The sequence below is a fragment of the Lepidochelys kempii genome, chromosome 27, assembly GCF_965140285.1.
Source record: "Lepidochelys kempii isolate rLepKem1 chromosome 27, rLepKem1.hap1, whole genome shotgun sequence".
Lineage (NCBI taxonomy): Eukaryota > Metazoa > Chordata > Testudines > Cheloniidae > Lepidochelys > Lepidochelys kempii.
The window spans coordinates 11,663,475-11,721,705 of NC_136406.1; the positions used below are offsets into that span (position 1 = coordinate 11,663,475).

Genomic DNA, 58,231 nt, shown 5'->3' on the forward strand with positions numbered 1-58,231 from the left:
GGGCGGGGATTGAGGCACAAACATGTCCTGCGTTTCTGATTGGTGCTTGGAGTGAGGGGGGGTAATTGGAATTCCGATTGGATGCGGAAGAAAGGCAGGGTCTACGTACGCTGCTCCTTTTCTGATTGGTCTTTGGGAAGGGTGGGTTGCCCATCTGGTGCTCCTCTGATTGCTCTCTGGTCGGGATAGGAGGGGAGTGGGATGTTATCATTTCTGGCTCTTCTGATTGGACCCCGCGTAAGGGGCGGGACCATTGCAGGCCTCCTCCCTCCCAGGCAAGGCTCGGGGCGTGGCGGCGGCCCCCCATTGGCCGGTGGGCGGAGCTGGCAGCCGCCGGGGCCCAATGGGCGGCGGGGTGCGTTGGTCAGCTCGGCCCCCGAAGAGCTGATAAGTGGCAGCGCGAGGGGGGGTTCGCTGGTTACTGTTGGGGCTCGCGGGAGGAGGCGGGCGAGGCTGGGTCCGAGCTGGGGATGGCGGGGGCTGCCGGGGCCTCCTGCTGCCGCGGCGGAGTGGGGGGGCTGCAGCCGCTGAGGGCCACCATCCCTTTCCAGCTGCAGCAGCGGCGCGGGGCAGGCGGAGACGGCGGCCGGGCAGGTAACGGGGGCCTGAGGGGGGCAGCAAACTGGGGGGGCGAGCCCTGGTGCTGGTGGGGGAATGGGAGGGAGAGGGCTGGGCTGTCGGGCGCGGAGCGAGGGGTTGGGGGGCCGTTGGGGCAGGGCGGGGGGGGCGCGGAGCGAGGGGTTGGGGGGCCGTTGGGGCAGGGCGGGGGGGGCGCGGAGCGAGGGGTTGGGGGGCCGTTGGGGCTGGGCTGTCGGGCGCGGAGCGAGGGGTTGGGGGGCCGTTGGGGCTGGGCGGGGGGGGCGCGGAGCGAGGGGTTGGGGGGCCGTTGGGGCTGGGCTGTCGGGCGCGGAGCGAGGGGTTGGGGGGCCGTTGGGGCAGGGCGGGGGGGGCGCGGAGCGAGGGGTTGGGGGGCCGTTGGGGCAGGGCGGGGGGGGCGCGGAGCGAGGGGTTGGGGGGCCGTTGGGGCTGGGCTGTCGGGCGCGGAGCGAGGGGTTGGGGGGCCGTTGGGGCTGGGCTGTCGGGCGCGGAGCGAGGGGTTGGGGGGCCGTTGGGGCAGGGCGGGGGGCGGCGCGGAGCGAGGGGTTGGGGGGCCGTTGGGGCAGGGCGGGGGGCGGCGCGGAGCGAGGGGTTGGGGGGCCGTTGGGGCAGGGCGGGGGGGGCGCGGAGCGAGGGGTTGGGGGGCCGTTGGGGCAGGGCGGGGGGGGCGCGGAGCGAGGGGTTGGGGCAGGGCGGGGGGGGCGCGGAGCGAGGGGTTGGGGGGCCGTTGGGGCAGGGCGGGGGGCGGCGCGGAGCGAGGGGTTGGGGGGCCGTTGGGGCAGGGCGGGGGGCGGCGCGGAGCGAGGGGTTGGGGGGCCGTTGGGGCAGGGCGGGGGGCGGCGCGGAGCGAGGGGTTGGGGCAGGGCGGGGGGGGGGCGCGGAGCGAGGGGCCGTTGGGGCGGGAGAGCTCCCCCCGCCTACGAGTTCTCTTCTCTGCGCCCCCCCCGTGTCAGTTGGGGGCCCCGCTAGCCCGCGCGCGCCCCCACCTGCCACGTGCTTCAGGACCCAGCTGTGCGACCAGCCCTCCGACGCAGCACCCCCCTCCCGCAGCAGCGCCGCCGGGGCTGGTCGGGCCCTGGGGTGCACCCCCTGCAGCAGACCCCCACCTCTTTTATCTGCGGCTGTTCAGCTTCCTGCTGGGCTGCCCGGCTCACCCCGGCTCTCCCTGTGGACGGTTCCCAGCTGACAACTGGCCAGGAGAGTTTGTCCACCTATTGCCATTTAGGGGCCCCTTTCTGTCTCTGTTGCCAGCCCAAGTTCTTTCTTCTCTTGCATGTGCAGTAAACAGATGTGTGGGCCTGCAGGGGTAATTATTATGTAGCACCGCAAGCAGACTGGGGTGGATAAGAGTTGAACAGATCAAGATTGAAGGAAAAGGAGAGGCCTAGGCAAGAAGTGGTGGGATCTCATAAAAGAAGACCTTTATTTTGGCATGCGGGGCTATACAGGATATGGCACTAAATAGATTAATTTGGAGAGAGATGACTTGTAGAGCAGACTCCATTTGATGGGATTTACACAAGGAAGAAGACCAAAAAAAAGACGACCAAAAGCTGCTATTGAACAAAGCCAGGCCCTTTTCCCACCCAGTAAAGCATCCTCAGTTATACTCCTGCAGAGCCTAATTTAGCCATTGGGGCATATGGCAAAGCACCTTGGCTGGCTCTTGCCTGAGGGTTGTGATGGAGAGGCTTATACTTGGTTGCTTAGGTAAGGTTCAGTTTTGCATAATGTGTGCCTGAGTTGTAGGTGAGCCTGGAATCTTTGTGGTGACTGGCTTTTAATGGTGGGAAAATAGCTTACTTGTAGTGGCTAATTAACATGGTGAGTGTGTGATAAAATGCTTAATGTCCACCTGTGGTGACATAACTCTACAAGTGCATCCAGCTCTTTGCCTTCCATTTCCCATCTTTAAAAAGGAAATAAGGTACTTTCCCTCACAGGGATGGTTAGGAGGATTACTTAATGTTTGTAAAGAGAAGATGAAAAGCTTTATTAAGTGTGCCATTATCAACTTGGCAAGATGGAGGACAAACTGACCAATGATCCCACTCAGCATAGGGATCAAAACTTGTTAGCTACACAATCTTTGATGGAAGGATCTGTATGCTGAGAAAGGGAGGAGGGAACAGCAACTTTGGTGATCTTGGCTTTCTAGAACCTCCATTCTTGGCTTCAAAGTTAGTTTTGAGTTTAAATCTGAACTGTAGTCGCTGCTTTCCTGAAGGGTGTGGGTGGAAAGCCCCTGCATCTTAGTCTAAACATGCTCTCTGGTTGATGAAACTTACAGGTTTCAGAGTAGCAGCTGTGTTAGTCTGTATCTGCAAAAAGAAAAGGAGTACTTGTGGCACCTTAGAGACTAACAAATTTATTTGAGCATAAGGTATTTTCCACTGCATGCATCTGATGAAGTGAGCTGCAGCTCACGAAAGCTTATGCTCAAATAAATTTGTTAGTCTCTAAGGTGCCACAAGTCCTCCTGTTTTTACAGCTTACAGTCTTTCTATTCTAACCATATCCTTAGTCTGAGCAGAGTGACTTTGGCCCAAGCTATGAGTACATAGAGTTCAAATGGCTGATGCTGCGACTCAGGTTTAAACTGAAATTATATAGTGGTGCACGTTATTTTTTTAGAGGAAGGTAATTTGAATCCTTATTAAGTACTGTGTGAAGGGAAATAGTATTGGCCAGAGCTCTGGGGCTTGTTTTCTGTTTCCACCTCTGAAACTGACTTTGAGAAAATCACACTGCTGGTTCCTACATCTGTAAAATGGGGATATTTACCAACCTTTGTAAAGCACTTTTAGATTCCATGAGGGAAGTCTCTTTTCAGAGTATCAATGTAAGAAAAGTACATAAAATGAGTATGTAATTGTGAGTGCTTTTTAAATATAAGTTGAGTGGGTGGAAATGAGAGTAACGAGAACCTGGAATGGGTGAGATATGGGAGAAAAAATACGGAGGGGGGGTGGATTTGGGATGAGAAGCAAAGATATAGTAGAAGGAGGAAGGTGAACAAGAGCTAAACTAATGAAGATATTTTTGACTGCATTAAAACCATTCCAGTAGATGCAGTAAGTTTAAAATTCCATGTGGGCATTCTAATTACATGCACAAATAAGGAGCTTTCATCTTTGGGCTCTTGTGGTCCCTTCTGCACATTTGCCTGTTTGAGGCAGGGGAAATTTGTTCTTTGCTTTTGCATTATAACAAGTTGCCTTATTTTAAGATGGCTTTAGGTCACAATTAAAAGAAGCTAAACTGAAAGTTATATCTGGAGTTGAACAGCACATCCTATTACTGAGGTCACTTGACTTGATACAGAAGCAATCATTTAAATTCATACGTACTGTAAACCATAATGGATCCCAAAACTGCATTGCCGAGGTATCTCTAAAGTTTTTTTTAAAAAATCACGAAGTATAACCTTTTTGGAGGGTTTATATGAGCTTGTGGAAATGCTTTTCCTTCATGTGTGATTGCTGCTTTATTTTTAGGGTTGCTCATGAGTGCTGGGCTGCTGCTGAAATCTTCCTTACTATATGAAACACTGAAAGAGCAGTGTAACACTTTTTTTGGACTAAACACAGGATTACATAGGCTTTTCAAATAGTAGAGAACATTGATCAAATTTTGGCCTACCAACCTTGACAGCATCCGTTTGAAATGCTTTTATATCTGGTTTCATGCACCAGTTCTTAAATCTACTTTAGGGTGGGTTAGAGCAATCACTTTTGTAAAGAGGAACAGCCATTAATTCTCACAAGTGTTGTGCATTTCATTATATGAGGCTTATAGTACTAGTTGTTTTTCCTGCCACTGTGAGGATTAGTATTGATCAGAGAAGCCATTAGAGTATTATGCCCAATTTACACTTGAAATGAGTTCATTAAATAAACAGCACATTTCTTTGAGCACTAATCCCCCCCTCTATGCCACCTCTACACTGAAACTGACATGAAACTGCTGTGAATATGGCAATTTATCATATGACAGTCTGAAAACATATAAAATTAAAGCAAAACATTATTGAGAAATTAGGACATATGTAGGCTAGCTTTTTCTGCTGGCTGCATTGTGGAGTCTCATTGTGGCTCTGTACTGCCCTGTGCCATGGCATTGGATGCTTGTAGGTTTTCTGAGAGTTAGAAGGCTGAAAATCCACTGACAGTCTATTCAAAAACAGGAATTGCTGGTCTTCGTTTCTTCCTGGCTTTGTGCCCTCACTGCTCATGCTCTGGCAGCTTGAATTTTTCCTCTTGATCTCTTTCATGTACAGTTTGAGATGTATTTAAAGTTCCATAGCTGTGCCCCAGTCACTGTTCATACAATAAGCTTCAATTTGCCATTTGTATGTGTGGAAGCTACTGCAGTAAATTGGCTGTGGTTTAACTAAAAACTATATCAGTGTTTCCTAACTCTAAAACTTTCACTGCAGTCTTGGAATCTCAGTGCTGAAATCTGTTGCTATCAATTTTTTTCCTCGTTTCTGTGCCCTGGCTTATTGGATGGCTTGTGAGTGGCTTGACTGCTGGCCTTCTGAGATGGGTGACTTTTAAAAAGCTGAAGCCGTTTCTCCAGTACTAGCTGTGTCTTTCCATGGCTTCGACTGACACATGGAAAGACGGTCTGTGAGCCAGTCTGATTCTGCAGCTGCTCTGTTCACAGAAAATCCTGCTGAAATAAAATAGGGAGCAGCTGTTGAATCTGCCCCTTAAAGAGCTTCTGCTAAACTGCGTAGCTATTCTGCAGTGGAGAAGCCAGGCAAACAATTCCGCGGAGACTAGGGTTTGTTGTCTTGGTGTTTAGAAGTCTTCATGCTTTGAAGTTTATAGTGTGTGGCAGTGAAGGTAACCATGATGGTTTCAGTCATCCCTTATCTCTTCAGTGGTGTAGTTTATGCTGGTAAGGTAGGTAAATTACTACCCTGTCTTGAAGATCCCATTCAGATACGGGCCACACTCACCTCTGTCTCCTTTTACACTGATTCATTGGCTTTGAGACTGCTATCAAAAATTCCGTAGGTGCAATAACAGTCGACCCTATGTTCTCACAAAGGTGGAATCAGCTCCTTGGAAATTTTTAGGTTTATTTTAGTTCACTATAAACAAAGCTGTGCTGTGTGAAGCTCCAGTTTCCCCCAAAGTATATTCTGAGCTCCACATTAACTGGAAAATTTCCCTTCTTAGTATCCAGACTCTAATCTCCACAGGGACTTATGAATACATTTCTACATGCTTCATGCCCTTGAATCTACTGGGATGAGAACCAAGCAGTCTTGGCTTTCTGGAGATCTTGCACCAGATGGCTTAAACGTGGCTTTCTAATTGTCTAAAGTAAATTGTTGAGATCCTCTGAGCTTTCTCCTTGCCAGACTGACCATTGGAAACGGCAGCTGCTTAAGAAAACTTGGAACTTAATGTATGTGGCAGCGTTGGTGTACATGGTGCTTTATAAATGTAAGTGGATAAACTACCTGCCCTGCTGAGCTTGCAGTCTGAGACAACGCATAGAAAAAAGGAGGGGATGGAGCAGTGCACCATAAAAACAAAGCGACTTCATATTTGTTTTCTTAGTAGTTCCAATGATCTTTAGTTCCAATAGTTCCAGTGATGATGATAAAAATAACAAACTTTTGTTTATACGATAATGTAAGCTGTGTTAAAGGGTCATGTGGTGAGTCAGGGATGATGGGTTAGCAGCGCAAGCTGGTGGTCACAAACCACATTTTAAGGGGAGTCTTGGAGGAAAGGGAGGACGTTTCTTGGTCCACTGGAGGAGAGACACTATCATATAGGGAGTGGCGTGAAAAAAGTGCATAGTGGGTGGAGGGCATAAAAGTCAATTATTGGTGGCAGAGCGTAGTCTGAGAGGAAATCATATGAGATGAGTAGAGCTGCAGGCAGAGTGCTTCACCTGTGCATGCATGTAGCTGTGCTTGGGGGACAGCCTTGATTAGGGATGACTTTTTGCCAATTTCCATACCTCCTGTCAGCTTAATAGAGGCTATATTGGTAAAGAAAAGAATTATGGACATGATCACTTATTGGTAACTATTCCCTTTTCACCAGGACAAAGTTTCCTCTGTCCTGTAGCTTATAGAATTATATAGTGTTCTTTAACTTTTCAGGAAGTTGCTATTAACTGAGGTGACTCATCTAGCTGGGATTCTGTAGCTTGCTGTCTGAATTTGCCTGCTTCTGAGATGCCAAATCCTTTTCTTGCTGCGTAGATCCTGCTAAACCAGTGAAGAAATGAGAAAATTACCAAATCAAGATTTATCATGGCATGAGTGTGAAACCAAGTCTGGTGAATATTGTAGATTTAAACTGGTTGGGACATGGTTTCATAAGCAGTTTATTCTGCCAAGCATACACAGACTTAAAACATTTAGGAGGAAAAATGTCTGTTTACCACTTGAAAGCATTGTGAATGGACTTTGTCTACATGGTATAGATAAAGCAGAGCCTGATAAATTAATATTTCTCCTCCTCCTTACCTCTGCCATAGAAGATCTAAAATTAACTTGAAGGCCTCTGTTTCTGGATTTACTAACTGGACATTTGCTGCAGGGTTTGTGTTCACCCGGAGGACATACATGAAGGCTTTCACTACCAAAATAGTGGCCCAGGTGTTTGTGGTTTTGCTGTTCTTGGGTTTTCCTTTGTGCTGTTGAGTAACACCTGTAACTTCCCTAGGTGCATTTATGCAGGGATGGTCAGAGTGGGGCCCACAGCCTACCCCTCATCTTTAATATGCATCTGTCCTCTGGTAAGGAATTGCTTTGTGAGAGTGATTACTTAGATCCAGTAAAACATTTCATGCTGGCACCTGTAGTCTGCATATGCTGCAGCTATTCTTTACTTTAAATAAAGAATTGTGGAAATTAACTGATCAGTTTAATATAGGTTGGCTAAAAGCTAGATGTCCTTACAGTAATGGCTCACCTGCTAACTCTGATATTCCCTCCCAGGGATTTCTGGACTTCTGGAAGATATGTGCATGTGATGTTGATACCATGGTGAGCATGGCTGAGGATCTTGTTGCTAGTAATGATGGGAGTAACTTTAGTGGCCTTCAGTATTCAATTTCTCACATTGTTGGTCTGATATTTTCCTCAGGTGGAACATGTGCCTGTTGGCTGGTTATATAATAAAGCTTCACATGCATGTGTTTATAGTAGGTATGGAATGAATCATTCCCTGTGATGGGAATAAGTTGACTGGTTTCATTCAGCAGATCTTGGATTCCTGGGTGGGTCTATGGTTGTCTAATTGGCAGTCTACCTGTAACCCTGTGTATTGGATGAGGGATGTCTCAGGCAGGATTAACAGGTCAGGTTGTGTCAACCATACAAAAATAGGAGTATTGATCCACTTTCACTCCAAGTGAGAAAACAGTAATTGTAGGAGGTGTAACTCAAGACACTATGAACTCATGGGATGAACTTCAGTAATAACAGAGCATAACTTGGATGATACTGTGCTATGTCACACAGCAAAGACACTTGCACACAAACTCTGCTCAGCTAAATTGAAGGAATAAAGCTGAACTATTGCAAAAGTCATGGGACATCCTGCTGCTTTTCCCTCTTTCTTAAGGGCTTTTTCAAGTATGTGTGTGGATTGACGGGATTTGAGGGATTAGGGACAGGGAGGAAGTTGTCCAGAAAGTGAACATCCTTGGGGACTGGACTGAAGATGGGAAGATCTTGAAGTTAATATTCTTGCTGCTGCTCTAGACAAAAGCAGTTCACCTTTGCCCTATGCAATCAAGTCAGTTCTCTTTATCTTCTATGAAGTATGGCTATATACAGTATAAGGCTCTGACTTGAGGCCAGATGCAAAACACAGGTGGTGTAATGTTAAGTGTAGAACAAGTTTGTCATGAGCTGTGTAATTAGAGCCACTTTAGAGTGTTGGTGTCTTCAGTTGATATGGATCATACATTCACTGTAAACTTGCTGCTCTCAGCTTGCTGGCTGGCCTCTTTACAAGTCTGGAAACAGGGAAATAAGGATGTGATCCCACCTGTCATTAATTTTGACTTGTATTGACAGTTCTGTATCAAACAAGCTGCTCCCTGCTTTAAAAATTCAGGATAGTCTTTAAAATTCTGCTTCTATAGGGTAAATTTGAGATTAGTGTGTGCCCTGAAGGAATGAAATGGCTTTTATGGGATATCTGAATTGCTCTCTTGAGATGGACTTCTGGGTTTGTGTCTCTGGATCCTTTCTTTTCCATCAGAATGTAAACAGTAGAGTTTCCAATGGTCTACCAACACATTTCAATAACATTGCTTTTAATATGATACAGAGCCAGAAGCACTGGAGACAGTAATCTGTTAGGGACCGGGACTGTAAACTCTTAAATCCAAGGACTGTTTTACTTGTATTTGTAAGGCGTCTAGTATGTTGGTGTTCTGATCTTAGCTGAGGCCTCTAGACTCTACTGTAATGCATTATAATACATAATAAAAATAACTTTTCCTGTGGCAAGTAGTTGGGTACAAAAATAAATAATCCCAGTTTAAACTAGTTATGTTTAAAACAGGAGTGGGCAAACTTTTTAGCCTGAGGGCCACATCTGGGTATGGAAATTGTATGGCGGGCCATGAATGCTCACAAAATCAGGGGTTGGGGCATGGGAGGGGGTGAGGGCTCTGGGGTGGGGCCAGAAATGAGGAGTTCAGGATGTGGGAGGGGGCTCTGGGCTGGGGCCAGGGTGTTGAAGTGCAGGGGAGGGGTGAGGACTCTGGGCTGGGGGTGAGGGGGTGGGGGTACAGGAGGGAGTTCAGAAGGTGGGAGGGGGATCAGGGCAGGGGTTTGGGGTGCAGGAGGGGGTCAGGGGTGTAGGCTCCAGGTGGCATTTACCTCAAGCGGCTCCCGGAAGCTGCGGCATATCCCTCCTCTGGCTCCTATGCGGAGGCACAGCCAAGCAGCTTGGCATGCTGCCCTGTCCACAGACACCTCCCCTGCAGCTCCCATTGGCCATGGCTCCTGGCCAGTGGGAGCTGTGGGGGCGGCCCTTGGGGCAGGGACAGCATGTGGAGGCCCCTGGCTACGCTTATGCATAGGAGATGGACGGGGGAACATGCTGCTGCTTCCGGGAGCCATGCAGAGCAGGGCAAGCCCCGGAACCCACTCCCTGGCAGGAGCTCAAGGGCCAGATTAAAATGTCTGAAGGGCCGGATGCAGCCCTTGGCCGTAGTTTGCCCACCCTTGATTTAAAAGCAAGCTGACCTCATTTGCCGCACTTCCCTTTTCCTCAAATTAGCAAAGCCATAAGAGAGATTTTGGTAACATATTGTGTGTTGTAATTCTTTGCTTTTTTTACTTGTGCGCTGGAGTCATGCTATAACTTGTAAACTTCTGCTGTGCTTCCTACTCTGCAAAATTTACTTACTGTCTTCGTGTTGGACACCAAAAGCTGGTGGCAAGGCCTGGAAGGGTTCTTGCATGTTTTTTCTGTTTGTTTTTAACTGTAGAAATATCAGCAGTATCAAATCTGGTCTGTATTTACTAGGATATTTCCAAGGACCCAGAGGATTGAATGGGTGTTTCCTCATCCTTTAGTTGAGGACAAAGTTGAATCTTAGTGATCTCTACTCCTGTTTATCAGGTGTTTTATTTTAAATAGGTTTAACAAAAACAAACCAGTCTTTAACAAGGACTAGAAATTGGTTCCTCTCAGTTGCTCAGGGTTTCACTTCCTGTATTTGACATAATCCTACTAGTTCTCCAGTCATCTGTAATCTACTAGGTAAAAGAATAAATAATACCTAAATTTCAAATGTTAAAAACAAGTAAAAACCTGTTTCTGAAGCAACCTTTATTTGGTCCATATCGGGGCAGAAACCCACCTGTTCTTTGCCAGCTCACCCTTAACCTTGCAGAGCATAAAAGCCAGTCCAGAAGTGCTGCATATGTGCATCAGAATAAGTGACCCACTTGCTTGAAGCCCCCATTGAAGAGTGCCTTCACACCAGACCAGGTCTAAGAATGTCCTTTGGAGCCAAAGATTTCAAGTTTGGCTGTTTTTTCTAATGCTAAAATAAGCTTTAGAGAATTAAGATAAAAGGTGAAAAGTTCAGCTCATTTCCTCCAGTAACTGGGTGTTTAGCTGCAGCCTTGGACCCTAAGTAACTTGTGTTTGTGTTCAGTGGAGCTGCTCCTTAATGCATGCATTGTCTTTCGATTTGATTGAATGCCACAGAAAAGCCTGAACTTCTAGTATTCCTTATTGAATAATTTCCTTAAATTACATCTGCAGATGGCTTTTTTCCTTGGACAGCTTTGCCCAGCTGCATTCGAATACAGCCTGTAACCAGGGAAATGGTTACAAAGACTGCAATTTCTTCCGTTTTGCTTGCAGGCCAGATCTTAAAACTCCAGCCCAGTTTAGCAGTGCTACAGAAGTTGATTTGGGTCATAACTAATGTCAGTCTAGCTCTCTAATCTGGTAACTCCTCTTGTCATACACTGCTCCTTATCCTTGGCTATGAAGTGAATGAAAATTCTTTTCCATAAGATCATGGAGGGACTGCCTCTTTCAATGCAAAATGGTAGCTTAACCACCTGATTCAGCCTATAAGCTAGATGACTGGGAAGGCTCTTGCATGTTTTTCAGAGGGTTGCATTTTGGAGTTGGCGGTCTTGAAACCATGTTGAAGTTTGGAGTCTGGGTATTTTGGAACTGTGGGCACAGATCTTTTGCAAGAGTCGGAGGGGTACTGTGGTTTAACCTCAGCTTCTGCCTAATTACCGGAAGATGCAGTGGATTTCAGTGCTCCCAAGGCTGTGCAGTTTGTATATGTTTGTTGAAATGGAACAAAGGGATGTGAAATGTGTAACTGTGTATGTGAATTTACCCTGTTGGTTGTAAATATTTTACAAGTAAAAGGATTATTATTCTAAAGGTGGAGGAGGAAAAACAGGTAGAGATGTAGAACATTTACTTTGTGCAGAGACTTCATCTTAAAATAGAATGTATGCCAAGAGTTGTGGAAGTTTTCAGCTAATTGTGCTACAGAGAAATGTTAATGCTAATGGGTGGGGGTGGGCATTTTTGTCCTCTCCCTAAATCCCCCTGTAACCTGGTGGTTTTTAATCTTTCACTACCATGAACAAGCCCCCTAGCAGAATCTTCTTCCAGTTCAAATTATTCTCTTGTCTGCCTACTCATGTTTGTTGTATGGTTTACATAAGTTATCAATGGATGTCTCACTTGACTTTACCCCCCTCCCCCCAATATTTATTAGTGAATATAGTCTTCCTTTTCTACACCTATGTTCTGGTTAAAGCGGGCTTCCCTCCCTAGAATCAGCACTACCTTACTGTTTTCAGCTCTCAGAACAAGGAGATGCCTCAGTAGCTAATCTGCTCCTTATCTTGCATCATGGATCCCTTTCTTCATACCCAGTTCAGTGTTTATTTCTATTTTCCTGTACTTGGGAGTTCCTCCAATACTATGGTGATTAGGGGCTTATTAGTATGTAAATAGCTCTGCCCTTCAGTGACTTGAACAAGAAGCCAGCATCTTCAGCATGTTCTCTTCTGGGGTCCCTTACAAATGCTCCTTTCATTTCTGGTACAGACTTTAGATCTGCCCTTTGTCCCTTCTGCTTCAGAAGGCCTGTCTATCGTCCTCTTCCATAGAGACAGCGCTATCTTTTCTGTGACATCCATGTGAGCTTTAATCCTGAACACTACCAACCTCCACATCTCACCTTGATCCCAGTCTTGACTATCAGCTCCTGACTATGCCCCAAATTCCTATTAATTCCTTCAGACTAAAATCTTAGGCCTCTCTGTAGAGTTCACTGTGAGCTAAGCACAGGAGTATGGATCAAGGATTTTAAACTTCATCATAACTGTGACATGTGAAGTTACTAATACACTGCTTTGCAGAACTCCCAGATAAAGACCTATATATTGCATAATACTAAATTGCTCTCAAACCTTTTGATGTCATCAAGGTGTGCTCTGGCAGCAGTTTGAAGAGGAGGGAGCACCTAATGATATATTTTGTTTTAGCAGCATATGGAATATTCTTATTGAGAGGCATTAAGGGAGAGAGTAGCTTCTTGTAGATTTGGTTATCACTTGCAGAATATGAAAGATAAGAGCCACATCTGGGAAATAAATGTTTGTTTTAGTCTTTGTTCTGATGATAGATGATGCTAGCAGGATTAATGGATGCTGCAATTTGCCAGCACTGCCGTGTAACTTGAAATGTAGTTACAAATCTCTCTTGCACCTGCCCAGTCTGCAAAATATAAACGCCAAGTTTTAAATGAAAACTGAGAATAAATCTATAGAATCTGATCAGTTATTAAATGTTCTAGCCTTGTTCGTGGCAAAGACCTCTATCAATTTAAGCTATGATGCACTATTGTCTTGAGTCTGCCAAAAAACTGAAATAACTTTATGATGCCAATATCTCGTTCCTTAATAGGATGCAACACTGAAGCTTCAGCTTTGATCACCTTTGTCAGTATTAATGCTTTCACTGCTGATCATTGCACTAGAAACATCTAGATAGTGCTTTTATGGCACATCTTGACTTTCTGTAGGACTAAGGTTGCAAATATCTGTTGGTATCTGGAGGTCTGATGCCTGCAATTAAAGTGATGTCAGATGAAGTGTCTCCCTGAATGTGGTTTGTGGACTCCTGAGTTTTCTCTAAAATGTGGTCCATTAGACTAGAGCAGCATTTCCCAAACTTTTTTGGCCACGGAACACTTTTTAGCCTGGTGTATATATGGCAGTCTAGTTAAAGCAATGCAGCTTTCCAGTGTGGACGTGACCCCTTAGAAAGGAGAACATCAAAGAACATCCAGATGGAGACACTGTTGTTGCTAATTCAGGAGGGGGGCACACTTTTTAGGGACTCAGCCAATGGCCTATCTTGATGTTAGGTTTCACTGTGCTGTGGGAGGTTTTTTAGATGACTTGAAATCAAAGTACCTGTTGTAGTTTGCAAGAACTATGATAGAATGCAAGCACCCCGCTGGAATTTTATATGCCTAAAATTCCTCCTGTAGTTTCAGTTGGATATAAAGTATTTACAGTATGCTTTGAAAAATTTCTGCCCAAGTGAAGTGAACTGTTCGTATGTAGCTTGTAAAGCTTGTTGCATGCTTTGGGATACTTGGCTGGAAGGCACTGCATAAATCAGTTATTGACCCTAGTAATCCTCACATGAATGGGAGTGGCTTTGGCTGTATCTCTACTGGAGTCTCACTTTCATGAGAGCTTCTAAAAAGGTAGACCTCTTGCATTAAATGTTTAGATTCTTTGAGCTAATGAGCTCAGAATTGTAACAAACTCCTTGATGTGCCCACATATCACAGCATACACAAGTAAAATTTCTCCACTGTATACCTGTAACAGCCAGGCACAGTGAGATAAGTGTAGCATCAGTTCAGCCTTAACTTTGACTTTTATCTAAGCTCTGTCCATTTGTTAGATCCTTAAAGGGACACAATTAATCTTAAGAGTTGACATGTTTCAAAAGACTTCAGTGTCTGATTAAACTGCATGTCCTTGAACTTTTTAGAACATTGTTCTGCTCCCCTTTTTGAAAAGGTTTAGCTCTGCAAGGGAGAAACTATAAGGGGGATTGTGAAATGAACTATATACAAATGCAAAACTACTGGAAATATTTTTGCTAACTTCTGTTTGTATATTAGGTGTTGCCTCTAACTGTATTGGGTACAAAATTTCCAGCTAGAAATGTCTTGCTGATGTCCCTTTAATGATTTTTAGTAAGTTTGTCCAGGGATCTGATGTGTCCTCCTGCAGATGATAAAGATGAGATGGGCACTTTTTCTTCCTACAACTCTCTGGAAAGCTATATTTGCTGAGAGCCCAGTGCATGATAGTCCAGAGTTCTAGTATAAAAAAACAAACTGAAAATGCAGCCACCTTAACGATGAGGTCACACTTGACCTGAGTGAGTAAAAGGGACTATGCAAAAGTTATTAGGGCAGCAGTGAGAGACAACCAAGTGGGTCTCTGAGATATAGCGATGGTTCTGTTATCTTGAGTGGCTTTGCTGTCGCATGAAAATCGAAAGCCCTCAAACTTGACTCTTGTCGGCTGTGTAGTTAGCGTTGGACCAAATCCAGAGCCTACAGCCAGGTGGCAGGGCTGTTTGGACTTAGTGCAATAGGATGATAATAGAACTGCTGTAAACAGGACACTCCACCCTGCCTCGACTTCTCTCATGCACCCTCTTTGTCATGCTGGAAATGTTGTTTTACTGTCTCCGATGCTTTTTTTAGGCCTATTCACTTTGACTTGGGAGGGGCGGGGGGGGCACCCCTCATCCAACACAAGCCCTGCCATCTGACTGCCTCTATTCCCACACCCTTCCCCCATCTTAGATTGCTACTGCCTTTAAGGGAACGACACTGTCCACTTGCAGAATTGACCTCCTGCGTGGCAGGATGCTCCATCTGAGAGAAGGAATCGAGGTATGGCCACTTACATATTGAGTAGACATTCCCTCCTCAGGACTTTAATCTGTGCGTTTGAGATTCCTCTGTGCAACAGGCATAGCTGTCTTAAGAGACCATGTTCATGCCCACACTCATTTCTCATGTATGCTGTAGAAGCCATTTTAGAATGGAGCGGAGCTGACATTTGCCAGACCATCCCCACAATCCAGTTGAGTGTTTGCAAATGGAAAGGCATCCATCCTCATGTATCAGCAGGTGATGGCTATAGCAACACAGAGGACCTTCAGTGGTGGTGTAAAGGGAGTTTCTGGGATTCATAGGCGCCGACTCAGTGGGTGCTCCGGGGCTGGAGCACCCATGGGGGGGGCACCCATATCAGCTCTCCGTCTCCATGCCTCCCACCTGCCATGATCAGCTGTTTCACAGTGTGCAGGAGGCTCTGGGGGGAGGAACGAGGATGTGCTGTGCTCAGGGAAGGGAGTGGGGAGAGGTGGGAAGGGGATGTGGACTTGGGGAGGAAGGGGTGGATTGGGGGGCAGAGCGGGGGGGCGAGTACCCGCTGGCACACTGGAAAGTCAGCACCTGTGCTGGGATCTCTGGGATATAGTGGACTCTGGGGTGTTGGCGGTGAGGGGTTGTTCAATTATGGTAGCATGTTCAACTCCTCTTCTGCCAGAAACCTATTCTTGGGGACCAGCATGAGTTGAGGAGACAGCTGATGCCATATATAATTGAGATGCAAGTGATGCAGCCTGTGGGGCAGTGACTCACTGAAAGGAACTGCTAACACTTGAGCAGGTTTTTAAACTAGAATTAGGGTGGTGGTTTTTCTCAGACTGAGAGTTGTTTGAGGCAGGGACCATGTCTTCATATTTCTATGGGGCCGTTCAAAATCCCATTTGAGAGCTAGTCCTATTGCAGTACAAATATTAAATCTTTTCCAGCCCTACCGCAGGCCTCTCTGGCAAGTTGCTTTTTGTTTCTGTTCCGCCTCACCTGGAACTCAATTTCCATTACTTAAGTCATTTTTAGATGATACAGATTAAGTTGATAGAGAATCTCACCAGAAACACAAAGGTTAGTAAACAGATGGCAGCCATTTCTGAGCACTTAGAATGCCATGTGGCAAGGACTGCAAGCCTTTGTATATTGAATCATTTGGTTACTAGAATATTAGTACTGGAATTATTACAAATATTAATACTGGAATACAGGCTTAATTTACACTTTAAAACTAAGTGCTAAATTGTTTTTACCCACTGGGCTCTGAATTTGGGGGGTATATATAAAACACCTGAACCAGGGCTGTCCAAGGCCTCATTGACTCTTTGCCAAGAGGCCAATGCGCTGATTCTAATTTGCATATTAATTTACATATTTAATCAAACTAAATGCAAACAATCCCTAGTGTTGGCTTCAGCTTGCATGTTTCTTTATAGAATAGAAAATGCTCATTTGACTTCATCAGTAATAAAAACCCTGCTGTTCTCTGTCCCTGCACTGCAGTTCCAGGGAGAAGGGGACTACACTGTTCTGTCAGGCCACACATGGAGTGCACACCTACTTTAGAGCTGACTAGGAATGTAATATGCTGGGGGGTGAGGTTGTATGTAACATCTTCCCTCTTTCAGTGTGTCTGCCAAGAGAGAAGTTTGGCATTCTGTACTCTTAGCTGTTGGCATGAAATGGAAGCACGTCTGTGCACACAGTTACTGACATGGGAACTTACACTGGTGGTGTTTACAGAAGCTTTTCTGTTTGTCATAAAGCTGCAGTTGTGAAAATATTGCTCTCTGAATAGGCAACATAGTCATCCAGTGGACTGAGCATGAAACAGAGAGCCAGGACTCTTCTGAATTTTAGTTCTGGCTGTGACACTGACCAAGTCACTTACCCTTCTGCTTCATATTTACTCTGTAAAATGGGGATATGTATTTACTCACCTCACTTAACGCTTGCATAGCACCTTTCATTGGAGGATCCCGAAGTGCCTCAAGTAAATTTTTCTTTTGTTACAGATAAGGAAAATGAGGCACACAGGCTCCAGCTTGCATGCAGTGTCATTGTTTTAGATTAGAAGCTAGGTTTTCTGACTCAGTAGTGTACTTTGGGCCACTAGGCAACATTGCCATGAGGGCTTAATAGATGTTTGCACAGTACAGCATTAATGCAAAAATATTGTAGATGTGCCAAATATTTCAGTATGCCATTGAGCTGTGACTACCTTCAATTCTTAAGTTAGATTGGAATTTCTGATCAACAGTGTCAAGCAGCTACTTCAGCACTGAAATAAAAGTTCCTGCACTAAATAAGAAAAGAATCTTACTTTGATAAACATTAGCATAGATCTCTGTAGTGGGGGCATTTAAGCAGATTTCCCTTCCCTGACCCAACTAACCAACAACCATGGTGACTTCTGACAGTTGATCATGAGTAACAAGACTTTCATTGTTGTCTAGATTCAGGCTGGGAGATGGCAAGTGAGAGCATACAAGCTTCTGCTACTATAATGGCGTGAGTGCAGTGGATTAATTAGGAATAATAGGACTTCTCTTGTTGCTTCCAGTAACTGAACTAATTTCTCTATCCCTGTCTGTCATTCTGGTTGCTCTCATCATCCCTGAAACGGCTTTTCACTTGGTTGCACTGTATCAAATGGAAGACATTTAAAGCACTAAGTGTTAGTTATGGGCAGAGACTTAATATTTTTCTGCTTTTTCCTTCTAGCTAGTGTTCCATGTGCTACTGCTGTTGAAAAGACATGCCGGACCAGAGCGCCCAGAGTGAGGCGCACCTCTTCGCTAGATACCATCCTTGGATCGTACCTCCTAGGACAGTGGCCACGGGATGCTGATGGAGCTTTTGCTTCATGCATGAATGACAAAGCTACCCAGGTATGGAAGGTACCTTTGCAAGGTCTGAGGTATGGGGAGGGTTACAGAATGCTGGACTGGGGCTGCATAAACTGATTGTTAAAGAAGGCATCAAGCTTTCTTCTGTTCCGCTGCAACTTTCTAGGAAGACCTTCCCCTCCTACTACTTAGCCTCAGTTCACTCTGGTTTGGTGTGGAGTTAGAATTCTCTTGGCCTTGGTTGGAGGCAGATGGCCTCTGGTGCTTTGCTTCAATACTGGCTCAGTGTTAGGGGTGTTTTTTTTTTTGGTGGCTTGCAGCTCTGGGCCAAATCCTTATATAACACTCATGGGCTCTGTGCCACAGCAAGAAGTCAAGGGTGCTCCCACAGAGGACTTGCTCAGTGCGAGCCATACAACACTCTGCTGTAGCATGGAAAGGCTCCAGACTTTGAGGAACTCTTAGCAACCCGTAAATATTACTATATGGCAACAGATACTGGTTCTGCATGTGGAGATGTGGAAGAATTTAGAAGGATAAGAGCATCTGTTCACTTAACCAGCCATTTATTTAGCACATTAAAACTGTTAATGGAGTGTTCGTTCTCCAGCAGTTTATTACTTACTGGGCTGTTTGCAGGAAATTCTCAATTGGTTTCCAAGTTCCGTTGTCCTGTTTAAATATATTCTTGTCTGTTCTGGTCTCTGCTGCAACAAGCAGTTCAGGGGTTGGAGTGCATTCTGAACAGAAAGGGAAGGAATTCCTTTGCCTTGTACCTTTGGGGTGGGAGATAGTCTCTTAAAGCATATTGGCACCAGTAAGGAAATGTAACCCTAGTGTTTAGGATCTGCAACTAAAAGGTTAATTTTTTAGGCATTTGATCTGCTTTCTGGCCAGTCTTCTCCACAGTATGTTAAATGCTGATATGTTCATTTGACCCTTACTTTCAATGTGGATTTAACCAGTGTGGTGCCTAAAGCAAGTTATGCCAATGAGGTAACAGTACCTTCCATCTGACTCTTTGCAAACAAGAGTAAAGGATGCCTCCCAGCACATCTGTGAAATAAGTAATTATCACCACTATTTGTAGATGGGGAAACTGACAGGGTTAGCAATTCCCTGGGGAAAACTAGTTTAGGCCAGGGCACTGGTAAAATATTGGCTGAAGCCTGATTTAAACTGGGGAAAAGAATTGCATCAGTATCCAGCAAGATCAGCAAGGATAGAATGAATCTCTTCAAATTTGGGATACATCCATTCAAAACTGCAATAGGAATAGGCTCAGTCTCTCCAGTGCATCAGAGTTGATTGTCTGCTACAGAATGTGACATGGCCAAATGGACCTGGACTGCTAGGCTGCAACTCTCTGTGCACCTGATTGCTTAATACTTCAAGCCTACCACTCTGCATTACTGTTTTCATATAATCGAATGTTTTCAACTTTTGTTTATACAATATTGAAAACTGAAATGAGTCACGACCTGTAGAACTTCCTTGAGAAATTACTGAACCAAAATGTATAGGCATTCCAGTGTTCAGTATTATAATTACATACATTAGTAATATGCCCACTGCAATTTTACTTTTCTTTTGTACAGCTCTAAATTAATCTACTGCCCTATGTAGCCACAATTTGAATATATAACTAAAACTAAATGTAATGTGGTGTGAATTAATGAATCTGTTTTTAAAGTAGAAAATGCCTTAAACAGGGACTAACTTGTTTTTCCTAGGGTGGTAAAAACCATGATTTTACCTGCTAAAAAACACCTCTGGTAAATACCATGCCATCCCTGGAAACTGAGACACATAGGTTGTGACTTGCCTAGGTCACACACTAAACTTGTGGCAGAGCTGAGAATAGAGCCCAAGCTTCGTAGCTGCCAGTCCTGTGCCTTATCCATATCATGTTCTTCCACCTGTCATCCCAGTCTAACTTTTACTGAGATGCAGGATCATCTGTGTTGCTGTTCTGCAGTTTGACAGACTGAATTTTTCAGTATCTTCAGGCACAATGAAGCAGGCTCTCTGGAACTTCTGGTGGCCAGTGCATGTTTATACCTTTCTTTAAATAGCTACTGATCAGCTGTTTTGAAAAACTCTGTAGATCTGCTAGCTTAAGGTGGTTAAGTGAGATGCAGCTGCAGGTGCTGAGTGTGGGGGCGAGGATGGCAGCAATCTACATGATTGGAGCTTGTGGTTTCATCTTTCTTGCTGCACAAAGCATTTTGTCCCTTCTCACTGTGAGGGGAAGTGGTTTTTGCCACAGTTAGTACAACAGGTTCTGTAATTTCCTTCTCTGCTGATAGACTTGGCCCTAGAGAGGTAGGAGGCACATGCATGCTCAGTCTTCAGACGTTCTCACTCCTGCAGGGTTCTTTCTTCCTTTTTAGGCTCTGACGTGAGCTTTTAAGCAGTGCTAAGTGCTCTGGTGTTAAGGTTCTCTAGCCCTTGGAGTGCAGAGCCCAGTGTAGATATCTGGAGCCCACTCAAGTGGTGACGGATCCTGAGGGTAGTCCAGTGACTGGAAGAAAAAGGGGACCAAATGCAGCTTTGGACTAGAACACCCCCACACCTACTATGAGGGTCGAATAGCATTTTACAGACAACTTGGACTAAATTGTCTTGAATATCCTTCTTAGCTTTGGTTCATAAGTACATGAGGTGTCCAGCTTTTTAAGAGGCTGAATTACTTTAACCCCAGAGCAGTAGCAGCCCTGGCAGTAGCAGCTCCTGTCACCCATCAGTGTCCCTGCTGCTCTGACCTGGGTGGCGAATGTGGAGTTGGGTCAGTCCCATGCCCATTCAGTCTTTGATCTGGCAGACCCGAGTTTGTTTCATGGAAACCACTAAGTAGCAACAAATTTCAGGTGTTGCAGGAAACAGAATTCTTTGCTTATTTGAAGTGGGCCACTGGATCCAATCTGCCAGTACAAGAGGACTTCACGTAAGTTTTTGGTCTAGTGACCACCCTTCCGATCTGCATGCCACATCAGGCTGCTGCTGCAATCCCAAAGAGGAACCCCTGTGTAAAATCAAAAGTTTGTTGGTGGAAAAGCAACATGCTAAACTACCAGTGGTATGGGTCCTAAGGAGTCCAGTTCAGCCTCCGCTATTCAGTGAAAGCTGGAGCAGTACCTGTAAATCAACTGTATCCAGCTATAAAGCTTAATCTGTCAGCAGAAACCTTGTACCTTTCTGGATAGCTTGTCTTGTTCCTCTGGCTTGGACTGTAACCTTTTAAGCAACTTTCTGCAGAGAGGATTCTGTAGCCGTAGTGACTCAACAGGGCTGTTTTTAACAGCTGCTGTTTTTGCAATGACCTCTCCAGGGAGGTCAGTTGCATTGCTTGGAGAGGAACTGTTCTCAGGCCTTTGCACCTTCTGGCAGCTTGTCCAGGGAGGGCTGAGGAGGAAATTATCAATCCCTCCCACAGAAATGGCAGGGAGGGGAATGACTTGGGATGAGTGGTTTATGGTGAGTTTAAAAATGTGGTGGTGGGGATGTATTTGAAAGTGAGGTACCTTGGGACTCGTTTCTGATCCTAATATCTCATCCATGAGAATTTAAGTTCACTGTACTTCCAGTGCAAGGAAATTCACACGCTTCACCTAGCCAGAGTTTGGCAGACCATTTCTTTTGATGATTGAAATAGAGTTGTCTCTTGAAAACCAGTTCTGTAAAATGGTGCTGAGGTCCTGTTTCCCCGACAAGTTCAAATTTGCTCAGTTTCCGGTCAGTCCTGCAGACTCAAATGGGATCCGAGTCAAGCCAGATTCTTGCATTGCTCATGCATCAGAACCAATACAAGACTCTGGTAGCCAACTTCTGCTTTTGGTTACACGTACGAACTTCCACACAATCATTATTGAGGCTGGACAGGTGTAATGGGGAAGAGAAATCTGGCCTAGCAATCAGAACATAACAATTTGCTCTGAGCGGTGCTAACTGCTAGGCTAACATGAGTGAAAAGGAAAATACATACATCGCTCCTGTCACCAGATCTGACTGGGTACATGTGGGAGGCAGGAAATGTCATTTGTACACGCCTGCTTTTTTCTCAGGGTATGCATAGCAATATTATTCATCACGGATATCTGAGCAGCTGACAAAAAGATAAAGCCAGTGTCTTGAGTGGTTCTCTCCTTGCCTATCCCAGTACAGGAAGAAGTAGATTCAAAGAACCACAAGTTCAAACAAACATTGCTTGATCTCAGAGTATTAACATGCAACGATTTTCTGATCTGTTTTACTGTGCATAGCACTGTGACCCGAAACTCTTAATCCAGAGCTGAAGGAAAGACTGAAATATAAGTGTGAATGCACAGGACTTGTTCACTTTTCTTCCTAGGAGGCCTTGTCCCCTGCCTAGAAGACGATAAAGTTGGTGGGTGCAGGCCTAAATAATCTCTCTTCCCTTCAGACGCCAACATCCTGGCATGAAGTGGAAGTCGGGAAGGCTGGTGCCAGTACTCACAAGCGTTCTGCATCTTGGGGTAGCATGGATCACCGCAGAGAGGTAAACAGACCCCTTCTACAACTTAGCAATCCATACAAGTCTTACTCCTTATGGACCATACCTTGCCCATAAAGTGGGGAAAGAGTGTAACTGAAGCTGAGATATTAAACTCCCATGTGCACTCGTTAGCCCTTAGTTTGAGGGCTGCATGGCCTAAGTCAATATTCTAATTGTGTCCATAAATCTTACACGGCAGGTCAGCATGCTCTTCCCACCCCACCCACCCTCTATTTGATAAATGCAAGTCCCTCCTCTAGCCAGCTTCCCTTGTAAGGGGGTTGACTATAGCTTAGTGCATCACTTGCAGAGGGGCCATGCCCATAACACCAACCCTTGGGGTGAGCTCCATTGAGTCCTGGTTCAAAGCTGATGCTGTAAATGAAAGACTAATACTCCAGGACTTCTGGAAAGGGAAAGCTGTCTACACCTTTGTAAAATAGGGGAGTTCACTATTAAACCTTTGGAATAACTTCCTCCCCACCCTCTGAGAAATGTCCAAGGTTTGTTCTAGCTTGACTGAATGTGTCCTTCTGTCTTGTAACTGCCTGTGGGGGAAACAATGGGGAGGGGATGGTGAATTTTGGTTGTAAGCCCTGTTTCCTTGTCCAGTTCTATATACGCTGAATTTGTTTGCTAGATTGCTAAACTGAAGCAGCAGCTCCAGCGAACTAAGCTAAGTGGCAAGGAGAAGGACCGGAGCTCCCCACTCCAGGGGGACCATGCTGTCCTTGGATCAGTCAGGGTATGTTTCATGTTTCCTCTTCTTCCCCATCTGTTTTGCAGTGTACCCTAATGAGGCTGGGGAGCACAGTCCAGTTCTGCTGCCAGATTACAAATCCAGTTTCTAAGTGATTCTTAGTTTTGTTTAAATTCTAATATCCAGTGTGGTTTAAAAAACAAAACAAAACCTTCCCCATGTACCCCCAAAGGCTTTGGACTGCAGGCAATGGGTTTAATATACACACTTTCCTATCAAGGCTTTCCCCAATCAGCTGGCTTCCTAGAACATCTTGGCTGAAAATTCAGAGCTGTGGGAGATAGACACAGCTGTGCTGGGAGATCTGTATGAGTTTGTGTGGCTGCAGTGTACCCCTGCACCTCAGTCTGACTCTGTGTTGTCACAGGACTCCCCTCCTGGACTCCCTCCTGCATCTCCTGTTTTGAGGCTCAGCCCCTGCTTACATAGGAGCCTGGAAGGACTAAACCAGGAGCTGGAGGAGGTTTTTGTGAAGGAACAAGGAGATGAGGAGCTTCTCAGGGTGAGTTATGTCCCTTCGGGTAGAATCATAAGTATCAGGCTGGAAGGGACCTCAAAGTCATAAAGTGCAGTCCCCTGCACTAAGGCAGGACCAAGTAAACCTACACCATCCCTGACGGGTTTGTCCAAGCTGTTCCTCCAACAATGGAGATTCCACAGCCTCCTTGGAAGCCTATTCCAGAGTTTAACTACCCATATAGTTAGAACGTTTTTCCTAATATCTAACCTAAGTCTCCCTTGCTGGACATTAAGCCCATTTACTACTTGTTCTGTATTCAGTGGACATGGAGAACAATGGACCAGTCTTCTTTTCTCAATACTAAACAAGCCCAGGTTTTTAACTTTTCCTAATAGATCGGGTTTTCTAAACCTTGGATCATTTTTGTTGCTCTCCTCCGGACTTGCTCCAGTTTGTCCACATCTTTCCTAAAGTATGGTACCCGGAATTGGACACCGTACTGCAGCTGAGGCCTCACCAGTGCTGAGCAGAGCAGGACAATTACCTCTTATATATGACACTCCTGTTACTATACCCCAGAATATTATTAGCCTTTTTCACAACTGTCACATTGTTGACTTGTATTCAGTGTGATCCACTGTAGCACCCCCTCCCCTGCTGCCCCCCCAGTTTTTCAGCATTACTACCACCTAGCCCGTAAGTCCCTATTTTGTAATTGTGCATTGGACTTTTCCTTCCTAAGTGAGTTATTTTGCACTTATCTTTGTTGAATTTCATCTTGTTAAATTCAACTTGTTAAATTCTCCAATTTGTCAAGGTGATTTTAAATTCTAAGCCTGTCCTCCAAAGTGTTTGCAACTCTTCCAAGTTTGTCACCTGCAGATTTTATAAGCATACTCTCCACTTTATTATCGAAGTCATTAATGAAAATATTTAGTACCAGATGAAGGACTGACCCCTGTGAGACCTCACTAAATATACCCTTCCAGTTTGACAGCAAACCACTGATAACTACTCTTTGAGTTTGGTCTTTCAATCAGTTGTGCGCCCATCTTTTAGTAAGTTCATCTAGAGCACATTTCCCTAGTTCACTTATGAGAGAGTCATGTGGGACTATATCAACTAACATTAAGATATATCATGTCTACAGCTTCTCCCCCATCCACTGGGCCAGTAACCCTGTCAAAGAAGGAAATTAGGTTGGTTTGGCATGATTGATCTGTTGACCTGAATGCACCTAACTTACCTTAACATTCTTTAACATGTTCATTCTCTATCTTAACTTGTTCTTTCCCCCTTGCTGTTAATTGTGTTGAGTATCTGGCCACCTTTTTCGTGAAGACTGAAGGAAAACAGGCCTTAAATATCTCTGCCTTCTTGATGCCATCAGTTAATAGCTCTTTCCTGCTAAGTAGAGGATTTACACTTTCCTTCATCTTTCTCTTGCCCTTAATGTATTTAAAGAACCTCCTCTTGTTGCCTTTCATGTCCTTTGGTAGGTGTAACTCACTTTGTGCCTTAGTTTTTTCTGATTTTGCCCATACATGCTTGTGCTATTCTTTTGTACTCCTCAGTAATTTCTCCATGTTTCCACTTTATATAGGATTCCTGCTTGATTTTCAGAAAGAGCTCCTGATAGAGCCATATTGGCCACTTGCTATTCTCCCTGTCTTTCCTTTGCATCAGGGTAGTTTGCAGTTGTGCCTTTAATACTGTCTCCTTGGGAAACTGCTAACTCTACTGAACTCCTTTCTCCCTTCATTTTCTTCCCATGGGACTTTACCTACCAGTTTCCTCAGTTTGTCTGCTTTTGTGTGTGTGTAAGTCCATTGTCTTTATTCTGCTGCTCTCACTCCTGTCCTTTCCTGGGGATCATGAAATCTATCATTCTGCAATTATAGATTTGTAAAGATTTAGGCACCTAACTCCCATTTGGTTTCAGTAGGAGTCAGGTGCCTAAATACATTAAAATCCAACCCTAAGTGACTTTCACATGGTCACACACTCTGTGGCAGAGCAGAGAACTGAACCAAGGTCTGTTGAGTCCCAAACCAGTGCTCTAACCACTTGTTTGTGGGTTTGTGCTTGTCATTAAAACTAGAGGAAGCAACCGAGGAAGTTCTCTGAGACTCTTAACTGCTTTGATTAGCTGCTCATTTGTCAGCTCTCCACCTTGGGCCCTTTGGGTACGGAACTCCAACCCAAAGCTGAGCCTTAAGGCTGCCCCCTGCTCCACATTCCTCTTCAAACCCACTGCTGCTGTGATATTTAAGAAATCAGCCAGTTAACTACAGTGTTGAGAATATGCTGCATCATTTTAAAAAGCGTATTAAATTATGGTAGTGGCCAAAGGTCTCGGTCAGAATCAGGGCCTCCTTGTGCATATGCAGAAGAGTCCCTAGACAGAGCTTTTAATCTAAAGGATTTGTGCCTATACCAGTTCTGCATCGTTGCCTGTCCCTCCCCATTTGTATGTTGCTTGTCTCTTGTCTAAGATTACATAAACTCTTCAGCGCAAGGGTTGTGTCTTTGTATTGGGCCAGGCTGTCAGTGTCCAGCAAGGCCCCCAGCCTGCCTAAGTATCTTGACATTGCTGCAGCATAAATATTGAATTGTTGTCTAAGGTGCATGGCATTAAACTGGCAGGGAGAGGGAATTAGTCTGAAGGCTAGTAGAGAAATGGCTCTGTAATTCAGCACCTCTGTGTGTTCTGGATGGGTATATGATCTGTCCCTGCCTGTATAAATCCCAAAGCACGTGGTCTGGAGCAGTAGGATTGCTTCAGTCAGCGGAGATCTAAATGCCACTTGTAAGTTCTACCTGTCTGTGTGAAAGGGGGCTGAGGTTGGGGGTTGCTGTTCAATACGCTTTCCTCCCTCTAGATTCTGGATGTTCCAGATGGCCACAGGGCACCTGCCCCTCCCCAGAGAGGCTCTGAGGATCTTTCGCTGCTGACTCTGGAACCCAGCAGTAGCAGCTGCAGCAGCCTTTCTCTTTCCCCATCCCCTTCTGTGCCTCTCCGATCTTCTCCGCACACCCCTGCGAGAGCAGCTATGGAGGAGCTTTCTTCTACACTGGAAGAGCCACTGCGGGACCCCAAGGAGAAAGGTAAATGGCAATAGTTAGGCTCAGCAGTGGCCTTCTCCCAGCATAGAGAGATGTGAATGCAGTAACCCTTTCGGTGCAGCGACCCAGTTCTCTCCACCTCCAGTGTGTGTTGAATTGGGATTGTGGGAGCCCAGAAGTTAAGTAGGAGACGGGGAGTGTGGGGCGGGGTGTCATTGAGTAGGTGCTGGAACAAATTGGAGTTACAAGGACTCTTCTGTGCAGGGTTTTTTTCCTCAGGCACTTGAGAATTCTCAGCACCAGGCTGACTGAGGATACAAGTTAGTAACTGAATGCAGTTCTCATGCCAGGACTTTTGGACACTACTGTGATTTTGGGGAGCTTATCCTGTGTTGATTTAAAAGGGCTCTGTTGAATTCTTCTAGAGTCTTCTCAAAAAAGTCTTCCTTCCCTGCTAGAGGATGGTAGCCCCTCTCCAGTCCTGGCCTTTGCCTCGTCTCCGCGACCTAACCACAGCTACATGTTTAAACGGGAGCCTCCTGAGGGATGTGAAAAAGTCCGGGCCTTTGAAGAGGCGTCGTAAGTATCAGAAGGGATGATGTCTTGAGGGAGAGTTTAAATGAGATGGTGCCAATGCTTATGCGGTTTCTCTTGCCTACATTGTACTGCGTAACTGTCACTCCCCCCTCCTTGGCCTGACTCCAAGGAAATAAACCTCTAAAACAGATTGGAATTGGGGAGCAGCTTCTCTTGGGAAGTATGCAGACATTAGATGTGCTGCCTCTTTGTTGGGTGCAGAAGCAATGAACCAGAGGGCTTCTGACACACTGGAGGACTCTTCTGTGTAGATGACCAATGGCGCCTGCCTTCCCACCACACACACAAGCACTTTGCTTACCTAACCAACATGCCCACTTGGCCACAAGGGTTGGCCCTCAAATAAACCAGCTCTGCTTTCCCCAACCCTCAGCAGGATGGGGCTGTTGACCTTGCCTGTGCTACTGGCCACCCTTCCTGCTCAGCCTGCTTGTTGGCTCCCATAACCACCCACAGTTCCCTTTATGTTTGCTTCCAGTCAGCCTGTTTCCCTTCTACTGGTCTCCAGCCCAATGGTTGAGTTGAGAACTGTAGGGAGGGCAAGCAAGAAGAGGTCAATGAGGGATCCTACCATTATCAAGGGTGACTTGCGTCTCCTTCCATCTCCAGGCAGGTCTACACTTAAAACGGTGTACCACTGTAGCGCTTCAGTGAAGATGCTACTACACAGAGAGCTTCTCCTGTCGTCATAGCTACTGCCTCTTGTGGAGGTGGATTAACTATGTCAATGGGAGAGCCCTTTGAGGTAGCGCTGTCTACTCCAGGGGTTAGGTCAGTATAAGTGTGTTGGTCAGGAGTGTGGATTTCACACCCCTGAGCAGTATAGTTATACCAATGTACATTTATAGTGTAGACCTGTCCCTAGAGTCTTGGTCTGCCCAGCTGCTCAGAGCCCTCACTCGTTGCTGGCCAAGTGCTTCCTTTGTGTTTCTGAAAGAACTAACAGACTACTCCCTGCCTGGAAAATGGCCAGCTTGCAAAGGGTTAAGACAGTAGGCAGTCTATGCCCTCCACACAACAAGCGTATACTATCAAAGCTGCAATTGCTTGAACAGCTGTATGCTCTCTGAGGGCTCCATTCCTAACCCATTTCCTTTTGTTTCTCTCCCTCCTTCAGATCCCCCAGCCCTGATCAGAATTTTCTGCCCTCCTGTCCCGATAAGAACAAAGTCCACTTCAACCCAACTGGCTCTGCCTTTTGTCCGGTCAGTCTGGTAAAGCCTCTCTTTCCAAATATGGGTTTCCTGTTCAGAAGCTTCCCTACTACCCCCAGCCCCGTGCCATCAGGCACGTTCACCTCCTGCCAGTCCACTGCCCCAGGCCCATTCCTTGGGTCGCGGAAAGACTCCGCAGCAGATGGCTTTAGCGAGGTCTCTAAATCACCTCCACTGAACTTTGAACACTGGAAGCGCACCCAGACAGAAGAGAGTGTCCTCTTTCATAGCTCTCTTGTGGTCTGAGGCCTTTGGGAGACCTGGCACAGCAAAGCATCTGTGGTTCTTCGGTGCATCTTAAACAGCCTGTGGTGCCTTGAAGTTGGGACTTGAGGGTTAGATGGGCAGCCCTGGGACTGAAAACCACAGCAAGTTTCCTCCAGAGCGATGGTGAAAACTGTTAAGTACAATGTGCCACAGGACTCTTTGCTGCTGGAGTGGTTCCTTTCTTCGAGCCCCCCCAGTACTTAAAGCACTTTCTTCTCCTGTGTTGAAATGTCATTTTTTTTCCTGTATGATTGTTTTGCTGTCAAAGAGCAGCTGGGACTCTGCTGCTGGTGAGCAGCATGGAAATGCAAGCTACCTGGCTCTTTAAATGAAATTCCTTGCTGCAGGTATTCAGGGGACATGGGAGATTCCTAGCACTTCTCATCCCCACAGTTGTCATATGGACTTCCTGCACCCAGGGGGAGGGAGGCCAGTAGCTTGGCTGCCTCCTGGAGAAGCTGGTAGAACCTGGCTTAGCTGATTCCAGCTACCTGAATGTCTTGGGCAGAATTTGACAATGCATTTGCTCTCTATCAAAGGCAGCTTGAGCCACTTAAAGCACCCAAAATACAGAAGAGAAAGACGTGAGGGGCTTGGAAGTGAACTGTAGACAGCTCCACTACTGGATATCTGAACCCTTTGAAATAGCCACCTAGAGCTTTCAGGAGCCTCTTGGAATGCCTTGCTGTACAAAGATAGAGAATGCAGATCAGATACCTGCCAGTGCACCTTTGGGAACCTCTGTTTGCAGAGGACCTGTACTCTGGGAAGCATCTTACACGACAGAGGATGAATAAGTAGAGATGTGGAACTGTCTGCATGGCTTGGTAGGTAGTGGAGGGCCTCTCAGACCCCCACAGCCTTTTGTCAGGGGAAGAAGATGGAAATCTGAGTCCAAGCAGCATACAAAAGGTTTCCATGGACTTGTGGAAGGTTGCTGCTAGTAGAGATGTTACATGCTGCTTTCCAACCAAATGCCGTGGACATCCTGACTGGTTCTGGTATCGTTTGCGTGTGCAGAGGTGGAGTTGGGGATCAGAACCATTTTGTCTCACTGCAGAAAAACTTTATGCACAGACATAAGATCATCCTAACTGGGCTGGAGTCTGAGATCCTGCTAGACCCAGAGATGCTTATCCCAGCACAAAGCCTTATAAGGTGAAACTATAACATGAGGAATTCTGATTGTAATGCCTCTTGAAAATGAAAGTATTTGATTTGTGTTCTGTTGCTAAGGCTCTGGGCTGTACTGAACCCTATTTTCTTGTATCTGATGTAGAAACTCTATTTTCTTCCAAAGACACTATTTTTGCAGCTGTTTGAAGTTTGTATTTTATGTATGTATTGCAAAGCTTAAAGGAGGAATGTTAGCCTTGGAGTTTTTCTTGTCTTGTGTTCAGAGTTTTTTTGCAGATCTTGGTGTTGCCAGTAAAAAAAAAAAAAAAAAATTACAGGCATCCAAAGCTCCTTTTCTTTCTTTGGGGTTTGAGTGTATTTAGTCTAAACTGGAATCTTTGGGTAGTTCAATCGATGGCCGCTGAAACGACAAACAGGCTGGATAGACTGCATTTTCTGCTGCAATGGCCTCTAGCTGTTGACACGGTACCTTCAGCTTAGAATGTGTGCCTGCCAGCCCATTGCTGGTACACAGCAAAGGGAGGGGTTCAGTGCTATTTGCTACTATCTGCTAGACATGCAATAGCTCCAGAGCACATGCTGCACAAGAGACTGGCTAGTGTGCTATATGTCAGGTGGCCCTTGTCCTGTTTTTAGGCTTAGGAATAACTTTCTAAACTGTAGCCACATAAGTTCAGTAATGCTAAACAGCAGCTAGTGTTAAAATTGCTTCTCTGTAATGTATTAAAGATGTGCGCTCATCTTAGCAGTATGAATACAGCTTCTAAATTAGGCTGTGGAGAGGAAATGCAGCCGGCTTGGAGGAAAACGCCTACGTACATAAACTCTGCTTCATCCTACTGCATGAACTGCAAAACAATCTCCTTTGCTTTAACTCCCTGATGTTGGTCATAGCATTTTAGTGCTGCACTGGGGGAGCTCTGCAGCTGTTGGTAGCAAAGGCTTATTGAAAATGTGAGAGGAACCTCACTAGGCCAGGTAACCATTCACCCAGTGAGCTGGGTATGCAGAACTGGGGAAAGCTGCAGGCCTCAGCTCAGAACATGTCAGATTTATTAGGGGAAAGTGCAATGAACAAGGTTCCACCTTTTATTTTTATTTGGAAACCTTGAGTCCCTCTGTTCAGCTGTTCTTAAATCAGAATTTGATCTTGCAGTGGGGGAACGCTCTGCTACCAAGAGGAGTTCCAAACTGCTCCCAGCTTTCCAGCTGTTGCCACCTTCTGATGAAGCACCACTGTCATGAGTTTGTGTTTTTGGCAGGGAGAGAGATGGGAAGATTCTTTAAGTAACAAGCCAAGTAGCCTTAAAAACTTTTGATTGCTTATAAACGTGAATTCCAACAACCTCTTCCTGACACGGCAAGTCATTCTACCTGCAGTTCTGCCAGCACCAGAATCTCTGACCTACACCTGCCATACTGCAGACTCTGGGGGAAAGGTTGTCAACCAGGCTAAACTGTATGGAGAACAGAGATAGCAACTAGGCACCAGGAAACACAACTGTACATGTGCTGCCCCAGGAATAGCGTTCTTTGCTGTGTTAATCTGTAAATCCATCATTTAACTCCAAATGGAGTGGGTAATAGAGGTTGCCGTGCTCTGAACAAGCCCCACCATCACTCAGTGCTCTGGTTTGAGACATGTCATGGCTGCTGGTATGTGCTATGCACGGATTACAAGCTTCCTGTATGATTCAGGGAAGTAAGATGGAAAACTGGCCTTCTCATGGAACACTAAGCTTCTCATAAATGGCTAGGGCATTCATTTCTCTGCACCCCCTGCCTGCAGACTGAATGACATACTTCACCCCTCTCCTCCGGTGTGCAATTAAATCTTGATGCTAGTGCCCTGCTGGAGGACTCCTTTCACTGGTCTGCATTCCAGTCAAGTCTGGAATTATTTGAATAAAGAATTACTACTGAAAGGAGAGAGAAGCAGTGAGGGGAAAAAATGACTATAGAAAGGGGAAGCCAGCATTGAAAACCACGGGGCCTTGTGTTTAGTTCTAGCTAGAGCTGGCCTGGTTCATGCAATATGCTCCTCAGCCATAAACTCCACAGCCAGCTAGACTGATCATCCCTCCTCCTGTAGCCAGAGTTAGGACTGGATGCATGGTGTACTTGTTCTGTATACAAAAATGCCCAAAGCTTTCTGAGGGCTCTGGGCTATCTGGTTACTGTGTGGATGATGGTGAAATGTTTGGATTTGTGCACACAGAAAGCAGAAGATACCCAATTCAGTTAAGATTCTGAATGACAGGAAGCTGTATGTAGACCAGAGCTAGCAGGTTCTGCCTGGCTAAGTAATGCAAGTTTGGATAACCAGAGGAAAAATACAACCCCATGCTTCCATCAGCAATATTTCATTTCTTGTCTAACCTGTAGTTGTTCATATAGAACTTCTGTTTTTGTTGCCAGTCTATGGACAATGTGGAGACACTAAATTAAATAAGAGCTCTTTATTCACAATCTAATTAGTCCCTGAACCTGGACTTCTGGAACTGAGTGGACAAAGATCATTTTTACAATTTGCAATATCACGTGGGTAAATTTAGCAGAGTTCATTGAGGGAGGGGCTTGGAGAGTGCAGGCCAGGTTGATCTTTCCAGTTGTAGGGAGGCATTATGACAACTTAAAAAGCATTCACTGCCTCCATATATTTTTCTCCTCCAGAACCCCACTAGTATAGTTAATCCTCCATTGTGTTCTTTAATATTGGAGGGGTGGGTCTGGTAACTAAAAGCCCTGACTCAAATGTAAAGGATGTAATTGGGTTCTAAAATCACAAAGCAGTTTCTGTAGCACTGTTAACATTAAGTTGTAATAAATATACCTTCCCTATCATCTTAGAGTGTGCCCATACACAGTTCAGTTGGACTTGCTGGTTCTTGCATCGTAGCACAGTGCTGCACTCTTTAGGTTACAGACAAGCATGTTTAAATAGAAGCTTTTTATTGGGATTCAACTTCATGAAGCCACTTCTGACGCTTCTAAATTTGGGAAAATACTGTGCCTCTTTAAACAACATGACCATGCTGCCAATCAGTGTACAACCTCTTCCAAACCCTGTACGTGTCAGCTAGAGGCTGTGTCACTTCCACACTCCTGTGAAGGTGGTGGACCTAGTGGGGAAGTCAAACCTGTTCTCAGCTGCAGGCTGTGTGTTTAAAAATAAAGGGTTTTGCAGCTGTGGGGGGAGTCAGCCTAGCAGGAGGTAACCATTCTTGCTAGATGGTAAGAACAGCTTCAGATTAGGAGTTTCTAAAGGGTAATTACAGCAAATCAAGTAGTTTGAATGTGCAAGATGGCAAAATGCTAATCTCAACACTGATACGGTTTCTAAAAATCTATCTTCATGGTGAATCTCGGCAGAACAACCCCAACCCCATCCTGCTTTCTACAGGTGTACTAAGATTCTGCATTGGTATTTCCCAAACCTCTGGCTTTAGTCTGAAGAAAAGCAAATTGAACATCCCATGCTGCTAAATGCAGGATGTGGTCCCTACACAAATCCCCAAGCAGAAGGCAGAGCTATGGAAAAGGGCCTGTTGGAGTTAAGAGTTTCTTTTTAAAAGGGGGAGGGAAAAGAACATTCCTTGTGCTGGTGCATGTTAATGGAAACACAGCAGATGCTCCTTTTTAAAAACACAAGGAATGAGAACCTGCAATGCAGTGTAATTGTAGTATTTGTAGATTTGGGGGGCAGGGGGGGTGATTCATCAGTGGGCATGTGATAAGCCCTATGTGAGGGTGGGGAAGGTGGCTATGCTTCAGGGTAGGATGTACCCCTCGCTGAAGGTTAAGAGAACTGTCAGAACTGATCCCACTTGCACCCCACCTACAATAGCCCCTATGCACTGCTGGCGAACGGCTCTGTCATGAAAACCTCTCCTGTGAGGTGTCTCTTGCAGGGGGGGTAGAACAGGCCCTATGCCTCCCTTATGAGGGCAATGTCCTAGGGCTGTCTTATGCCTGTTCTGTGACCCCAAAATGAACATCATGTAAGCAGGAAATCCCTTCTGCTTCATACCTATTTTCAATTGTGTAGGGGTTTAAAGCCCAGAGTTAGGATTTGCCTCTGTTCATTTGCTTTCTGGACAAGACTTGATGCTATACCTGAATAGGGTAATATGTACCACTCCTAGATGTACTGGACTAGACTCCTTACACAGGTAATGATGCTTTGTCTTGAGTGCCAGTAGCCTCTGCTTTTGGAACAGGAGAAACTAGGTTCTGACCCCAGCAAGACAAGAAGTGAGTAGTGGACTGAACTTCAAGTGACCTAGGTTCAATTCCTATCTCCGCGAGACTTACTGTGTGAGGTAGACAGGTTACTTGATTCTGCACCGATTCTTATCGCCAGGGGAGAACTATGTGCAACAGAGGACTTTGTTTTGGGTTGTTTTCTAAATGTCCCCCGTGCTCTGGCTGTAGTAGAGATGGCAGCCTGCAGAAGTGCACCTGGCAGTTGGGGTGGAAGATGGTGGGGGTTGGGAAAGTCCCTCCTTCCTCAGGCAGTTCACACTACAGGCTCAGAGCCGGTGCTGGGAAAGCTCTTGTTTTCTACATCAACAAGCTTACTGTGCTGGCTGGAAAACTTCCATGGAGCTGCCGACCACGGGCCTCAGCCTGCTGCTTTAGATGAGGTGGGCTTAGTCCACGGGCGGGGCTTGAAGGTGACTTGCTCTTCTGTGGGGAAACTACTGCAGGGGGCAGAGCCCAAGTTGCTGAAGTCACAGGCTGCAGGATCCTGTACTACTGTACCCTGCCCCCCCCAGCTGTAGCCCGGGGGCTAGTGCTTCACTCCTTCACAGGGGAGGCTGAAGTTGTGGCCCAAAGGGCGGTACGGTGGATGTGGGGGCTGGTTCTATTGGAAAAGGATGCGAGGTCATCCCTGCACATGCTGGCCAGGGCATCTCACGTTGGCAGGGGGTGGGGTGGGGTGGGGTCGGCACGTGGTTCTACCACTAAAAAAAAAACACACCCAGGACATGTACATTGAGGTGACTGGCCCATGCACTAAATGGATTGTGGCCCAGGCCACAGGGGCCTTCTACAAGATCTACCGCCCCCCCCCCCCCGCCTGCCTCTCTCCCCCCCCGCTTTCTACTGGCCCCCCCGCCGCCTGCCTCTTCCTCCTCCGCCCCCCCGCTTTCTACCGCCCCCCCGTCTGCCTCTTCCTCCTCCCCCCCACCTGCCTCTTCCTCCTCTCCCCCCGGCCCCCGCTTCCGCACTAAATGGATTGTGGCCCAGGCCACAGGGGCCCTCTACAAGATCTACCGCCCCCCCCCGCCTGCCTCTCTCCCCCCCCCGCTTTCTACTGGCCCCCCCGCCGCCTGCCTCTTCCTCCTCTGCCCCCCGCTTTCTACCGCCCCCCCCGTCTGCCTCTTCCTCCGCCCCCCCCACCGCCTGTCTCTTCCTCCGCCCCCCCCCCCGCCCCCGCTTCCGCACTAAATGGATTGTGGCCCAGGCCACAGGGGCCCTCTACAAGATCTACCGCCCCCCCGCCTGCCTCTTCCCCCCCCCCGCTTTCTACCGGCCCCCCCCGCCTGCCTCTTCCTCCTCCGCCCCCCCGCTTTCTACCGCCCCCCCCGCCTGCCTCTTCCTCCTCCCCTCCCCGCTTTCTACCGCCCCCCCCGCCTGCCTCTTCCTCCCCCTCACAGGCTCCCAGGGCTGAGGCTTCCCCGGTAGCATCACTTGTAGTAGCTGCTGCGGCGCATGCGCCCGGGCGGGGTCAGAGAGGCTCCGGCAGCCTTTGCGTCCGACTGACGCTAAAACCGAGCCAGGAACCGATCTCCTGGTTCCGCCTTCGAGCCGGGGGGGCCAATCCGTGAGCTCCACATAGGAATACGTCACCACAGCGCCCCCGAGCTATGGAAGGGCCCCCGGGCTTTAGGGAACCTAGGCGCTGCCTGATCAAAAAGCTGCTGTACGGGGGCTCGGCTGCGGGGAACAGCAGGCAGCGACGGGCGGATTAGCCCCGTGTGGGCCAGCAGCGCCCTCTCGGCCCGGCAGCCGGGACCACCGCCCCTTCCCCTCCCGCTCTCCCTGCCTCTCCTGGCCGGCAACGCCACGGGCAGCCCCAGCCGGCCGCGGGCGGGTCCCAGCAGACTGGCTGTCCCGAGCAGCTTTAATGAGGCCCCCTGCGCCGCCGCCCCGCCCGGCTCCGCTCCGCGATGTGCGGCTGGAGGTGCCGCCTGCCCTGAGCGGGCCCCGCGCCGCCGCCATGGGAGCGAGCGGGAGCGGCCCCGGCCCCCTGCTGCCCGAGCGGCTCCGCCTGCCGGTCTGCTTCCTGGGCGTCTTCGTCTGCTACTTCTACTACGGCCTCCTGCAGGAGAGCATGTGAGTGACCCCCCCGGGCCCCCCCCAGGTCCCCCCCCGGCCTCCTGCAGGAGAGCACGTGAGTGACCCCCCCGGGCCCCCCCGGCTCACCCCCCCCCCCGGCCTCCTGCAGGAGAGCATGTGAGTGACCCCCCCCGGCTCCCCCCCCCGGCCTCCTGCAGGAGAGCATGTGAGTGACCCCCCCGGCCTCCTGCAGGAGAGCATGTGAGTGACCCCCCCCGGCTCCCCCCCCCGGCCTCCTGCAGGAGAGCATGTGAGTGACCCCCCCGGCCTCCTGCAGGAGAGCATGTGAGTGACCCCCCCGGCCTCCTGCAGGAGAGCATGTGAGTGACCCCCCCGGCCTCCTGCAGGAGAGCATGTGAGTGACCCCCCCGGCCTCCTGCAGGAGAGCATGTGAGTGACCCCCCCGGCTCCCCCCCCGGGATCACCCCCCCGGTCTCCTGCAGGAGAGCATGTGAGTGACCCCCCCGGGCCCCCCCCGGCTCCCCCCCCCGGCCTCCTGCAGGAGAGCATGTGAGTGACCCCCCCGGCTCCCCCCCCGGCCTCCTGCAGGAGAGCATGTGAGTGACCCCCCCGGCCCCCCCCCGGCCTCCTGCAGGAGAGCATGTGAGTGACCCCCCCGGCTCCCCCCCGGCCTCCTGCAGGAGAGCATGTGAGTGACCCCCCCGGCTCCCCCCCGGCCTCCTGCAGGAGAGCATGTGAGTGACCCCCCCGGCTCACCCCCCCCCCGGCCTCCTGCAGGAGAGCATGTGAGTGACCCCCCCGGCTCACCCCCCCCCCGGCCTCCTGCAGGAGAGCATGTGAGTGACCCCCCCGGCTCACCCCCCCCCCCGGCCTCCTGCAGGAGAGCATGTGAGTGACCCCCCCGGCTCACCCCCCCCCCCCGGCCTCCTGCAGGAGAGCATGTGAGTGACCCCCCCGGCTCACCCCCCCCCCCGGCCTCCTGCAGGAGAGCATGTGAGTGACCCCCCCGGCTCACCCCCCCCCCCGGCCTCCTGCAGGAGAGCATGTGAGTGACCCCCCCGGCTCACCCCCCCCCCCCGGCCTCCTGCAGGAGAGCATGTGAGTGACCCCCCCGGCTCACCCCCCCCCCCGGCCTCCTGCAGGAGAGCATGTGAGTGACCCCCCCGGATCCCCCCCCCGGCCTCCTGCAGGAGAGCATGTGAGTGACCCCCCCCGGATCCCCCCCCCGGCCTCCTGCAGGAGAGCATGTGAGTGACCCCCCCGGATCCCCCCCCCCCGGCCTCCTGCAGGAGAGCATGTGAGTGACCCCCCCGGATCCCCCCCCCCCGGCCTCCTGCAGGAGAGCATGTGAGTGACCCCCCCCCGGCTCCCCCCCCCCGGCCTCCTGCAGGAGAGCATGTGAGTGACCCCCCCGGCTCCCCCCCCGGCCTCCTGCAGGAGAGCATGTGAGTGACCCCCCCAGCTCCCCCCCCGGCCTCCTGCAGGAGAGCATGTGAGTGACCCCCCCGGCTCCCCCCCCGGGATCACCCCCCCGGCCTCCTGCAGGAGAGCATGTGAGTGACCCCCCCGGGCCCCCCCCGGCTCCCCCCCCCCCGGCCTCCTGCAGGAGAGCATGTGAGTGACCCCCCCGGCCTCCTGCAGGAGAGCATGTGAGTGACCCCCCCGGCCTCCTGCAGGAGAGCATGTGAGTGACCCCCCCGGCCTCCTGCAGGAGAGCATGTGAGTGACCCCCCCGGCCTCCTGCAGGAGAGCATGTGAGTGACCCCCCCGGCCTCCTGCAGGAGAGCATGTGAGTGACCCCCCCGGCCTCCTGCAGGAGAGCATGTGAGTGACCCCCCCGGCCTCCTGCAGGAGAGCATGTGAGTGACCCCCCCGGCCTCCTGCAGGAGAGCATGTGAGTGACCCCCCCGGCCTCCTGCAGGAGAGCATGTGAGTGACCCCCCCGGCCTCCTGCAGGAGAGCATGTGAGTGACCCCCCCGGCCTCCTGCAGGAGAGCATGTGAGTGACCCCCCCGGCCTCCTGCAGGAGAGCATGTGAGTGACCCCCCCGGCCTCCTGCAGGAGAGCATGTGAGTGACCCCCCCGGCCTCCTGCAGGAGAGCATGTGAGTGACCCCCCCGGCCTCCTGCAGGAGAGCATGTGAGTGACCCCCCCGGCCTCCTGCAGGAGAGCATGTGAGTGACCCCCCCGGCCTCCTGCAGGAGAGCATGTGAGTGACCCCCCCGGCCTCCTGCAGGAGAGCATGTGAGTGACCCCCCCGGCCTCCTGCAGGAGAGCATGTGAGTGACCCCCCCGGCCTCCTGCAGGAGAGCATGTGAGTGACCCCCCCGGCCTCCTGCAGGAGAGCATGTGAGTGACCCCCCCGGCCTCCTGCAGGAGAGCATGTGAGTGACCCCCCCGGCCTCCTGCAGGAGAGCATGTGAGTGACCCCCCCGGCCTCCTGCAGGAGAGCATGTGAGTGACCCCCCCGGCCTCCTGCAGGAGAGCATGTGAGTGACCCCCCCGGCCTCCTGCAGGAGAGCATGTGAGTGACCCCCCCGGCCTCCTGCAGGAGAGCATGTGAGTGACCCCCCCGGCCTCCTGCAGGAGAGCATGTGAGTGACCCCCCCCGGCCTCCTGCAGGAGAGCATGTGAGTGACCCCCCCGGATCCCCCCCCCGGCCTCCTGCAGGAGAGCATGTGAGTGACCCCCCCGGATCCCCCCCCCCCGGCCTCCTGCAGGAGAGCATGTGAGTGACCCCCCCCGGCTCCCCCCCCCGGCCTCCTGCAGGAGAGCATGTGAGTGACCCCCCCGGCTCCCCCCCCCCGGCCTCCTGCAGGAGAGCATGTGAGTGACCCCCCCGGGCCCCCCGGGCTCACCCCCCCCGGCCTCCTGCAGGAGAGCATGTGAGTGACCCCCCCGGGGCCCCCCCCGGCCTCCTGCAGGAGAGCATGTGAGTGACCCCCCCGGCCTCCTGCAGGAGAGCATGTGAGTGACCCCCCCGGCCTCCTGCAGGAGAGCATGTGAGTGACCCCCCCGGCCTCCTGCAGGAGAGCATGTGAGTGACCCCCCCGGCCTCCTGCAGGAGAGCATGTGAGTGACCCCCCCGGCCTCCTGCAGGAGAGCATGTGAGTGACCCCCCCGGCCTCCTGCAGGAGAGCATGTGAGTGACCCCCCCGGCTCCCCCCCCCCCGGCCTCCTGCAGGAGAGCATGTGAGTGACCCCCACGGCCCCCCCACGGCTCCCCCCCCCGGCCTCCTGCAGGAGAGCATGTGAGTGACCCCCCCGGGCCGCCCCCCCCGGCCTCCTGCAGGAGAGCATGTGAGTGACCCCCCCCGGCTCCCCCCCCGGCCTCCTGCAGGAGAGCATGTGAGTGACCCCCCCGGCTCCCCCCCGGCCTCCTGCAGGAGAGCATGTGAGTGACCCCCCCGGCTCCCCCCCGGCCTCCTGCAGGAGAGCATGTGAGTGACCCCCCCGGCTCACCCCCCCCCCGGCCTCCTGCAGGAGAGCATGTGAGTGACCCCCCCGGATCCCCCCCCCGGCCTCCTGCAGGAGAGCATGTGAGTGACCCCCCCGGATCCCCCCCCCCCGGCCTCCTGCAGGAGAGCATGTGAGTGACCCCCCCGGATCCCCCCCCCCCGGCCTCCTGCAGGAGAGCATGTGAGTGACCCCCCCCCGGCTCCCCCCCCCGGCCTCCTGCAGGAGAGCATGTGAGTGACCCCCCCCCGGCTCCCCCCCCCGGCCTCCTGCAGGAGAGCATGTGAGTGACCCCCCCGGCTCCCCCCCCGGGATCACCCCCCCGGCCTCCTGCAGGAGAGCATGTGAGTGACCCCCCCGGGCCCCCCCCGGCTCCCCCCCCCCCGGCCTCCTGCAGGAGAGCATGTGAGTGACCCCCCCGGCCTCCTGCAGGAGAGCATGTGAGTGACCCCCCCGGCCTCCTGCAGGAGAGCATGTGAGTGACCCCCCCGGCCCCCCCCCGGCCTCCTGCAGGAGAGCATGTGAGTGACCCCCCCGGCTCCCCCCCGGCCTCCTGCAGGAGAGCATGTGAGTGACCCCCCCCGGCTCCCCCCCGGCCTCCTGCAGGAGAGCATGTGAGTGACCCCCCCGGGCCCCCCCGGCTCACCCCCCCCCGACCTCCTGCAGGAGAGCATGTGAGTGACCCCCCCGGATCCCCCCCCCCGGCCTCCTGCAGGAGAGCATGTGAGTGACCCCCCCGGATCCCCCCCCCCCGGCCTCCTGCAGGAGAGCATGTGAGTGACCCCCCCCGGCTCCCCCCCCCGGCCTCCTGCAGGAGAGCATGTGAGTGACCCCCCCGGCTCCCCCCCCGGCCTCCTGCAGGAGAGCATGTGAGTGACCCCCCCGGCTCCCCCCCCCCCGGCCTCCTGCAGGAGAGCATGTGAGTGACCCCCCCGGGCCCCCCGGGCTCACCCCCCCCGGCCTCCTGCAGGAGAGCATGTGAGTGACCCCCCCGGGGCCCCCTCCGGCCTCCTGCAGGAGAGCATGTGAGTGACCCCCCCGGCCTCCTGCAGGAGAGCATGTGAGTGACCCCCCCGGCCTCCTGCAGGAGAGCATGTGAGTGACCCCCCCGGCCTCCTGCAGGAGAGCATGTGAGTGACCCCCACGGCCCCCCCACGGCTCCCCCCCCCCGGCCTCCTGCAGGAGAGCATGTGAGTGACCCCCACGGCCCCCCCACGGCTCCCCCCCCCGGCCTCCTGCAGGAGAGCATGTGAGTGACCCCCCCGGGCCGCCCCCCCCGGCCTCCTGCAGGAGAGCATGTGAGTGACCCCCCCCGGCTCCCCCCCCCGGCCTCCTGCAGGAGAGCATGTGAGTGACCCCCCCCGGCTCCCCCCCCCGGCCTCCTGCAGGAGAGCATGTGAGTGACCCCCCCGGCTCCCCCCCCCGGCCTCCTGCAGGAGAGCATGTGAGTGACCCCCCCGGCTCCCCCCCCGGCCTCCTGCAGGAGAGCATGTGAGTGACCCCCCCAGGCCCCCCCCGCTCCCCCCCAGGCATCCTGCAGGAGAGCATGGGAGTGGCCCCCCCGGGCCCCCCCGGCTCACCCCCCCCGGCCTCCTGCAGGAGAGCATGTGAGTGACCCCCACCTCCCCCGGCTCCCTGCAGGAGAATCATAGAATATCAGGGTTGGAAGGGACCCCAGAAGGTCATCTAGTACAACCCCCTGCTCGAAGCAGGACCAATCCCCAATTAAATCATCCCAGCCAGGGCTTTGTCAAGCCTGACCTTAAAAACCTCTAAGGAAGGAGATTCTACCACCTCCCTAGGTAACGCATTCCAGTGTTTCACCACCCTCCTAGTGAAAAAATTTTTCCTAATATCCAACCTAAACCTCCCCCACTGCAACTTGAGACCATTACTCCTTTTCCTGTCATCCGCTACCACTGAGAATAGTCTAGAACCATCCTCTCTGGAACCACCTCTCAGGTAGTTGAAAGCAGCTATCAAATCCCCCCTCATTCTTCTCTTCTGCAGACTAAACATCCCCAGTTCCCTCAGCCTCTCCTCATAAGTCATGTGTTCCAGACCCCTAATCATTTTTGTTGCCCTTCGCTGGACTCTTTCCAATTTATCCACATCCTTCTTGTAGTGTGGGGCCCAAAACTGGACACAGTACTCCAGATGAGGCCTCACCAATGTCGAATAGAGGGGGACGATCACGTCCTTCGATCTGCTCGCTATGCCCCTACTTATACATCCCAAAATGCCATTGGCCTTCTTGGCAACAAGGGCACACTGCTGACTCATATCCAGCTTCTCGTCCACTGTCACCCCTAGGTCCTTTTCCGCAGAACTGCTGCCTAGCCATTCGGTCCCTAGTCTGTAGCTGTGCATTGGGTTCTTCCGTCCTAAGTGCAGGACCCTGCACTTATCCTTATTGAACCTCATCAGATTTCTTTTGGCCCAATCCTCCAATTTGTCTAGGTCCTTCTGTATCCTATCCCTCCCCTCCAGCGTATCTACCACTCCTCCCAGTTTAGTATCATCCGCAAATTTGCTGAGAGTGCAATCCACACCATCCTCCAGATCATTTATGAAGATATTGAACAAAACCGGCCCCAGGAGAGCATGTGAGTGACCCCCCCGGGCCCCCCCTCCCCGGCTCCCTGCAGGAGAGCATGTGAGTGACCCCCCCGGCTCCCCCCCAGCATCCTGCAGGAGAGCATGTGAGTGACCCCCCCCCCCCCAGTTCACACCCCCCCCAGCTCCCTGCAGGAGAGCATGTGAGTGACACCCCCCGGCTCCCCCCCCCCGGCCTCCTGCAGGAGAGCATGTGAGTGACCCCCCCGGCTCCCCCCCCGGCCTCCTGCAGGAGAGCATGTGAGTGACCCCCCCGGCCTCCTGCAGGAGAGCATGTGAGTGACCCCCCCGGCTCCCCCCCGGCCTCCTGCAGGAGAGCATGTGAGTGACCCCCCCGGCTCCCCCCCCCGGGTCACCCCCCCCGGCCTCCTGCAGGAGAGCATGTGAGTGACCCCCCGGGCCCCCCCGGCTCCCCCCCCCGGCCTCCTGCAGGAGAGCATGTGAGTGACCCCCCCGGCCTCCTGCAGGAGAGCATGTGAGTGACCCCCCCGGCTCCCCCCCGGCCTCCTGTAGGAGAGCATGTGAGTGACCCCCCCAGACCCTCCTGGCTCACCCCCCCCCCGGCATCCTGCAGGAGAACATGAGTGTGACCCCCCCGGGCCTCCCTGGCATCCTGCAGGAGAGCATGAGAGTGACCCCCCGGCATCCTGCAGGAGAGCATGAGTGGCTCCCCCGGCTCCCCCCCCCCCCAGCATGCTGCAGGAGAGCATGTGAGTGACCCCCTCCTGACCCCCCCGGTTCCCCCCCAGCATCCTGCAGGAGAGCTTGTGAGTGACCCCCCCCAGACCCCCGCGGCTACCCCCCCGGCATCCTGCAGGAGAGCATATGAGTGACCCCTCCGGCATCCTGCAGGAGAGCATGTGAGTGACCCCTCCCAGGCTCCCCCCCCCCCCCCCCGGCATCCTGCAGGAGAGCATGTGAGTGACCCCCCCCAGACCCTCCTGGCTCACCCCCCCCCGGCATCCTGCAGGAGAGCATGTGAGTGACCCCCCCGGCTCCCCCCCTGGAATCCTGCAGGAAAGCATGTGAGTGACCCCCCCCGGACCGCCCCGGCATCCTGTAGGAGAGCATGTGAGTGACCCCTCCCCCGGCTCCCCCCCCGGCATCATGCAGGAGAGCATGTGACCCCCCGGGCCCCCCCGGCTCACCCCCCCCCCCGGCATCCTGCAGGAGAGCATGAGTGACCCCCTCCCGACCCCCCCGGTTCCCCCCCCTGGCATCATGCAGGAGAGCATGTGAGTGACCCCCCTGGCATCCTGCAGGAGAGCATGTGAGTGACCCCCTCCCCCCCCCCCCCGGCTCCCTGCAGGAGAATCATAGAATATCAGTGTTGGAAGGGACCTCAGGAGGCCATCTAGTCCAACCCCCTGCTCAAAGCAGGACCCATCCCCAATTAAATCATCCCAGCCAGGGCTTTGTCAAGCCTGACCTTAAAAACTTCTAAGGAAGGAGATTCCACCACCTCCCTCGGTAACGCATTCCAGTGTTTCATCACCCTCCTAGTGAAAAATTTTTTCCTATTATCCAACCTAAACCTCCCCCACTGCAACTTGAGACCATTACTCCTTGTCCTGTCCTCTTCTACCACTGAGAATAGTCTAGAACCATCCTCTCTGGAACCACCTTTCAGGTAGTTGAAAGCAGCTATCAAATCCCCCCTCATTCTTCTCTTCTGCAGGCTAAACAATCCCAGTTCCCTCAGCCTCTCCTCATAAATCATGTGTTCCAGACCCCTAATCATTTTTGTTGCCCTTCGCTGGACTCTTTCCAATTTATCCACATCCTTCTTGTAGTGTGGGGCCCAAAACTGGACACAGTACTCCAGATGAGGCCTCACCAATGTCATATAGAGGGGAACGATCACGTCCCTCGATCTGCTGGCAATGACCCTACTTATACATCCTAAAATGCCATTGGCCTTCTCATTGTTGACTCATATCCAGCTTCTCATCCACTGTAACCCCTAGGTCCTTTTCCGCAGAACTGGTGCCGAGCCATTCGGTCCCTAGTCTGTAGCGGTGCATTGGGTTCTTCCGTCCTAAGTGCAGGACCCTGCACTTATCCTTATTGAACCTCATCAGTTTTCTTTTGGCCCAATCCTCCAATTTGTCTAGGTCCCTCTGTATCCTATCCCTGCCCTCCAGCGTATCTACCACTCCTCCCAGTTTAGTATCATCCGCAAATCTGCTGAGAGTGCAATCCACACCATCCTCCAGATCATTTATGAAGATATTGAACAAAACCAGCCTCAGGAGAGTATGTGAGGGCTCCCCCCGCCGGCATCCTGCAGGAGAGCATGTGAGTGACCCCCCCTCCCCGGCATCCTGCAGGAGGGCATGTGAGTGACCCCTGCCTAGTGCCTCTTCTGCCCAGGCACCGGGGAGCCCCTCGACCTGCATCTTGCAACAGAGCATGTAAGAGCCCCTCCCAGCCTGGACTGTTTACAGCAGAGCATGTAAGTGATTCCTATTCCAAGGTATTTGGGTCTTACATGAGGACATGTAAGTTGCACCCTTCCATTGGGAAGTCTCCTCTCCTAGTCTGGGGACCTCCCCCGCTTTCTCCACAATGGCAGAACCTGGACATTTCTTGCTTTCTGGTAGGATGCCCAGAAGAGAGGACATCTTAGGATCTGATGTTGGGCTGGAGTTTCTTTCCCAGCTGTGTGACTAGGGTTTGGAGAAGCCTCAGTCCACTGCAGGCTGAGAGCAAGCACAGCTGAGTGGAAGGTGGGGGGACTGGCAGGTAAAACTGAGGGCACCGTTTGCTACACCTTTGTGTAAAAAGGTTGGTAGCTGTTGGGCTAAGTCACCTGGGAAGAAAGCCTGAGTAAATGTGTGCCATGCCTTATGCTGTAGTCTCACTCGCTGTATCTCTCACCCTCCTCAATCTCCTGCTTCGTTTGTTTGTTCCCACAGAACTAGAGGTAAATATGGAGAAGGTGCCAAGCAGGAAAAGTTCAGATACGCTTTGTCCTTGGTCTTCATTCAATGCGTGATCAATGCTGTCTTTGCGAGGTTAGGTAAGTGTTCCAGAACAACCGGTATGTCACCCCTTGCTTTTCCGCACTGGGACTTCTTTGACCCTGACTCCCGTCCCACTTCCTTCTCCTCTGGGCTGGGAAGGGACTCTCTTCCAGAGTCAGGGGGCCCACCTAGTGGTTACCTGTAGTCCAGGTCACACTCCCAATATCAACGGTTGCCGAAGTCACAACTTCCAAGGGACTGTGAGCTTTTGCTGAGCACACAGTGGCTTTTCCATTTGTTTGCAGAAACATTGCACTAGTACTGGCTAACTTGATTTAATAAAGAATTTTATAAATGAAAGACACTGCATAAAACCAGATTCTAAATTTTTTTTCATTCAGTGTGGTTTTATTGTTGGGAAGGGTCAGAGTAGACCACTAGGATGTCCAAGCTTTTGTCTCCTGTAAGAGATTCTATACATATTCCCTTGGTTTTTTCCATCTTCCTTCTGCCCCAGTGGGTTTCAGGAATTCAATATACCTCCTTTGCCTCAGAGAGCATATGAGCGGAAAAGATGGAGTGGTCTTAAACGCTCCAGATCTCCGTCTCCCCTCTGCTGTAGATACTTTGTGGCTTTTGTATCTCGATGGCATTATAAAATAACCTTATGATGCCAATGTCCAGTCACATCAGCTTGTGTGTGTTTCTAGTACATTTTGTCTTCTCCACAGTGATCCAGTTTTTTGACGCCGTCAGGGTTGATCGGACCCAGAACTGGTTGTATGCAGCTTGCTCACTCTCCTATCTGGGTGCTATGGTTTCCAGCAACTCAGCTCTGCAGTTCGTCAACTATCCAACCCAGGTGAAGAAAGGCAGGAGGACGAGCGTTAGGGAAAAGGTTGCGTTGTAAAAATTCCCTTTTACAGATTTGCCCTTTCCCTGTTGAGGACTATTCCAAATTCTAATTCTGCACTCTTGGTATGGAGGATGCTTACATGATCCATCAATGCACTGTGATAGGAAATCGTTCTAATTAAAGAGTAAGTCACTAAAAAACATGGACCGTGGAGGATGCTGCAGCTTTAACTCTTGTTGCCCTGCAAGAGTGGCAATGAGGAGGACGGTGTTCTATTGCTTTTCTTTTTACTCTATCCCTACAAGGCCAAGTGGTGGTGGAGTTAGTGATTCCAATGAAGTGAGCTGTAGCTCACGAAAGCTCATGCTCAAATAAATTGGTTAGTCTCTAAGGTGCCACAAGTCCTCCTTTTCTTTTTGTGAATACAGACTAACACGGCTGCTACTCTGAAACCAGTGATTCCAAGAGGGACTAGCCATCCACATGGATAACAGGAAATGCTTAAAAAACAATCTGGGAGAAGGGAAAATCCTCATGTTTCAGGGTTTAAGCCAGTGTCAGAAACCTGCACTGGGGAGGGGGTAGCTGATCCCCCATCTGCCTACTGCGAGGTTTCTGATGCTGACCACCATCAGAAACCGGATACTGAACTAGATGGACCCTGGGTCTGATCCAACATGGCAGTTCCTGTGTTTCTGTAGCCGTCTTGCCTGGTGTGGGGGAGGCTGTAGCATGCAGCTATTAAGATACTCTTTCTCTTACAGGTCCTTGGGAAGTCCTGTAAGCCCATTCCAGGTGAGCGGTGTGTTTTTTCTCATGCCATGAGCAGTCTGTGGATTGCATTCCCAGAAACAGTCCAGCTGCTCACACAATAGCTCCACGCCAAGTAGCGCGGATAACAAACTATCTGTGCACATCCCCGTTAGATCCAGAACTGGACACAGAGTCATTAGATTCCTAGCAGAGGGTTTTTGGGAGCACTTTACCATATCCTCTTTTCTTTTCAGTCATGCTCTTAGGGGTGACGGTGCTGAGGAAGAAATACCCACTAGCCAAATACCTGTGTGTCCTGCTGATAGTAACAGGCGTGGCTCTGTTCATGTACAAACCTAAAAGGGGAGGTGACGGTGAGGACGGCCACATCTTTGGCTATGGAGAACTCCTCCTGGTAAGTACTGAGCTGTTGAAGCATAAGTAGTTCCAAGGTTTTGTCTTGGTGAAAGGTACAAGAGGAGAAAACAATTACAAACAAACAAGGTACAGGCTTCTGCCTGGATCTACCCACCATGAGGGATTGGCAAAGCCAGCGTTGGAATGCTTGGGTACCCTCTGGTGCAAAGAGGGACATCCTTGCACACTATCATATTGTGATGTGGGGTGAAACACTGGCGCCTCCTCAGAATGCCCTCTGAACTGTTTTTAAATAAGCAGTGGAAGCAAGAAACCTATAGAATTTAAATGCTACTCCTGGGGGGATTCTGCACCACTGTACATATGCAGAATTTATGTCCGTCGTAGATTTCTTTGCTTCCCCACAGAAAAATGACTTTCTGGCAGGGAAGTAAAGGGAAGCCACAAGAGCAGTCATACAACCCTCCCCATCAGTATGTTTTGGGTGCCCAGGGCATCCAGCAGAGAGGTAAATCACTGTGAGGCAGGGGGCGGGAGTGGGAAAAGATCTGGCTGGTGGCTCCTACCCTGCACCAGGCTCAGCTGCTAGTCAAGGCTGGGCTGGGGAGGATGGGACTTCCTCTTCCCCTGCATGGCATCTGGGGCTAGGTCAGATCCACTCCCAGATTTCTCCCCCAGCTGCAGGAAGCTCTTGTGTGTCTAGACTCTCCTGCTGAGCCTCAACACCTCCCCCACTCCCCCTGCACCTGGACCACCCCAATGAGCCAGCCAGCTCCCCACCCTAATGAGCCCCAACCAGTTGCACCTGGACCCCCCAGCATCTGGACCCCCCCCCGACTGAGCTCCCCACTTCCAGACCCCCCTGCGAGCTCTCTCCCACCCAGACCCCCCGCTGAGCCCCCAACCACCTTCACCTGGACCCCCCTGCAGAGGTCCCATTACCGTTGCACCCAGAACCCCCCTGTGCATCCTGATTTCTCCCCACCACACACACACACACCCAGATTCCCCACAGAGCCAACTGCACCCAGATCGCCCCAAACAGAACCCTCAACCCACACCTGGATCCCCCCATACTAAGCCTTCCCCCTCCCCCTCCACTTGGATCCTGCTTTGCTGAGCCTGCCTGCACCTGGCACGGAGGGGCAGGGCTGGTCCTTGTGCTGTGTCAGGGTTGGATGCAGCCTCAATGCTGAGTCCATGTCCTGGGGGGGGAACTGCAAAGTGATCTCCCACCTCCAGTGTAGCCAGTGGCCCGTGCTCCCCAGTGCCATGCTGGAGCCTCCTCATTTATTTGACAAATAAAATATGCAGAATTTTGCAAAATTTTAAAATACCATGCACATAATTTTTAGGCACAGAATGCCCTGAGGAGTAATTAAATGCATGTGCCAGGAAGGGAGTAGGTGGCAGAGAGTTCTCTTCTGGTTTTCAATCTTTTTTTTTCCCCCCCTCCTCTTAGCTGCTGTCACTGACATTGGATGGACTGACAGGCGTGTCTCAGGACCATATGAGAGCTCATTACCAAACTGGTTCCAATCACATGATGCTAAATGTTAATCTATGGTCCACCTTGTTCCTGGGGGCTGGTAAGGAACATCTGAGGAAGCCCTAGCGACCTGGCCTGAAGACTGATTTGTCAAGATCCTCCTAGGCAGGACCCTCATCTCTTGTTCTAAAAGGGCCTAGTATGTCTTGCAGAGCTGCTTTTTGTTTGTTTTAAACCTAATCTGTGGAGATTTTATTGTAGTTGCTTAAATTGCCACCAGGGGACACTGCTTCTCCTAAAGCGCTATTACCAAAACTGCATTCACTTCTGAAATGTTCCTGCTTTCAGGCTGGCTCAGTAGCATAGATTGTAGCTTCCTAGGATACAATTTGGTGGCTCTCTTGTTTTGGCAAAGACTGGGATCACATCTATTTCTATTAAGGTGTGTGTGTGTGTGTGTGTGTGTGAGTGAGATTGTTGGTGGCTGTCTTGAGAATCGGATGCATAGTGCAAGGTACAGTCGTCTTGTCATGAGAGTAACACTGACTGTGATGTTTGTTTCATCTGTTCCATTAATAGCTGAGGCCAAGTTTAAAAGTGTAGATGACATCTGGAATGTGAAGGACATGTCCTTGCTAAGATGACATTCTTACATCCTGCTGTAGCATCTGATTCTCTCACTGATCTCCAGGCACCCCTTATGCTGGCTGCAAATGCAATGAGTTTAGGCTAAGTGGGTACAGGAAGACAGCAATTGTGCATAGAGCTGCAAACTGAGGCAGCAAAGTGAACTTAACTCCTGGATGTTACTTGTTTAAATCCTGAGGGGGTAGCCAACTTGCTGTTTTCTCTTCCAAAAACAAGTTATCTGGTATGGTGCAATGACTGAAAGTTCTTTGCCACTTTTCAGAGTAGCAGCCGTGTTAGTCTGTATTCGCAAAAAGGAGGACTTGTGGCACCTTAGAGACTAACCAATTTATTTGAGCATAAGCTTTCGTGAGCTACAGCTCACTCATCGGATGCATACCGTGGAAACTGCAGCAGACTTTATATATACACAGAGAATATGAAACAATACCTCCTCCCACCCCACTGTCCTGCTGGTAATAGCTTATCTAAAGTGATCATCAGGTGGGCCATTTCCAGCACAAATCCAGGTTTTCTCACCCTCCACCCCCCCACACAAATTCACTCTCCTGCTGGTGATAGCCCATCCAAAGTGACAACTCTTTACACAATGTGCATGACAATCAAGTTGGGCTATTTCCTGCACAAATCCAGGTTTTCTCACATCCCCCCACCCCCATACACACACAAACTCACTCTCCTGCTGGTAATAGCTCATCCAAACTGACCACTCTCCAAGTTTAAATCCAAGTTAAACCAGAACATCTGGGGGGGGGGGTAGGAAAAAACAAGAGGACACAGGCTACCTTGCATAATGACTTAGCCACTCCCAGTCTTGGGAGTCTTGCAACAAAGCCCGTTGCCAACTGTGTCCACATATCTATTCAGGGGACACCATCACAGGGCCTAATAACATCAGCCACACTATCAGAGGCTCGTTCACCTGCACATCTACCAATGTGATATATGCCATCATGTGCCCCTCTGCCATGTACATTGGTCAAACTGGACAGTCTCTACGTAAAAGAATAAATGGACACAATCAGATGTCAAGAATTATAACATTCATAAACCAGTCGGAGAACACTTCAATCTCTCTGGTCACGCAATCACAGACATGAAGGTCGCTATCTTAAAACAAAAAAAGTCAAATCCAGACTCCAGCGAGAAACTGCTGAATTGGAATTCATTTGCAAATTGGATATTAATTTAGGCTTAAATAGCGACTGGGAGTGGCTAAGTCATTATGCAAGGTAGCCTGTGTCCTCTTGTTTTTTCCTACCCCCCCCCCCCCCCCCCCCCAGATATTCTGGTTTAACTTGGATTTAAACTTGGAGAGTGGTCAGTTTGGATGAGCTATTACCAGCAGGAGAGTGAGCTTGTGTGTGTATGGGGGTGGGGGGGGATGTGAGAGAACCTGGATTTGTGCAGGAAATAGCCCAACTTGATTGTCATGCACATTGTGTAAAGAGTTGTCACTTTGGATGGGCTATCACCAGCAGGAGAGTGAATTTGTGTGGGGGGGTGGAGGGTGAGAGAACCTGGATTTGTGCTGGAAATGGCCCACCTGATGATCACTTTAGATAAGCTATTACCAGCAGGACAGTGGGGTGGGAGGATGTATTGTTTCATATTCTCTGTGTATATATAAAGTCTGCTGCAGTTTCCACGGCATGCATCTGATGAAGTGAGCTGTAGCTCACAAAAGCTTATGCTCAAATAAATTGGTTAGTCTCTAAGGTGCCACAAGTACTCCTTTTCTTTGCCACTGGTATTCTCTGGGTGGAGATAAGTCTTCGCTGTCTGTATCTGTTGTCTGATCAGTGAATGTGAGCTAGGAGTATGAATGCTCCGGCCCTGTCTGCCCAGGATGTCTCTGGCTTGAGTTCATCCTGCTCTCTTAAAACTTTCTGCAGGTATCTTGTTCACTGGAGAGCTCTGGGAATTCCTGAGTTTTGCTGAACGCTACCCCAGCATCCTCTACAACATCCTGCTGTTTGGTCTGACAAGTGCACTGGGTCAGGTAAGTAACTTTCTGGTTCCCTTACCCCGGGCACTTGATGACCAAAGAACATAGAATGTCCCAGATATTGTTTACTTGTGGGACAGAAATATGAAGTTGTCTAGTCTTCCTGCCATATCTGATTGTTCCTAGCTCACTGTTCAACCAGCATTTTCAGATCAAGAATGTCTAGGTTGTGTACAAATTCTTGTAAGTCGTCTTCGGGTTGTGGTTGGGATTTGTTCTTTGCCAAAAGATTCCCTTAAAATGTTTAAGATGGATCTTCATGTTGGAGATCTTGCCTTCTCAGACAGACTGAATCTCTCTCTCTCTCTCAGAGTTTCATCTTCATGACTGTGGTATACTTTGGACCCTTAACTTGTTCAATCATCACCACAACCCGCAAATTCTTCACCATTTTAGCATCCGTCATTCTATTTGCCAACCCAATCAGCATGATGCAGTGGGTGGGGACTATCCTGGTATTCATGGGTAAGTCCTGGAAGCCTGGCTTTTTTTTTTTTAAAGTCTTTTCCTTATCCATTAGAGTGATGGAGTATAGACTGGGGGGATGGGTTGACAGGATTTTGGACAATGGATTTTCTTGGACAAGCTTGCTGACAAAAGCACGATCTGTGTTTTGGGGCGGGGAAGTGGGAGGAATGGGGATATCTTTGAGGCCGTTGCTATGGTCACAGATCCAACTGATTTGGGAGACCTTTTTTGGACTCTTTAAAAAAAAAAATGTCACAGGTACCCACTGTCTCTCAAGTAATTCGGCATCAGTTAGATCTGGAGCTATAGAGAGGTCTGATTGTACTTATTTAAGGAAGGCCTTGGGCTTTCCCTTACAATTTTTTTCTCATTTATCTGCAGGTCTTGGACTTGATGCCAAATTTGGGAAGGGATCAAAGACGACAACACATTAGGAAGACTTTTGAACTCTGCAAAATTGGAATGAACTCTTTAACTTATTGTCTTGTACCCCAGCATCTATTATGAAACTGGACTCAGGATGGGTGCCTGGGGAAAGAAATGGGTATTGTTTTTTTAATTTTGAAGTGTTTTAAAATATGTTAATTTTAATCAAGAGTTTAGCACTCTTTTTTTCTGTAATCAAAATTGCATTAATGGATCCCAGTAGCAGGGAGAAATTCAAGTCTTAATGGGAGAAACACTTCATACCTTTATTAAAGAAAAGGAGACAAGTCACTTTTTTGACCTTTATTTAAAAGCAGTCATCTGATTGTTCTTGGAAAGCCTTGTTCTCTGCAACCTTGCAGCCTTCTCAGTGTTTAGAAATATTACAATTAGCATTCCTCCTCCACCATACTCCAAAGGAAAGTGCCAGTCTTTGTTTCCTCGGTCTGAGTTTGGTGCAGTGTAGCAAAAACACAGGATTGACTGACAACATTGAAAAGAGAAATCCCCACCTCCCCCTAGGAGAATGGGTCTCCAGAACATGGTTGGTGAAGCAATGACAGAGGTTCTAGTTTTCATTAATGTACCCAACTTGTACAGCCTGTAATCTTCTCTCCATCAGCACTATTTAAAATAGAAAGAGCAAATTTAGGTATATGTAACAAAGTCCTGGGCTCTGCAGTTTTCATCCCATCTGCTTAACCACTTGGGGCCAAATTAATTCTCTTTCATCCCACCCCCTCTGCTGTTGAAGAAACAAGAGCCTCTGCTGCTAAAACCATGCCAAGGTTTTGTGACAGCAGCTTCTAAATGTCGAAAGTGCGCTTGTTAATTAACCAGCATCACTGAGAGCTGTGGAACGCCTGCTCCTGAGTGCACAGGCTCTCTCTCAAGTGTTGTAGGGGGAGGAGCTATTAGCATAATGATGCCCTCAAAGTTGGAGAGCAAAATTCTCCGAAGAGCAAACTTTACACATGAAAGCGGGTTTCCACCAGCTGTTGCTTTGTTTCCATCTGTTCTGTGACTTGGCCTCTTGCCCCTCCAGATGGGATCTTGATCAGCTTCCTGAGTGACTGCTGCAAGACTGTTCTTCCCCACACCCCCTGCAACCTTTCTGGCCACAGCTTGGCTTTCATTAATCTTTTTAATGTCCCATGGCTCTTCCCAAAGGACAGGTTTCTTTCAAAACTGAACTTTTTAGGAAAAGATATTAAAATTCATCTGGAAGATTTTTCCTCAGTCATCCACTCCTCCTCAGTAGCTTCCTATGTCCTTAAAGATCGACTGATGAATAGCAAACGTTCTCTGTAGTGGAGGATCCCTGATCCAACTCTCCTGCCATTTAACTGCGTGAGTCCTGTTTTCACCGTGAAACGTAGCTTGCTGAACTTGATATGCTGGCGTCTGGTCCTACGTATATAGCTGTTCTTAGGCCCTGTGTAGACTTTGACATCTCCCATGTTGGTACAGCTTTATCCTCTTAACACCCCATTTCCACTACAGTTCAAGAAGTGAGCCATAAACTTACTCAGTTCATTTAGGGAGCCTCTAGCAGAGCTAGAAATTGGACTTAGTTCTCCTGATTTTCAGTCCAGTGCCTTAATTACAAGGCCATCCTTCCTCCTTTTAAAGAGGAAGACTACCATGAGTGGTGGGAGATGGATATGGCCTATGGACCTTGAAGAAACCTGTAGCTAAAACTCCTTACATTTATGCTGGAGGAAACTGGACCAGCAGCAGAATTGTTCTGTGTTGGCTTCATGTTCTGATAAAACAGTTTCTTGCACTTGCCCCTTTAAAATTACTGTTTAAATTGGTGCCTGAACTCCTTGTGCAAACAATGCCTTATTCCCACATAGCTCAGGCACACTGTAGCTGTAGGGGTTTGTACTACTAACATAAACAGGGTTTAGTATCATATTGCTCGCTCAACCACTGAGCTCAGTCTAGCCAGGGCTGACGTTCCATCAGACAAACCCAGCCCATTTTTAGAATATACAAGAATCAATCTTAGTAACAGTGAATTTATGCCTGGCATACACTGTAATTTAAAGGAAAACAAGTCAGTTTTTACCATACCTTAGCTAGACACCAATTTGTTGTCAGGACAATGGAACATCTTTCAAAAAACAAACCTCTTCTGCAAGGCTGTAAGCATTATTCTCCACTGCTGAACGCTGCAGATAGTTTGATCGCTGGTGTAAAGAAATCTATTTACCTGTTGGCTGACTTGTCAGAGTTTACTGAAGGAGAGTCACAGAAGGAAGACCTGTGCCTAAACTCAGCCTCCTTCAATGTATTTGATTGTCCTGCTATACAGCTGGATGAGGTTGGAAATGGAAATAGTTTTTAATAAAAGGGTGATTTTGCAAAAAGGTGCTGATAAATGCATGATTTAGACTAGAAACAAAACAGCAAGTGCAAAACACAGTGAGAGCATCTGGTATCAAGATGACAAGTTAGCAAAGGCCACATTATCTTCTTCCTCCTCCCTTGTCTGCCTGTTCTGAGATTCATGTACTAGAGAATCATAGAATATCAGGGTTGGAAGGGACCTCAGGAGGTCATCTAGTCCAACCCCCTGCTCAAAAGCAGGACCAATCCCCAATTAAATTATCCCAGCCAGGGCTTTGTCAAGCCTGACCTTAAAAACTTCTAAGGAAGGAGATTCTACCACCTCCCTAGGTAATGCATTCCAGTGTTTCACCACCCTTCTAGTGAAAAAGTTTTTCCTAATATGCAACCTAAACCTCCCCCACTGCAACTTGAGACCATTACTCCTTGTCCTGTCCTCTTCTATCACTGAGAATAGTCTAGAACCATCCTCTCTGGAACCACCTCTCAGGTAGTTGAAAGCAGCTATCAAATCCCCCCTCATTCTTCTCTTCTGCAGACTAAACAGTCCCAGTTCCCTCAGCCTCTCCTCAAAGTCATGTGTTCCAGACCCCTAATCATTTTTGTTGCCCTTCGCTGGACTCTCTCCAATTTATCCACATCCTTCTTGTAGTGTGGGGCCCAAAACTGGACACACTACTCCAGATGAGGCCTCACCAATGTCAAATAGAGGGGGACAATCATATCCCTCAATCTGCTCGCTATGCCCCTACTTATACAAGGAGAAGAAAAGGAGTACTTGTGGCACCTTAGAGACTAACCAATTTATCTGAGCATAAGCTTTCGTGAGCTACAGCTCACTTCATCGGATGCATACTGTGGAAGCTAACATGGCTGTTACTCTGAAACATGTACTAGAGAAAGTAAAAAAAAAAAAAATATTTTGAGAACCAGCAGTCGCCACTAGGAGGCACTCATTTCAAGCATGTCAATATTATATATGAATAAAACAGCCCTTTTGGTTAATATACTTTTATTTCTAAAGTCTGTGGGCTCACAGCAGAAATAAAATTTGAGAATCAAGATCTTCCTTCATTATTATTCTGTTTGTAGAGTCTCTGACCAACCCCATCCCCCGCTTGAGATGCAACAGTGAAATGTGTTAAGACCAAATACTGATTCTTCACTACATTTCCAGATGAGAGCCATTCTGGGGGTGTGTATGTACACTTGCATGTTGTCTTATTGTACAAGACAAACAGGTGGTTTCATTCACAACAGCAGCCACAGGCATTGTTTTTAAAAGCACTTCTAGCAGAATCCTCTTAGGAACCTTATCAGTTCTTGGCAGTTCCTGGGAGATGAGAAGAGTCATGCACATACACAGAATAAACAGCAGGTTACATTGCTGCAATGTTTGTGTGCAAGGTCCCTCTAGGAGCAACTGGTTGATGCAGCTAAGAAAGGTGAAGTTTTATTTTACAGCTGCCTGAAACACAGCATCCCCAAGGGGAACAGCTTGGCAGCTTTCCTTTTCATCCTTCCCTGCTCTGCTAGTGCCCCCTGCAACTCCATCAGCCTTTTGTTTAAATAATTACCGCTGTAACCTCTCTCCAAACAATGTGGTGGTATACAAATATACAATTCATTAAGGGTACATCTGGCTGTATAGAGTAGATACTTTTCCAGGCACAATGCAGTACATCATTAAATAGTCTGACAACTGTTTAAGGGATAATGAAGAGATGATTACCTCTGTTTATTAATTGCTATCTGATGGTTGCCATTTTTCAAAAGTGCTTAGTGATTTGGGGATTTATGCACTTATGTTTGGCATCACATTCAACTAAACAGGAGGCTAAATATTTTTTAAAGGGAATAGTGATTTTGAGTTCCCAACTTACATGTACCTGATTTTCAGAAAGTACTGAGCACCTGAATTCTGAAAATCAAGCCCCTTTTAAAGTGTCTCAAGTTGAGCACCCAAACTCACTCGTCACATAAAAAAAAATAACCTTACCCTTACATTTATAGCTGAGATGGGGCCAAGACTAGTAGTGACCAAGAGGCCCAACACAGAGAAGGTGATCCTTTCAGGGGCTCTGCCGTAGGTGAAAGAATGCTAGTCAGTCCTTGAAGATAGATGTTATAAGTGTAAACATATTTCCTTTTGTTAGCCATTTAGTGGTCAGACAACATAGTTTTAGATAATTGGCAGAGTTCCTTCTCTGCACCCCATCTCCTTCATCATGTGTGTACACAGATTACAGCAGCTGGGACTAAAAGGCCATTTGTGGTCCATAGGAGCCATTTCAACCCACTGAGGCTCACACTGGTTAGATCCATGCTCAGCTTATTCTCTGCTAAAATTGTTCTTTCCATGGTAAAACTCTCATCCTGTCCCCCCTCCATTAATCTTTTACTCCCAAGGAGCTGATCCTTTAACCCTTTCTCTTTTAAGTGACTTGTGGTGTTTACAGCCCCAGTTGTGGACTAGAACCCTGTTGTGCTAGGCCATAAACAAATACAACAAAAAGGAAGTCCTTGCCCCAAAAAGCTTACAATTTGCTGCTGTGCCATCTGTAAACAGGGTCTATGTGAGGTATTTAGGACGAGGGACTGGTGTTGTCATCAGCTACCTAACCCTCTAGTAATAGTGGAGCGTCCACTGACTGCTTCCATTCCTGACAGTTCCAATATATCATACTCATTCCAGTTTTATTTTCTGAATTTCACTGGTTCTTATTTCAGAACCCTTCACACCTCCAAAGCTGGCAAAATTCTATACCTTGAAGAGGAGCAGCAGAGAGAGAGAGAATCAAAAAACTGACACCCAGGACAGAGAGTGCAGAGAATGGAATTGTCTCTAATTTACCAAATTTCTCTTGCATATAATTCAGCCATTTTGCTTTGCAGTGAGTGGTTGTGAGATGCCTAAAAAAATCTGGTTTAACTTTTTAATGGAAGTTTTTCCTATCTGAAGGTCAGGTTAGCTTTTCAGTGGCTCAAGAGTTAAACAAATGAAGTTATGTATTGGTTCCCATTGTTCTATCAAACAGCTTCCTCACCACCATGCTACTGGGAGATGGTATGGAACTCCCTTTGGACTCTGTGTTGACACTTAAGAGTGATGTGATGCAGAGTACTTCCTCCTCAGAAGGTGTAAATGAATTGCTGATCCAAGAAATGAGAGATTGGGAACAGCTACCAAATGTAGCTATCCCATATGGCTCTGCAGAACAGTAGCTTATTTTTTAAGAATTCCTATTTATTTCCACAAAATAAAGGATGCAGATGAGATCTTCAAAACAGCATGCAAAGGAAAGATATAAAGCAAAAGCCCCAACAGTTCCCAGAGAAGGCAAGATTGAGAGTCCAATTTCAAACTGGAATCAGTATTCCTGGTGATAGGGAGTACTGAGCATCTCACAGCAGCAACTGGGATGAGGATATATGCTTGAAACAGGTACACTCAAATGGAGCAGTTTTGTGCCTGGATTTATAGTATGCAAACTAATAAATATATGATTCAAACAAGAAATAATGAGCCAAGGGATGCATTTAAAATAGGCATGACAAAGATAATACCACATACCTA

General features: G+C 49.2%; 2 protein-coding genes across 3 annotated transcripts; both read left to right on the forward strand.

Annotated features, from left to right (window-relative positions):
- Nucleotides 1–201: 201 nt before the first annotated feature.
- Nucleotides 202–30,162, forward strand: FAM117A (family with sequence similarity 117 member A). The gene is given in 9 exon segments (XM_073325788.1): nt 202–400; nt 403–594; nt 17,788–17,954; nt 22,336–22,431; nt 23,069–23,173; nt 23,556–23,690; nt 26,531–26,756; nt 27,173–27,293; nt 28,429–30,162. Coding segments are annotated over 9 exon segments (1,584 nt in total). The 3' UTR covers nt 28,772–30,162.
- A 5,885-nt stretch (nt 30,163–36,047) lies between these two features.
- Nucleotides 36,048–52,590, forward strand: SLC35B1 (solute carrier family 35 member B1). 2 transcript variants are annotated; one of them, XM_073325597.2, is made up of 9 exons: nt 36,048–36,271; nt 45,226–45,329; nt 46,005–46,135; nt 46,894–46,924; nt 47,137–47,297; nt 48,723–48,849; nt 51,293–51,399; nt 51,717–51,870; nt 52,255–52,590. In XM_073325597.2, the coding sequence occupies exons 1-9, from the start codon at nt 36,063–36,065 to the stop codon at nt 52,305–52,307; spliced, it is 1,077 nt and encodes a 358-aa protein (XP_073181698.1). In that variant the 5' UTR covers nt 36,048–36,062; the 3' UTR covers nt 52,308–52,590. The 2 variants fall into 2 exon arrangements, with proteins under 2 accessions (XP_073181698.1, XP_073181699.1); XM_073325598.1 differs by lacking the exon at nt 51,717–51,870.
- Nucleotides 52,591–58,231: the final 5,641 nt, after the last annotated feature.

What these genes read in the sequence shown, in the direction of transcription:
- SLC35B1 (XM_073325597.2), top strand. Translation starts at nt 36,063, where the DNA reads ATGAGGCCCCCTGCGCCGCCGCCCCGCCCGGCTCCGCTCCGCGATGTG. An exon ending in GCTATGGAGAACTCCTCCTG is followed by an intron (nt 47,298 to 48,722) that starts GTAAGTACTGAG and finishes CCCTCCTCTTAG; the next exon opens with CTGCTGTCACTGACATTGGA. An exon ending in TGACAAGTGCACTGGGTCAG is followed by an intron (nt 51,400 to 51,716) that starts GTAAGTAACTTT and finishes TCTCTCTCTCAG; the next exon opens with AGTTTCATCTTCATGACTGT.